The sequence below is a fragment of the Oncorhynchus kisutch genome, unplaced genomic scaffold, assembly GCF_002021735.2.
Source record: "Oncorhynchus kisutch isolate 150728-3 unplaced genomic scaffold, Okis_V2 scaffold3963, whole genome shotgun sequence".
Taxonomy (NCBI): domain Eukaryota; kingdom Metazoa; phylum Chordata; class Actinopteri; order Salmoniformes; family Salmonidae; genus Oncorhynchus; species Oncorhynchus kisutch.
In genome coordinates this window covers 80001-150668 of record NW_022265908.1, presented here as the reverse complement: position 1 = coordinate 150668, position 70668 = coordinate 80001, and the positions used below count along the sequence as shown (strand labels likewise).

Genomic DNA, 70668 nt, shown 5'->3' with positions numbered 1-70668 from the left:
AGGTCTGGGTCCTGGACGCTTGGTGAGAACCTTTTTGATGAAATGCAGAATTCATACCGTAGAGAAAGTGTTCACATGATGCATCTCCCCCACTCTGAAGTTATCCCAGCAGTTTGCCAGCAGCAGACCACCCTGTATACCACTGCTGGCTTTAACCAGCAGCAGACCACCCTGTATCCCACTGCTGGCTTTAACCAGCAGCAGACCACCCTGTATCCCACTGCTGGCTTTAACCAGCAGCAGACCACCCTGTATCCCACTGCTGGCTTTAACCAGCAGCAGACCACCCTGTATCCCACTGCTGGCTTTAACCAGCAGCAGACCACCCTGCATCCCACTGTGTTAACCAGCAGACCACCCTGTATCCCACTATGTTAACCAGCAGCAGACCACCCTGCATCCCACTGGCTTTAACCAGCAGCAGACCACCCTGCATCCCACTATGTTAACCAGCAGCAGACCACCCTGCATCCCACTATGTTAACCAGCAGCAGACCACCCTGTATCCCACTATGTTAACCAGCAGAAGGCCACCCTGCATCCCACTGGCTTTAACCAGCAGCAGACCACCCTGCATCCCACTATGTTAACCAGCAGCAGACCACCCTGCATCCCACTATGTTAACCAGCAGCAGACCACCCTGTATCCCACTGTGTTAACCAACAGCAGACCACCCTGCATCCCACTGCTGGCTTTAACCAGCAGCAGACCACCCTGTATCCCACTGTGTTAACCAGCAGCAGACCACCCTCTATCCCACTGCTGGCTTTAACCAGCAGCAGACCACCCTGTATCCCACTGCTGGCTTTAACCAGCAGCAGACCACCCTGTATCCCACTGCTGGCTTTAACCAGCAGCAGACCACCCTGTATCCCACTGTTGGCTTTAACCAGCAGCAGACCACCCTGCATCCCACTGTTGGCTTTAACCAGCAGCAGACCACCCTGCATCCCACTGCTGGCTTTAACCAGCAGCAGACCACCCTGCATCCCACTGCTGGCTTTAACCAGCAGCAGACCACCCTGTATCCCACTGTGTTAACCAGCAGCAGACCACCCTGTATCCCACTGTGTTAACCAGCAGCAGACCACCCTGCATCCCACTGCTGGCTTTAACCAGCAGCAGACCACCCTGTATCCCACTGTGTTAACCAGCAGCAGACCACCCTGTATCCCACTGCTGGCTTTAACCAGCAGCAGACCACCCTGTATCCCACTGTTGGCTTTAACCAGCAGCAGACCACCCTGCATCCCACTGTTGGCTTTAACCAGCAGCAGACCACCCTGCATCCCACTGCTGGCTTTAACCAGCAGCAGACCACCCTGTATCCCACTGCTGGCTTTAACCAGCAGCAGACCACCCTGCATCCCACTGTGTTAACCAGCAGACCACCCTGTATCCCACTATGTTAACCAGCAGCAGACCACCCTGCATCCCACTGACTTTAACCAGCAGCAGACCACCCTGCATCCCACTATGTTAACCAGCAGCAGACCACCCTGCATCCCACTATGTTAACCAGCAGCAGACCACCCTGCATCCCACTGCTGGCTTTAACCAGCAGCAGACCACCCTGTATCCCACTGTGTTAACCAGCAGCAGACCACCCTGTATCCCACTGCTGGCTTTAACCAGCAGCAGACCACCCTGTATCCCACTGCTGGCTTTAACCAGCAGCAGACCACCCTGCATCCCACTGTTGGCTTTAACCAGCAGCAGACCACCCTGCATCCCACTGCTGGCTTTAACCAGCAGCAGACCACCCTGCATCCCACTGCTGGCTTTAACCAGCAGCAGACCACCCTGCATCCCACTGCTGGCTTTAACCAGCAGCAGACCACCCTGTATCCCACTGTGTTAACCAGCAGCAGACCACCCTGTATCCCACTGCTGGCTTTAACCAGCAGCAGACCACCCTGCATCCCACTGTTGGCTTTAACCAGCAGCAGACCACCCTGCATCCCACTGCTGGCTTTAACCAGCAGCAGACCACCCTGCATCCCACTGCTGGCTTTAACCAGCAGCAGACCACCCTGCATCCCACTATGTTAACCAGCAGCAGACCACCCTGCATCCCACTATGTTAACCAGCAGCAGACCACCCTGCATCCCACTGTTAACCAGCAGCAGACCACCCTGTATCCCACTATGTTAATCAGCAGCAGACCACCCTGTATCCCACTATGTTAATCAGCAGCAGACCACCCTGCATCCCACTATGTTAACCAGCAGCATACCACCCTGTATCCCACTATGTTAACCAGCAGCAAACCAGCAGCAGATCACCCTGCATCCCACTGTTAACCAGCAGCAGACCACCCTGTATCCCACTATGTTAACCAGCAGCAGACCACCCTGCATCCCACTATGTTAGGCAGCAGCAGACCACCCTGCATCCCACTATGTTAACCAGCAGCAGACCACCCTGCATCCCACTATGTTAACCAGCAGCAGACCACCCTGCATCCCACTGCTGGCTTTAACCAGCAGCAGACCACCCTGCATCCCACTGCTGGCTTTAACCAGCAGCAGACCACCCTGTATCCCACTATGTTAACCAGCAGCAGACCACCCTGCATCCCACTATGTTAACCAGCAGCAGACCACCCTGCATCCCACTATGTTAACCAGCAGCAGACCACCCTGTATCCCACTATGTTAACCAGCAGCAGACCACCCTGCATCCCACTATGTTAACCAGCAGCAGACCACCCTGTATCTCACTGTGTTAACCAGCAGCAGACCACCCTGTATCTCACTGTGTTAACCAGCAGCAGACCACCCTGTATCCCACTATGTTAACCAGCAGCAGACCACCCTGCATCCCACTGCTGCCTTGTTTCTGAAGGTTGGTCCTGGTCAGTCCCTGGATGGGAGACCAGATGCTGCTGGAAGTGGTGTTGGAGGGCCAGTAGGAGTCACTTTTTCCTCTGGTCTAAAACAATTTCCCAATACCCCAGGTCATTGCTTTAAATTTGAATGTGTTCTCAGTCAATTTACCTGGTTAATTAAACATCTGGTTTTGAATCTGTCAGAATCTTGTAGAGATGAGGAAAATACATTTGACTCGGTTCTGATGCATTTCTCTCTGTGTGCAGTCTGCCATCAAGGGTCTGACCATGGGAGGATTGGAGGTTGTGTCCATCACAGACAACACCCCCGTACCACACAATGGTTGTCGCCCTCGCAAGGCTAGAAGAATATGAACAGGACCGTACCATCATGGACTGCAGGGGTCCAGCAATCTGTCTTGTAACATGCTTAATGTTTTTGTTATATGAAGACAATTTTTTACTGGTATTTAAGCATTTTGGAAAATACCTGTACATGCAGAAATGTTTAAAACATTCAGGGCCTGTTTCCCAGACACCGATTCATCCCTGAACTGAAAAACAAGTTCAATGTAGAATCTGCAGTCCAGGACTTAATCTGTGTCTGGGGGAACTGGCCCTGAATGCATGTACCAGCACATCTAGTAACAGATAAATGATTAATCGATGTTTATTAAATCCATATACACCCAAACCCCTGTATAACATGTGTTGTAAATACAAGGCTTCTATCAGGAGAGAACCTGGTCAGATCAGTCCAGCCAGGAGAGAACCTGGTCAGATCAGTCCAGCCAGGAGAGAACCTGGTCAGATCAGTCCAGCCAGGAGAGAACCTGGTCAGATCAGTCCAGCCAGGAGAGAACCTGGTCAGATCAGTCCAGCCAGGAGAGAACCTGGTCAGATCAGTCCAGCAGGTTTGTCACTATAACTAACATGAGGTGAACAACCAAAACATGCAGTTTTACAGAAACTCTGTTCATCAACTAGTCAAACGTTACAGACCATGCTGACTCCCTGGTTCCATCAAGGTGTTCTGCTATGAGGAGTCAAACAGAACATCTCTCCTACTGTACAGTAGGTAACAGAACATCTCTGCTACTGTAGTCTAGTGTCTGTGAGCTGCAGGTAACAGATCATCTCTGCTACTGTAGCCTAGTGTCTGTACAGTAGGTAACAGAACATCTCTGCTACTGTAGCCTAGTGTCTGTGAGCTGCAGGTAACAGATCATCTCTGCTACTGTAGCCTAGTGTCTGAGCTGCAGGTAAGAATGTTGAGGAGGAGGAGTGGTCCTAATGAAACTAGATGACATCATCTGAAAGTCAAACCAGCCAGCACATTCAACGTAGTGATTATAGTGGGGGCTGAAATTATATTCAACATAGTGATTATTCTGGATAGTGGGGGCTGAAATTATATTCAACATAGTGATTATTCTGGATAGTGGGGGCTGAAATTATATTCAACATAGTGATTATTCTGGATAGTGGGGCCTGAAATTATATTCAACATAGTGATTATTCTGGATAGTGGGGGCTGAAATTATATTCAACATAGTGATTATTCTGGATAGTGGGGGCTGAAATTATATTCAACATAGTGATTATTCTGGATAGTGGGGGCTGAAATTATTGACACCCTTGATAAAGATGAGCAAAAACAATTCATATTCTGAGTTATATTTTATGCTAATTGTATACTAATACAATTGTTCAAAGAGATTATGTTTAACAAAATGTTCTCCTCAAAAGTTGGTAAAAATTGACACCAGTTTTCAAAACCTCACCTTGCGAGAATAACGGCACGGCCTTTTTCTAAAATGTTTTCTGAGAAGGTAATAAACATAGGAAGGGATCTTAAACTATCCCTCCATACAGAATCCTTTCAGATCATAGATATCCTGCTTCCTCTGGGGTTATGGTCTGCCCTCTTCCATTCAGATCATAGATATCCTGCTTCCTCTGGGGTTATGGTCTGCCCTCTTCCATTCAGATCATAGATATCCTGCTTCCTCTGGGGTTATGGTCTGCCCTCTTCCATTCAGATCATAGATATCCTGCTTCCTCTGGGGCTATGGTCTGCCCTCTTCCATTCAGATCATAGATATCCTGCTTCCTCTGGGGTTATGGTCTGCCCTCTTCCATTCAGATCATAGATATCCTGCTTCCTCTGGGGTTATGGTCTGCCCTCTTCCATTCAGATCATAGATATCCTGCTTCCTCTGGGGCTATGGTCTGCCCTCTTCCATTCAGATCATAGATATCCTGCTTCCTCTGGGGTTATGGTCTGCCCTCTTCCATTCAGATCATAGATATCCTGCTTCCTCTGGGGTTATGGTCTGCCCTCTTCCATTCAGATCATAGATATCCTGCTTCCTCTGGGGTTATGGTCTGCCCTCTTCCATTCAGATCATAGATATCCTGCTTCCTCTGGGGTTATGGTCTGCCCTCTTCCATTCAGATCATAGATATCCTGCTTCCTCTGGGGTTAAGGTCTGCCCTCTTCCATTCAGATCATAGATATCCTGCTTCCTCTGGGGTTATGGTCTGCCCTCTTCCATTCAGATCATAGATATCCTGCTTCCTCTGGGGTTATGGTCTGCCCTCTTCCATTCAGATCATAGATATCCTGCTTCCTCTGGGGTTATGGTCTGCCCTCTTCCATTCAGATCATAGATATCCTGCTTCCTCTGGGGTTAAGGTCTGCCCTCTTCCATTCAGATCATAGATATCCTGCTTCCTCTGGGGTTATGGTCTGCCCTCTTCCATTCAGATCATAGATATCCTGCTTCCTCTGGGGTTATGGTCTGCCCTCTTCCATTCAGATCATAGATATCCTGCTTCCTCTGGGGTTATGGTCTGCCCTCTTCCATTCAGATCATAGATATCCTGCTTCCTCTGGGGTTATGGTCTGCCCTCTTCCATTCAAAACACAGCTTTTCAATGGGGTTCAAGTGCTCTGATGTTATCCAACTGGTCTGGCTGGCCATAGAGCTCTGATGTTATCCAACTGGTCTGGCTGGCCAAAGAGCTCTTATGTTATCCAACTGGTCTGGCTGGCCAAAGAGCTCTTATGTTATCCAACTGGTCTGCCTGGCCAAAGAGCTCTTATGTTATCCAACTGGTCTGCCTGGCCAAAGAGCTCTTATGTTATCCAACTGGTCTGCCTGGCCAAAGAGCTCTTATGTTATCCAACTGGTCTGCCTGGCCAAAGAGCTCTTATGTTATCCAACTGGTCTGCCTGGCCAAAGAGCTCTTATGTTATCCAACTGGTCTGCCTGGCCATAGAGCTCTTATCATGTTGTCTGACTGGCCAAAGAGCTCTTATGTTATCCAACTGGTCTGGCTGGCCAAAGAGCTCTTATGTTATCCAACTGGTCTGGCTGGCCAAAGAGCTCTTATGTTATCCAACTGGTCTGCCTGGCCAAAGAGCTCTTATGTTATCCAACTGGTCTGCCTGGCCAAAGAGCTCTTATGTTATCCAACTGGTCTGCCTGGCCAAAGAGCTCTTATGTTATCCAACTGGTCTGGCTGGCCAAAGAGCTCTTATGTTATCCAACTGGTCTGCCTGGCCAAAGAGCTCTTATGTTATCCAACTGGTCTGCCTGGCCATAGAGCTCTTATCATGTTGTCTGACTGGCCAAAGAGCTCTTATGTTATCCAACTGGTCTGGCTGGCCAAAGAGCTCTTATGTTATCCAACTGGTCTGGCTGGCCAAAGAGCTCTTATCATGTTATCCAACTGGTCTGCCTGGCCAAAGAGCTCTTATGTTATCCAACTGGTCTGCCTGGCCAAAGAGCTCTTATGTTATCCAACTGGTCTGCCTGGCCAAAGAGCTCTTATGTTATCCAACTGGTCTGCCTGGCCAAAGAGCTCTTATGTTATCCAACTGGTCTGCCTGGCCAAAGAGCTCTTATGTTATCCAACTGGTCTGCCTGGCCAAAGAGCTCTTATGTTATCCAACTGGTCTGCCTGGCCAAAGAGCTCTATCATGTTATCCAACTGGTCTGCCTGGCCAAAGAGCTCTATCATGTTATCCAACTGGTCTGCCTGGCCAAAGAGCTCTTATGTTATCCAACTGGTCTGCCTGGCCAAAGAGCTCTGATGTTATCCAACTGGTCTGGCTGGCCAAAGAGCTCTATTATCATGTTATCCAACTGGTCTGCCTGGCCAAAGAGCTCTTATGTTATCCAACTGGTCTGGCTGGCCAAAGAGCTCTATCATGTTATCCAACTGGTCTGGCTGGCCAAAGAGCTCTTATGTTATCCAACTGGTCTGCCTGGCCAAAGAGCTCTTATGTTATCCAACTGGTCTGGCTGGCCAAAGAGCTCTTATGTTATCCAACTGGTCTGCCTGGCCAAAGAGCTCTTATGTTATCCAACTGGTCTGCCTGGCCAAAGAGCTCTTATGTTATCCAACTGGTCTGCCTGGCCATAGAGCTCTTATCATGTTGTCTGACTGGCCAAAGAGCTCTTATGTTATCCAACTGGTCTGGCTGGCCAAAGAGCTCTTATGTTATCCAACTGGTCTGGCTGGCCAAAGAGCTCTTATCATGTTATCCAACTGGTCTGCCTGGCCAAAGAGCTCTTATGTTATCCAACTGGTCTGCCTGGCCAAAGAGCTCTTATGTTATCCAACTGGTCTGGCTGGCCAAAGAGCTCTATCATGTTATCCAACTGGTCTGGCTGGCCAAATAGCTCTATCATGTTATCCAACTGGTCAAAGAGCTCTATCATGTTATCCAACTGGCCTGACTGGCCAAAGAGCTCTTATCATGTTATCCAACTGGTCAAAGCTCTATCATGTTATCCAACTGGTCTGGCTGGCCAAAGAGCTCTATCATGTTATCCAACTGATCTGACTGGCCAAAGAGCTCTATCATGTTATCCAACTAGTCTGACTGGCCAAAGAGCTCTATCATGTTATCCAACTGGTCTGACTGGCCAAAGAGCTCTATCATGTTATCCAACTGGTCTGACTGGCCAAAGAGATCTATCATGTTATCCAGCTGGTCTGACTGGCCAAAGAGCTCTATCATGTTATCCAACTGGTCTGACTGGCCAAAGAGCTCTATTATCATGTTATCCAACTGGCCAGACTGGCCAAAGAGCTCTATTATCATGTTATCCAACTGGCCAAAGAGCTCTATCATGTTATCCAACTGGTCTGACTGGCCAAAGAGCTCTATTATCATGTTATCCAACTGGTCAAAGAGCTCTATCATGTTATCCAACTGATCTGACTGGCCAAAGAGCTCTATTATCATGTTATCCAACTGACACATACCATGGGACAGCGGTCACTAATATCCAAAGCAAATACCCCAGAATATTACTCTGGAGTATTTGTAAATATGAGGTCAATCAAAGTCGATTTCAGAGTCCTTTAAGTTTGGACAAGTGGGCTTTGTATTCAGCTGGGTCAAATTTAGATTAGTACAACAGTCACGTATACAGTCAGCTTCCAGCATCCATGCAAGATTAAAATCTCCAGCGATCAACACCTCTGGGGTAATGAATATGGCAATTAAATCAGGGAGTTTGTTTAGTACACACTTCTTGGCGGAAGGTGGACGGTAGATTCCTATAACTGTTATTCTTGACTTTGAACACAACTGAAGACTTAAAGCCAACAATTATACTAGTTTAGGACTGAAGGTGGCCTTTAACAGAGACACAGAAAGAAGATTCCTTGTGTAAATAGCAACACCACCACCGTTGCCTTTCCTACCAGCCCTAAACACATTGTAACCATCCATAGTAACACCACCACCGTTGCCTTTCCTACCAGCCCTAAACACATTGTAACCATCCATAGTAACACCACCACCGTTGCCTTTCCTACCAGCCCTAAACACATTGTAACCATCCATAGTAACACCACCACCGTTGCCTTTCCTACCAGCCCTAAACACATTATACCCATCCATAGTAACACCACCACCGTTGCCTTTCCTACCAGCCCTAAACACATTGTAACCATCCATAGTAACACCACCACCGTTGCCTTTCCTACCAGCCCTAAACACATTGTAACCATCCATAGAAACACCACCGCCATTCCCTTTCCTACCAGCCCTAAACACATTGTAACCATCCATAGTAACACCACCACCGTTGCCTTTCCTACCAGCCCTAATCACATTGTAACCATCCATAGTAACACCACCACCGTTGCCTTTCCTACCCTAAACACATTGTAACCATCCATAGTAACACCACCACCGGTGCCTTTCCTACCAGCCCTAAACACAACACCACCACCGTTGCCTTTCCTACCAGCCCTAAACACATTGTAACCATCCATAGAAACACCACCAGTTACCTTTCCTACCAGCCCTAAACACAATGTAACCATCCATAGTAACACCACCACCGTTACCTTTCCTACCAGCCCTAAACACAATGTAACCATCCATAGTAACACCACCACCGTTACCTTTCCTACCAGCCCTAAACACATTGTAACCATCCATAGAAACACCACCACCGTTACCTTTCCTACCAGCCCTAAACACATTAACCATCCATAGTAACACCACCACCGTTACCTTTCCTACCAGCCCTAAAAACACAATCATCCATAACAACACCACCACCGCTGCCTTTTCTACCAGCCCTAAACATATTGTGACCATCCATAGTAACACCACCACCGTTGCCTTTCCTACCAGCCCTTTATGTCACCACCTTCAGATACAACATGTAGAACTCTCATAGAGACTAAAGAACGTTTCTCTGGTCCCATTATGTCACCACCTTCAGATACAACATGTAGAACTCTCACAGAGACTAAAGAACGTTTCTCTGGTCCCATTATGTCACCACCTTCAGATACAACATGTAGAACTCTCATAGAGACTAAAGAACGTTTCTCTGGTCCCATTATGTCACCACCTTCAGATACAACATGTAGAACTCTCATAGAGACTAAAGAACGTTTCTCTGGCCCCATTATGTCACCACCTTCAGATACAACATGTAGAACTCTCATAGAGACTAAAGAACGTTTCTCTGGTCCCATTATGTCACCACCTTCAGATACAACATGTAGAACTCTCATAGAGACTAAAGAACGTTTCTCTGGTCCCATTATGTCACCACCTTCAGATACAACATGTAGAACTCTCAGAGACTAAATAACGTTTCTCTGGTCCCATTATGTCACCACCTTCAGATACAACATGTAGAACTCTCATAGAGACTAAAGAACGTTTCTCTGGTCCCTTTATGTCACCACCTTCAGATACAACATGTAGAACTCTCAGAGACTAAAGAACGTTTCTCTGGTTAGCCCCATTATGTCACCACCTTCAGATACAACATGTAGAACTCTCATAGAGACTAAAGAACGTTTCTCTGGTCCCATTATGTCACCACCTTCAGATACAACATGTAGAACTCTCATAGAGACTAAAGAATGTTTCTCTGGCCCCATTATGTCACCACCTTCAGATACAACATGTAGAACTCTCATAGAGACTAAAGAACGTTTCTCTGGTCCCTTTATGTCACCACCTTCAGATACAACATGTAGAACTCTCAGAGACTAAAGAACGTTTCTCTGGTTAGCCCCATTATGTCACCACCTTCAGATACAACATGTAGAACTCTCATAGAGACTAAAGAACGTTTCTCTGGTCCCATTATGTCACCACCTTCAGATACAACATGTAGAACTCTCATAGAGACTAAAGAATGTTTCTCTGGCCCCATTATGTCACCACCTTCAGATACAACATGTAGAACTCTCATAGAGACTAAAGAACGTTTCTCTGGTCCCATTATGTCACCACCTTCAGATACAACATGTAGAACTCTCAGAGACTAAAGAACGTTTCTCTGGTTAGCCCCATTATGTCACCACCTTCAGTCATAGAGACTAAAGAACGTTTCTCTGGTCCCATTATGTCACCACCTTCAGATACAACATGTAGAACTCTCACAGTGTCCAATGAGGAGATGGTAAACATGACTTCCATGTACTGATAATATTGTCCTCACATTAATTTAGTTGACCAAGAACCTTTCCAGTGTTTGATGACACCAGCCGGGAGCCATTTTCACCCAGGTGAATTCCGTCTTCCAGAAAGTAGCCTATTCCAGAAGGAGTCAGACTTGTCGACGAAGGACTTACCCGGGTCCTTGGTCAGACGCATTAACCACTGGGCAAGAGACCAAAAGACGGCTAAAACACTCAGTCCCCACAACGACGAGGAGGAGATGGAATTGGGGCCAGAGACAATGAAACGTCCTGCTAACTTCTGTGCATTCTCCAAGAGTCTCTTAGCTTTACAGAGTTCACACACATCATTAGACCCAATATGCAACACAACTGTTTTCAGAGCAGGTTTCTTGATGGTGGGCATGACTTCTGATAACTTAGGGTTAGGGTCTAATACCTTAGCTCCTGGAAAACAAAGGTACGGGTATTTCTGACTTCCACCAATCTAACCACGGAGCTTCCTGTAATAATGGTTGATAGCTGCTGTCCATATCGAGCCGGAGCCCTCAACCCAACCTCACTAACGTCTAGCAGTGGTAAGGTGTTGGGACTCTGCTGTCCATATCGATCCGGAGCCCTCAGTCCAACCTCACTAACGTCTAGCAGTGGTAAGGTGTTGGGACTCTGCTGTCCATATCGATCCGGAGCCCTCAGTCCAACCTCACTAACGTCTAGCAGTGGTAAGGTGTTGGGACTCTGCTGTCCATATCGAGCCGGAGCCCTCAAACCAACCTCACTAACGTCTTAAATCTAAATTACGGATCTTATTGTCATCCCCTTATGCCATAGTTTGCACATCTCAATTGTCAGCAGAAACCACATTTGTGGTCAGCCATATCACCTGTACAGGTGAGTCTCCTGTATTGTGTGTCAGTTACTGGCATCTCTCCCCCCTCCTCAGAGCAGGTGAGTCTCCTGTATTGTGTGTCAGTTACCTGTATCTCTCTCCTCTACTCAGAGCAGGTGAGTCTCCTGTATTGTGTGTCAGTTACCGGTATCTCTCTCCCCTACTCAGAGCAGGTGAGTCTCCTGTATTGTGTGTCAGTTACTGGTATCTCTCTCCCCTACTCAGAGCAGGTGAGTCTCCTGTATTGTGTGTCAGTTACTGGTATCTCTCTCCCCTCCTCAGAGCAGGTGAGTCTCCTGTATTGTGTGTCAGTTACTGGTATCTCTCTCCCCTACTCAGAGCAGGTGAGTCTCCTGTATTGTGTGTCAGTTACCTGTATCTCTCTCTACTCAGAGCAGGTGAGTCTCCTGTATTGTGTGTCAGTTACCTGTATCTCTCTCTACTCAGAGCAGGTGAGTCTCCTGTATTGTGTGTCAGTCACCTGTATCTCTCTCTACTCAGAGCAGGTGAGTCTCCTGTATTGTGTGTCAGTTACCTGTATCTCTCTACTCAGAGCAGGGGGAAGGGGTGCGGGGGAAGGGAGCAGGGGGAAGGGGTGCGGGGGAAGGGCGCAGGGGCGCAGGGGGAAAGGGCGCAGGGGGGAGGGCTCAGGTGGGAAGGGCGCAGGGGGGAGGGCTCAGGTGGGAAGGGCGCAGGGGGGAGGGCTCAGGTGGGAAGGGCGCAGGGGGGAGGGCTCAGGGCGCAGGGGGAAAGGGCGCAGGGGGAAGGGGTGCGACCAAACAGATGTGGGACCATATCATAGCTGGATAGTTTTATTCTGTACAAAGTGTTTCAGTCTGATAAACATGGTACAACTCATCAAATCTGTGCTACTTCAACATATTTACAACTTCACTCATATACAAAAATACATTTATTTTGAACATTTCTCCTTTCTTTACACAGACACCCATCCAGAGGGAGATCGATAGGAAATCACCCACCAACCACGAGGCCTCCCATTGGACAGGGCAGCGGGTTTCCACCAATAAGAGGGAATTTAACATGGATGTTCCCTTCTCCGTCACGCCACCCCCCTCAGATAACCACTACTGTCCTCCCCACCGTACTCACTCAGACCGCAGGACTTTAAAAGGTTCAGATATACAGTTAATATATGGTTATCACGTGATATGTAGAGGGAGGGACGCACTGAGAGGCAGTCCAGACAGACAACTCTGGACCTGGGGGGGGGGGGCAGTCCTGACAGACAGACAACTCTGGACCTGGGGGGGCAGTCCTGACAGACAGACAACTCTGGACCTTGAGGGGGAGGCAGTCCTGACAGACAGACAACTCTGGACCTTGAGGGGGAGGCAGTCCTGACAGACAGACAACTCTGGAGTTTTTGGTATCTTGTAGATATTGCACTATGAAAGAGAAGGGGAGAGAGGGATGGGGGGCCAGGGGATTGATTGTCCGTTAAATGGTACGCACCTTCAGCGTGGGAGCGAGAGGCCGAAAACAGATCGGACCAGAAGGGTAGAGCGAGAGGCCGAGAACAGATCGGACCAGAAGGGTAGAGCGAGAGACAGAGAACAGATCGGACCAGAAGGGTAGAGCGAGAGACAGAGAATAGATCGGCACCAGAAGGGTGGAGCGAGAGGCAGAGAACAGATCGGCACCAGAAGGGTGGAGCGAGAGACGGTGGAGCGAGAGACAGAGAATAGATCGGCACCAGAAGGGTGGAGCGAGAGGCAGAGAACAGATCGGACCAGAAGGGTAGAGCGAGAGGCCGAGAACAGATCGGACCAGAAGGGTAGAGCGAGAGGCCGAGAACAGATCGGACCAGAAGGGTAGAGCGAGAGACAGAGAATAGATCGGCACCAGAAGGGTGGAGCGAGAGGCAGAGAACAGATCGGCACCAGAAGGGTGGAGCGAGAGACGGTGGAGCGAGAGACAGAGAATAGATCGGCACCAGAAGGGTGGAGCGAGAGGCAGAGAACAGATCGGCACCAGAAGGGTGGAGCGAGAGACGGTGGAGCGAGAGACAGAGAACAGATCGGCACCAGAAGGGTGGAGCGAGAGAAAGGTTAAAGGGTCATGTCTGGAGGAGTTCACCCTTCACTCAGACCCCTCTTCTTAGATCCTACATTCCTTCCTCCTCATTTGCCCTGAAAGTTACTGAGCTCCATCTCATCTTTGCGTCGTCTCTGCTGGGCGAACAGAGAGCTGAAGGGGTACAGCTTCGCCTTGGCTGGGTATCTCTGCCCTGCTATATCCACCTCGTAATCACCCCTGTTGATGAAGTCCGGGGTCACCGCGGCAGGGGAGCCGTCCAGGGAGGGCGGCGAGACAAAGCCCAGACACACGTGTCTTTCCAGGGTGTAGGAGTAGGCAGAGGAGGTGGTGGTACCACACAGCTCCCCATTCCTGAAGAGACAGAGAGACGAGACAGACGAGACAGAGAGAGAGAGACAGAGAAAGAGACAGAGAGAGAGACAGAAACAGAGAGAGAAAGAGAGAGACAGAGAGAGAGACAGAAAGAGAGACAGAAAGAGAGAGCGACAGAGCGAGAGAGAGAGACAGAGATGGAGAGAGACAGAGAGCGACAGAGAGAGACAGAGAGCATTAGATGGTGAAAATAAAATATTGATCCTGTAACCCTCTGATAGCCTCTTCATCCAGACTGTGTGTGTAAGCCAGTTTAGGGGTTCAGAGGCTAGGGCAGTTTAGGGGTTCAGAGGCTAGGGCAGTTTAGGGGTTCAGAGGCTAGGGCAGTTTAGGGGTTCAGAGGCTAGGGCAGTTTAGGGGTTCAGAGGCTAGGGCAGTTTAGGGGTTCAGAGGCTAGGGCAGTTGAGGGGTTCAGAGGCTAGGGCAGTTGAGGGGTTTAGAGGCTAGGGCAGCGGACAGCTACTATTGTAGTGTCTGCTGAGCAGTTCAGGGGTTCAGAGGCTTGTCTAACCTGTAGATGGGTTCTCCCCACCAGGGCCACAGGTCCAGCTCTGTGTCATGATCCTCCAGGACCAACATGATGAAGCGACGGCTCACCCCCTCCTGACGCTGATGCAGCAGAGACGCTCGACCCAGGAAGTCTATGTCCTGGAGGAGGGGACAGAGAGAGGAAGAGGGGACAGAGAGAGGAAGAGGAGGGGACAGAGAGATGAGGAGGGGGTACAGAGAGAGGAGGAGGGGACAGAGAGATTAGGATGGGGGATAGAGAGAGGAGGAGGGGATAAGGCCAAACATCAACCAGACCTCATCAGTAACACAGTACAGGACTAAGAACCTGTTCAGACCAAACTAAATATTGGGGTCCGTGGGTCGTACCGTGTCAAACTTGACCCTGAACTCCCGTCCACACTCCAGGGGAGTGGTGAAAGGATCCAGGTCCTGACCCCAGAAGGCAAAGAACTTCTCTATTCGGAGAGAACGCAGGGCGTAGTACCCAGCGTTCCGGATCCCGTACTTCTGGCCCACTGACATCACCTCGTTGTAGACATGGAGCGCATACTGGAGGAGACGAGGGGGGGAGAGAGGGAGAGAGAGAGGGGGAGAGAGAGAGGGGGAGAGAAAGAGAGAAGGGGAGAGAAAGAGAGTGTTAAGGGAATTTTTATCAAAGATGTCTAATTATGTATACATTTCAATCAGGACTGACTAATCAGAATACTATTATGTTACTGTATATGTACTAATCAGAATACTATTATGTTACTGTATATGTACTAATCAGAATACTAGTATGTTACTGTATATGTACTAATCAGAATACTATTATGTTACTGTATATGTACTAATCAGAATACTATTATGTTACTGTATATGTACTAATCAGAATACTATTATGTTACTGTATATGTACTAATCAGAATACAATTATGTTACTGTATATGTATGAGTTTTCTTTCTTGATCCCAGTGCTGAATGTAATGTGTGTAAATGTGGTCAAGAGTTAGAACAATGACTGTCTGTTCCTTGGTAGAAATGAATGAACGATATCTTCAGACTGGCTAGAATGCTTATCTACGCAAGAAGACCTTGGCTCATAACTTATATTAAATTGGTAGGGAGACGATGTGGGAAGGCTTGAGATACTGTAGTATATAACCAGTAGTACATAACCAGTAGTATATAACCAGTAGTATATAGTAGACCAGTAGTATATAACCAGTAGTGTAAAGTAGACCAGTAGTACATAACCAGTAGTATATAACTAGTAGTATATAACCAGTAGTGTATAGTAGACCAGTAGTATATAACCAGTAGTATATAGTAGACCAGTAGTATATAACCAGTAGTATATAACCAGTAGTGTATAACCAGTAGTGTAAAGTAGACCAGTGGTACATAACCAGTAGTATATAACTAGTAGTATATAACCAGTAGTGTATAGTAGACCAGTAGTATATAATCAGCAGTGTATAACCAGTAGTGTATAACCAGTAGTGTATAGTAGACTAGTAGTATATAACCAGTAGTGTATAACCAGTAGTGTATAACCAGTAGTGTATAGTAGACCAGTAGTATATAACCAGTAGTATATAGTAGACCAGCAGTGTATAACCAGTAGTATATAACCAGTAGTGTTTAGTAGACCAGTAGTATATAGTAGACCAGTAGTCTATAACCAGTAGTGTATAACCGGTAGTGTATAACCGGTAGTATATAACCAGTAGTGTATAACCAGTAGTGTATAACTAGTAGTGTATAACTAGTAGTGTATAACTAGTAGTGTATAATAGACTAGTAGTGTTTAACCAGTAGTGTACAGTAGACCAGTAGTATATAACCAGTAGTATATAACCAGTAGTGTACAGTAGTATATAACCAGTAGTATGTAGTAGTATATAACCAGTAGTGTACAGTAGTATATAACCAGTAGTACATAACCAACAGTATAGAGTAGTATATAACCAGTAGTATATCACCAGTAGTGTATAGTAGTATATAACCAGTAGTGTATAGTAGTATATAACCAGTAGTGTATAATAGTATATAACTAGTAGTATATAACCAGTAGTATATAGTATAGTGTATATCTCACCTCTATAGGTATGTAAAGCATGAAGCCCGGCTCTCCTGTATAGTATATAACCAGTAGTATATAACCAGTAGTGTATAATAGTATATAACTAGTAGTATATAACCAGCAGCATATAGTATAGTGTGTATCTCACCTCTATTGGTATGTAAAGCATGAAGCCCGGCTCTCCTGTATAGTATATAGTAGTATATAACCAGTAGTGTATAGTAAGTAGTCTAGTAGTATATAACCAGTAGTATATAGTATAGTGTGTATCTCACCTCTATTGGTATGTAAAGCATGAAGCCCGGTTCTCCTGTATAGTATATAACCAGTAGTGTATAGTAGTATATAACTAGTAGTATATAACCAGTAGTATATAACCAGTAGTGTATAGTAGTCTAGTAGTATTTAACCAGTAGTATATCACCAGTAGTGTATAATAGTATATAACTAGTAGTATATAACCAGTAGTATATAACCAGTAGTGTATAGTAGTCTAGTAGTATATCACCAGTAGTGTATAGTAGTATATAACCAGTAGTATATAGTATAGTGTATATCTCACCTCTATAGGTATGTAAAGCATGAAGCCCGGCTCTCCTGTATAGTATATAACCAGTAGTATGTAGTAGTATATAACCAGTAGTGTACAGTAGTATATAACCAGTAGTATAAAACCAACAGTATAGAGTAGTATATAACCAGTAGTGTATAGTAGTCTAGTAGTATATAACCAGTAGTATATCACCAGTAGTGTATAGTAGTATATAACCAGTAGTATATAGTATAGTGTATATCTCACCTCTATAGGTATGTAAAGCATGAAGCCCGGCTCTCCTGTATAGTATATAACCAGTAGTATATAACCAGTAGTGTATAGTAGTCTAGTAGTATATAACCAGTAGTATATAACCAGTAGTGTATAGTAGTCTAGTAGTATATAACCAGTAGTATATAACCAGTAGTATATAGTAGTCTAGTAGTATATAACCAGTAGTATATAACCAGTAGTGTATAGTAGTATATAACCAGTAGTATATCACCAGTAGTATATAGTAGTCTAGTAGTATATAACCAGTAGTATATAACCAGTAGTGTATAGTAGTATATAACCAGTAGTATATAGTATAGTGTATATCTCACCTCTATAGGTATGTAAAGCATGAAGCCCGGCTCTCCTGTATAGTATATAACCAGTAGTATATCACCAGTAGTATATAGTAGTCTAGTAGTATATAACCAGTAGTGTATAGTAGTCTAGTAGTATATAACCAGTAGTATATAACCAGTAGTGTATAGTAGTATATAACCAGTAGTATATAGTATAGTGTATATCTCACCTCTATAGGTATGTAAAGCATGAAGCCCGGCTCTCCTGTATAGTATATAACCAGTAGTATATAAGCAGTAGTGTATAGTAGTCTAGTAGTATATAACTAGTAGTATATAACCAGTAGTATATCACCAGTAGTATATAACCATTAGTATATAGTAGTCTAGTAGTATATAACCAGTAGTATATAACCAGTAGTATATCACCAGTAGTATATCACCAGTAGTATATAACCAGTAGTATATAGTATAGTGTATATCTCACCTCCTATAGGTATGTAAAGCATGAAGCCCGGTTCTCCTGTATAGTATATAACCAGTAGTATATCACCAGTAGTGTATAGTAGTATATAACCAGTAGTATATAACCAGTAGTGTATAGTAGTCTAGTAGTATATAACCAGTAGTATATAACCAGTAGTGTATAGTAGTCTAGTAGTATATAACCAGTAGTATATAACCAGTAGTGTATAGTAGTCTAGTAGTATATAACTAGTAGTGTATAGTAGTCTAGTAGTATATAACCAGTAGTGTATAACCAGTAGTATATAGTAGTCTAGTAGTATATAACCAGTAGTATATAACCAGTAGTGTATAGTAGTCTAGTAGTATATAACTAGTAGTATATAACCAGTAGTGTATAGTAGTCTAGTAGTATATAACTAGTAGTATATAACTAGTAGTATATAACCAGTAGTATATATCCAGTAGTGTATAGTAGTCTAGTAGTATATAACTAGTAGTATATAACTAGTAGTATATAACTAGTAGTGTATAGTAGTATATAACTAGTAGTATATAACCAGTAGTGTATAGTAGTCTAGTAGTATATAACTAGTAGTATATAACCAGTAGTGTATAGTAGTCTAGTAGTATATAACCAGTAGTATATAACCAGTAGTATATAACCAGTAGTATATAGTAGTCTAGTAGTATATAACTAGTAGTATATAACCAGTAGTGTATAGTAGTCTAGTAGTATATAACCAGTAGTATATAACCAGTAGTGTATAGTAGTCTAGTAGTATATAACTAGTAGTATATAACCAGTAGTATATAACCAGTAGTGTATAGTAGTCTAGTAGTATATAACTAGTAGTATATAACTAGTAGTATATAACCAGTAGTATATAACCAGTAGTGTATAGTAGTCTAGTAGTATATAACTAGTAGTATATAACTAGTAGTATATAACCAGTAGTATATAACCAGTAGTATATAACCAGTAGTGTATAGTAGTCTAGTAGTATATAACTAGTAGTATATAACCAGTAGTATATAACCAGTAGTGTATAGTAGTCTAGTAGTATATAACTAGTAGTATATAACTAGTAGTATATAACTAGTAGTATATAACCAGTAGTATATAACCAGTAGTGTATAGTAGTCTAGTAGTATATAACTAGTAGTATATAACTAGTAGTATATAACCAGTAGTACACTGCTCAAAACAATAAAGGGAACACTTAAACAACACAATGTAACTCCAAGTCAATCACACTTCTGTGAAATCAAACTGTCCACTTAGGAAGCAACACTGATTGACAATACATTTCACATGCTGTTGTGCAAATGGAATAGACAACAGGTGGAAATTATAGGCAATTAGCAAGACACCCCCAATAAAGGAGTGGTTCTGCAGGTGGTGACCACAGACCACTTCTCAGTTCCTATGCTTCCTGATGTTTAGGTCACTTTTGAATGCTGGCTGTGCTTTCACTCTAGTGGTAGCATGAGACGGAGTCTACAACCCACACAAGTGGCTCAGGTAGTGCAGCTCATCCAGGAGGGCACATCAATGCGAGCTGTGGCAAGAAGGTTTGCTGTGTCTGTCAGCGTAGTGCCTAGAGCATGGAGGCTCTACCAGGAGACAGGCCAGTACATCAGGAGACGTGGAGGAGGTCTTAGGAGGGCAACAACCCAGCAGCAGGACCGCTACCTCCGCCTTTGTGCAAGGAGGAGCAGGAGGAGCACTGCCAGAGCCCTGCAAAATGACCTTCAGCAGGCCACAAATGTGCATGTGTCTGCTCAAACGGTCAGAAACAGACTCCATGAGGATGGTATGAGGGCCCGACGTCCACAGGTGGGGGTTGTGCTTACAGCCCAACACCGTGCAGGACGTTTGGCATTTGCCAAAGAACACCAAGATTGGCAAATTCGCCACTGGCGCCCTGTGCTCTTCACAGATGAAAGCAGGTTCACACTGAGCACGTGACAGACGTGACAGAGTCTGGAGACGCCGTGGAGAACGTTCTACTGCCTGCAACATCCTCCAGCATGACCGGTTTGGCATTGGGTCAGTCATGGTGTGGGGTGGCATTTCTTTGGGGGGCCGCACAGCCCTCCATGTGCTCGCCAGAGGTAGCCTGACTGCCATTAGGTACCGAGATGAGATCCTCAGACCCCTTGTGAGACCATATGCTGGTGCGGTTGGCCCTGGGTTCCTCCTAATGCAAGACAATGCTAGAGTGTGGCTGGAGTGTGTCAGCAGTTCCTGCAAGAGGAAGGCATTGATGCTATGGACTGGCCCGCCCGTTCCCCAGACCTGAATCCAATTGAGCACATCTGGGACATTGTTGTGTGATTTTGTTGTCAGCACATTCAACTATGTAAAGAAAAAGTATTTAATAAGAATATTTCATTCATTCAGATCTAGGATGTGTTATTTTAGTGTTCCCTTTATTTTTTTGAGCAGTGTATATGGTATAGTGTGTATCTCACCTATGTAAAGCATGAAGCCCGGCTCTCCTGTATAGTATATAACCAGTAGTGTATAACCAGTAGTGTATAGTAGTCTAGTAGTATATAACCAGTAGTATATAGTAGTATATAACCAGTAGTATATAACCAGTAGTGTATAGTAGTATATAACCAGTAGTGTATAGTAGTATATAACCAGTAGTATATAACCAGTAGTGTATAACTAGTAGTATATAACCAGTAGTATATAACTAGTAGTATATAACTAGTAGTATATAACTAGTAGTATATAACCAGTAGTATATAACCAGTAGTATATAACCAGTAGTATATAGTATATCTCACCTCTATTGGTATGTAAAGCATGAAGCCCGGCTCTCCTGTATAGTACATAACCAACAGTATATAGTAGTATATAACTAGTAGTATATAACCAGTAGTATATAGTATAGTGTGTATCTCACCTCTATAGGTATGTAAAGCATGAAGCCCGGCTCTCCTGTATGGGTCATACTCATTACCCGGATCCCATTGGCGTAGCCCACACTCATTTCCTGTTGACACACACCAAAGGTCAGGACAACAACACACACAACCTTCTGCCTTGTGATGAGCCACTTCACGATAAACATAACATGACCGGGCGAAAGCCGGTTCCTCACCTTACAGAAGAGGGACGGGAAGTGTTCGGGAGTCATGGAGACATATGATAGTTCTCCTAGGACGTCCATCGCCCGCGGACCAATAAGATTCAGTGCTGTAGAAGGGAGGCCGGGGGTGGGGAAAGGGTTCAGAACAGAAATGCATTGTGGGGAACTGAGGGGAAGATCGAGGTTCTGCAGCAATAGTTCTCACCAGTGTACTTCCAGCTGACGTCCTCTAGGTGGAGCTGTGGGTCGTCGGGCATGTGCTTCTTCAACCACGACCAGCAGTGGACCTGCTGATCTGTAGGAGAGATGATGAAAAAGCTACAGAGACAGAGAGATGGAGAGAAATGGAGAGGGAGAGATGGAGAGAAATGGAGAGAGGGAGAGATGGAGAGAGGTGAGGAACTAACCCGTCGCTCCTATGTGACGCTCGTCCCTCAACAGACAGTGGAGACGAATGTGGAGCTGTCTGACATAAGACAAGGTGGTTCAGTCTCTATCCTGTTCATTTAGAGGACATTCACACGAGGTGGAGTTGCCCCCAGGTGGAGTTAGCCCAAGGTGGAGTTAGCCCTAGGTGGAGTTAGCCCTAGGTGGAGTTAGCCCTAGGTGGAGTTAGCCCTAGGTGGAGTTAGCCCTAGGTGGAGTTAGCCCCCAGGTGGAGTTATGAACAGCTCTCACCTGTTCTTCTGTACTCTGACCACGCTGCAGTGGTTCTTCTTAATGGCTAAACTCTCACCTGTTCTTCTGTACTCTGACCACGCTGCAGTGGTTCTTCTTAATGGCTAAGCTCTCACCTGTTCTTCTTAATGGCTAAGCTCTCACCTGTTCTTCTTAATGGCTAAGCTCTCACCTGTTCTTCTTAATGGCTAAACTCTCACCTGTTCTTCTTAATGGCTAAACTCTCACCTGTTCTTCTTAATGGTTCAACTCTCACCTGTTCTTCTTAATGGCTAAACTCTCACCTGTTCTTCTTAATGGCTAAACTCTCACCTGTTCTTCTTAATGGCTAAACTCTCACCTGTTCTTCTTAATGGCTAAACTCTCACCTGTTCTTCTTAATGGCTAAACTCTCACCTGTTCTTCTTAATGGCTAAACTCTCACCTGTTCTTCTTAATGGCTAAACTCTCACCTGTTCTTCTTGACTCTGACCACGCTGCAGTCGTTCTCATATCCACCCCTCTCGTTCAGCATGCCCGTATGAACGATGTGACCCACTGGCACATCGAGGTCATTGGCACACAGGTGCTGCAGCAACGCCAACGCCTGGTCATCTGTAGACTGGCACAGAAAGAAACGTAGTGACCGAGGGTGGTCCAGCCATAGAGATAATGTAATTCACATTATAGCTGTGCCCTAGGGTTGTCTAACCATGGAGATAATGTCATTCACATTATAGCTCTGACCTAGGGTGGTCTAGTCAAAGATAATGTAATTCACATTATAGCTGTGACCTAGGGTGGTCTAGTCAAAGATAATGTAATTCACATTATAGCTGTGACTTAGGGTGGTCCAGCCATAGAGATAATGTAATTCACATTATAGCTGTGACCGAGGGTGGTCCAGCCATAGAGATAATGTCATTCACATTATAGCTGTGACCGAGGGTGGTCCAGCCATAGAGATAATGTAATTCACATTATAGCGGTGACAGAGGGTGGTCCAGCCATAGAGATAATGTAATTCACATTATAGCGGTGACCGAGGGTGGTCCAGCCATAGAGATAATGTAATTCACATTATAGCTGTGACCTAGGGTGGTCCAGCCATAGAGATAATGTAATTCACATTATAGCTGTGACCGAGGGTGGTCCAGCCATAGAGATAATGTCATTCACATTATAGCTGTGAACGAGGGTGGTCCAGCCATAGAGATAATGTCATTCATATTATAGCTGTGACCGAGGGTGGTCTAACCATAGAGATAATGTAATTCACATTATAGCGGTGACCGAGGGTGGTCCAGCCATAGAGATAATGTAATTCACATTATAGCGGTGACAGAGGGTGGTCCAGCCATAGAGATAATGTAATTCACATTATAGCTGTGACCTAGGGTGGTTCAGCCATAGAGATAATGTAATTCACATTATAGCTGTGACCTAGGGTGGTCCAGCCATAGAGATAATGTAATTCACATTATAGCTGTGACCGAGGGTGGTCCAGCCATGGAGATAACATTCCTTTTTCTATTTCATTCTGTGGGTCCAGGGGTCAGATGATACCTCACTTCCCCTCCTCTCCCTCTCCTTTTCAGGGGTCAGCCACCTACAGCTTCCATCATAGGAGGAAGTTGATACCTCACTTCCCTCCTCCCCCTCTCCTTTCCAGGGGTCACTCACAGTGAGCTCAAACTTGGTGAAGGAGGACATGTCGATGACACAGACTGCCTCCTTGCAGCATTTCACCTCCGCCCCCACGATGTCAAACCAGTCAGGCTTATAGAACGTCTTACTGGCATCCAGAGACAGCAGGTCTGAGAACAGATGATAGAACTGTTTAACTAACAGACAGACACAGAGCTAAGAGACAGCAGGTCTGAGAACAGAGGAACATGGTTTAGCTCTGATAGACAGAAGCATTGGGAAATTGTGGTGTGTGGTGTGGGGTGTGTGTGGTGTGTGGTGTGTGGTGTGGGTGTGGTGTGTGGTGTGGGGTGTGTGTGGTGTGTGGTGTGGGTGTGGTGTGTGGTGTGGGGTGTGTGGTGTGGGGTGGTGTGTGTGTGGTGTGGGGTGGGGTGTGTGTGTGGTGTGTGTGTGTGGGGTGGGGTGTGTGTGTGTGGTGTGGTGTGTGTGGTGTGTGGTGTGTGGTGTGGGTGTGGTGTGGGGTGGGGTGTGGGGTGTGTGGGGTGGGGTGTGTGTGTGGGGTGTGTGCGTGGGGTGGGGTGGTGTGTGTGTGGTGTGTGTGGTGTGGTGTGGTGTGTGGTGGGGTGTGTGTGTGGGGTGTGTGTGGGGTGTGTGTGTGTGGGGTGTGTGTGTGTGGTGTGGGGTGTGTGGGGTGGGGTGTGTGTGTGGGGTGTGTGCGTGGGGTGTGTGTGTGTGGGGTGGGGTGTGGGTGTGGGATGGTGTGTGTGTGGGGTGTGGGGTGGGGTGTGGGTGTGTGTGTGTGTGGTGTGGTGTGTGTGTGTGGGGTGTGTGTGGGGTGTGTGTGGTGTGGTGTGGTGTGTGGTGGGGTGTGTGTGTGGGGTGTGTGTGTGTGTGGGGTGGGGTGTGTGTGTGTGGTGTGGGGTGTGTGGGGTGGGGTGTGTGTGTGGGGTGTGTGCGTGGGGTGTGTGCGTGGGGTGGGGTGTGGGTGTGGGATGGTGTGTGTGTGGGGTGTGGGGTGGGGTGTGGGTGTGTGTGTGTGTGGTGTGGGGTGTGTGTGTGGGGTGTGTGTGTGTGTGTGATGTGTGGGGTGGGGTGTGTGTGTGGGGGTGGGTGTGTGTGGTGTGGGGTGTGTGTGTGGGGTGTGTGTGGTGGGGTGTGTGTGTGGTGTGGGGTGTGGGGTGTGTGTGTGGGGTGTGTGTGTGGTGTGGGGTGTGTGTGTGTGGGTGGTGTGGGGGGTGTGGGGTGTGGGGTGGGGTGGGGTGGGTGTGTGGTGTGGGGTGTGTGTGTGGGGTGTGTGTGTGGGGTGTGTGTGTGTGTGGTGGGGTGGGGTGTGTGTGGTGTGGGGTGGGGGGTGGGGTGTGTGGGGTGGGGTGGGGTGTGGGGTGGGGTGTGTGTGTGTGTGGTGTGGGGTGTGTGTGTGTGTGTGGTGTGGGTGTGTGTGGTGTGGGTGTGTGTGTGTGTGGGGTGTGTGTGTGTGTGTGTGGGGGGTGGGGTGTGTGTGTGTGGTGGGGTGTGTGTGTGTGGGGTGGGGTGTGTGTGTGTGGGGTGGGGTGTGTGTGTGGTGGGGTGTGTGTGGTGTGTGGTGTGTGTGTGGTGGGGTGTGTGTGTGTGGTGTGGGGTGTGTGTGGGGTGTGGGTGTGTGTGTGTGTGGGGTGTGTGTGTGTGTGTGTGGGGGGTGGGGTGTGTGTGTGTGGTGGGGGGTGGGGTGTGTGGGGTGGGGTGGGGTGTGGGGTGGGGTGTGTGTGTGTGTGGTGTGGGGTGTGTGTGTGTGTGTGGTGTGGGTGTGTGTGGTGTGGGTGTGTGTGTGTGTGGGGTGTGTGTGTGTGTGTGTGGGGGGTGGGGTGTGTGTGTGTGGTGGGGTGTGTGTGTGTGGGGTGGGGTGTGTGTGTGTGGGGTGGGGTGTGTGTGTGGTGGGGTGTGTGTGGTGTGTGGTGTGTGTGTGGTGGGGTGTGTGTGTGTGGTGTGGGGTGTGTGTGGGGTGTGTGTGTGGTGTGGGGTGGGGTGTGTGTGTGGGGTGGGGTGTGTGTGTGGTGTGGGGTGTGTGTGTGGTGTGGGGTGTGTGTGTGGTGGGGTGTGTGTGTGTGGTGGGGTGTGTGTGTGTGGTGGGGTGTGTGTGTGTGGTGGGGTGTGTGTGTGTGGTGGGGTGTGTGTGTGGTGTGTGTGGTGTGTGTGGTGTGTGTGGGGGTGTGTGTGTGTGGTGTGTGTGTGTGTGTGGTGTGGGTGTGGTCTGCCTCACCCTTCCCTGCAGGGATGAAGTACTTGGCCCTCTCAAAGCCGTGTTTCTCCATCCATCTGGCTCCCTGTGTGTCCAGACGGTCGTACAGGGGAGAAGTCCTCAGCTGCCGGCCCGTCTGGAAGTCCCAACGAGGAACCTTTAGGTTATACAGCAGGGCTGGTGAGAGACAGACAGTCAGACACCGAGAGAGAGACAGACAGAAACCGAGAGAGAGACAGACAGAAACCGAGAGAGAAGAAAGAAAGAAAGAGGGACAGTCAGACACAGAGGGAGCAGGACAGACAGTCAGGCACAGAGAGAGGGACAGTCAGGCACAGAGAGAGGGACAGTCAGGCACAGAGAGAGGGACAGTCAGGCACAGAGAGAGGGACAGTCAGGCACAGAGAGAGGGACAGTCAGGCACAGAGAGAGGGACAGTCAGGCACAGAGAGAGAGACAGTCAGGCACAGAGAGAGGGACAGTCAGGCACCGAGAGAGGGACAGTCAGGCACAGAGAGAGGGACAGTCAGGCACAGAGAGAGGGACAGTCAGGCACAGAGAGAGGGACAGTCAGGCACAGAGAGAGAGGGACAGTCAGGCACAGAGAGAGAGGGACAGTCAGGCACAGAGAGAGAGGGACAGTCAGGCACAGAGAGAGAGGGACAGTCAGGCACAGAGAGAGAGGGACAGTCAGGCACAGAGAGAGAGGGACAGTCAGGCACAGAGAGAGAGGGACAGTCAGGCACAGAGAGAGAGGGACAGTCAGGCACAGAGAGAGAGGGACAGTCAGGCACAGAGAGAGGGACAGTCAGGCACAGAGAGAGGGACAGTCAGGCACAGAGAGAGGGACAGTCAGGCACAGAGAGAGGGACAGTCAGGCACAGAGAGAGGGACAGTCAGGCACAGAGAGAGGGACAGTCAGGCACAGAGAGAGGGACAGTCAGGCACAGAGAGAGGGACAGTCAGGCACAGAGAGGGACAGTCAGGCAGAGAGAGGGACAGTCAGGCAGACATTACTAACAGGGAGTGTGATTGTGTTTGCTCTGTTCAGGACTCACGCATGACCTCCATGACCCTGTGTCGGAGGAAGGTTCGGCTGCTCTGAAGGTTGCCGAAGCGTTTGATGTCCAGCGGCCAGACGTTAGCCGTGGGGTAACCATACGTCATCCACTCTGCCAGGTACCTGACGACAGAACACACTGCTTTGATCCAGTTAATTTAGCCCACCACTATACACTAACCCTGACCTGTAACCTCTAACCCTGACAGACAGGACAGTCGTAACCTCTAACCCTGACAGACAGAACAGCTGTAACCTCTAACCCTGACAGACAGGACAGTCGTAACCTCTAACCCTGACAGGCAGGACAGTCGTAACCTCGAACCCTGACAGACAGAACAGCTGTAACCTCTAACCCTGACAGGCAGAACAGCTGTAACCTCTAACCCTGACAGACAGAACAGCTGTAACCTCTAACCCTGACAGACAGGACAGTCGTAACCTCTAACCCTGACAGACAGGACAGTCGTAACCTCTAACCCTGACAGACAGGACAGTCGTAACCTCTAACCCTGACAGACAGGACAGTCGTAACCTCTAACCCTGACAGACAGGACAGTCGTAACCTCTAACCCTGACAGACAGGACAGTCGTAACCTCTAACCCTGACAGACAGGACAGTCGTAACCTCTAACCCTGACAGGCAGGACAGTCGTAACCTCTAACCCTGACAGACAGGACAGTCGTAACCTCTAACCCTGACAGACAGGACAGTCGTAACCTCTAACCCTGACAGACAGGACAGTCGTAACCTCTAACCCTGACAGGCAGGACAGTCGTAACCTCTAACCCTGACAGACAGGACAATCGTAACCTCTAACCCTGACAGACAGGACAGTCGTAACCTCTAACCCTGACAGACAGGACAGTCGTAACCTCTAACCCTGACAGGCAGGACAGTCGTAACCTCTAACCCTGACAGACAGGACAGTCGTAACCTCTAACCCTGACAGACAGGACAGTCGTAACCTCTAACCCTGACAGGCAGGACAGTGGAGTGATAAGTATGTAAGTCAATCATCAAACATTACTCCACTCCTACATGAACCAGATTAGGGTGGTCACGATACCACATGAACCAGATTAGGGTTGTCACGATACCACATGAACCAGATTAGGGTGGTCACGATACTACATGAACCAGATTAGGGTGGTCACGATACTACATGAACCAGATTAGGGTTGTCACGATACCACATGAACCAGATTAGGGTGGTCACGATACCACATGAACCAGATTAGTGTGGTCACGATACCACATGAACCAGATTAGGGTGGTCACGATACCACATGAACCAGATTAGGGTTGTCACGATACCACATGAACCAGATTAGGGTTGTCACGATACCACATGAACCAGATTAGTGTGGTCACGATACCACATGAACCAGATTAGGGTGGTCACGATACCACATGAACCAGATTAGGGTGGTCACGATACCACATGAACCAGATTAGGGTGGTCACGATACCACATGAACCAGATTAGGGTGGTCACGATACCACATGAACCAGATTAGGGTGGTCACGATACCACATGAACCAGATTAGGGTGGTCACGATACCACATGAACCAGATTAGGGTGGTCACGATACCACATGAACCAGATTAGGGTGGTCACGATACCACATGAACCAGATTAGGGTGGTCACGATACCACATGAACCAGATTAGTGTGGTCACGATACCACATGAACCAGATTAGGGTGGTCACGATACCACATGAACCAGATTAGGGTGGTCACGATACCACATGAACCAGATTAGTGTGGTCACGATACCACATGAACCAGATTAGGGTGGTCACGATACCACATGAACCAGATTAGTGTGGTCACGATACCACATGAACCAGATTAGGGTGGTCACGATACCACATGAACCAGATTAGGGTTGTCACGATACCACATGAACCAGATTAGTGTGGTCACGATACCACATGAACCAGATTAGTGTGGTCACGATACTACATGAACCAGATTAGGGTGGTCACGATACCACATGAACCAGATTAGTGTGGTCACGATACTACATGAACCAGATTAGGGTGGTCACGATACTACATGAACCAGATTAGGGTGGTCACGATACTACATGAACCAGATTAGGGTGGTCACGATACCACATGAACCAGATTAGTGTGGTCACGATACCACGTGACCCAGATTAGTGTGGTCACGATACCACATGAACCAGATTAGGGTGGTCACGATACTACATGAACCAGATTAGTGTGGTCACGATACTACATGAACCAGATTAGTGTGGTCACGATACTACATGAACCAGATTAGGGTGGTCACGATACCACATGAACCAGATTAGTGTGGTCACGATACCACATGACCCAGATTAGTGTGGTCACGATACTACATGAACCAGATTAGGGTGGTCACGATACGACGTGACCCAGATTAGTGTGGTCACGATACTACATGAACCAGATTAGGGTGGTCACGATACTACATGAACCAGATTAGGGTGGTCACGATACCACATGAACCAGATTAGTGTGGTCACGATACCACGTGACCCAGATTAGTGTGGTCACGATACTACATGAACCAGATTAGTGTGGTCACGATACTACATGAACCAGATTAGTGTGGTCACGATACTACATGAACCAGATTAGGGTGGTCACGATACCACATGAACCAGATTAGTGTGGTCACGATACCACATGACCCAGATTAGTGTGGTCACGATACTACATGAACCAGATTAGGGTGGTCACGATACGACGTGACCCAGATTAGTGTGGTCACGATACCACATGAACCAGATTAGGGTTGTCACGATACGACGTGACCCAGATTAGTGTGGTCACGATACCACATGAACCAGATTAGGGTTGTCACGATACGACGTGACCCAGATTAGTGTGGTCACGATACCACATGAACCAGATTAGGGTTGTCACGATACGACGTGACCCAGATTAGTGTGGTCACGATACCACATGAACCAGATTAGGGTTGTCACGATACGACGTGACCCAGATTAGGGTGGTCACGATACCACATGAACCAGATTAGGGTTGTCACGATACGACGTGACCCAGATTGGTGTTGTCACGATACTACGTGAACCAGATTGGTGTGGTCACGATACGACGTGACCCAGATTGGTGTGGTCACGATACTACATGAACCAGATTAGCGCTGTCATGATACGACGTGACCCAGATTAGTGTGGTCACGATACGACGTGAACCAGATTAGTGTTGGCACAATACTACATGAACCAGATTAGGGTGGTAGCGATACTATGTGAGCCAGATTAGGGTGGTCGCGATACGACGTGACCCAGATTAGGGTGGTCGCGATACTACGTGAGCCAAATTAGGGTGGTCGCGATACTACGTGACCCAGATTAGGGTGGTCGCGATACTACGTGACCCAGATTAGGGTGGTCGCGATACGACGTGACCCAGATTAGGGTGGTCGCGATACTACGTGACCCAGAGTTGTTCCCTCTTCCCTGGTGGTTGAACCTCAATCATAGGTTGATTTTCTGTCTTGTGAACAAAACAATGAGACCTGAGCACCCGCCAGTTCACGCTGTGGAGACCTGAGCACCCGCCAGCTCACGCTGTGGAGACCTGACCACCCGACACTGTGGAGACCTGACCACCCGACACTGTGGAGGCCTGACCACCCGACACTGTGGAGGCCTGACCAACCGACACTGTGGAGGCCTGACCAACCGACACTGTGGAGGCCTGACCAACCGACACTGTGGAGGCCTGACCAACCGACACTGTGGAGGCCTGACCAACCGACACTGTGGAGACCTGAGCACCCGACACTGTGGAGACCTGACCAACCGACACTGTGGAGGCCTGACCAACCGACACTGTGGAGGCCTGACCAACCGACACTGTGGAGACCTGAGCACCCGCCAGCTCACACTGTGGAGATCTGAGCACCCGCCAGCTCCACTGTGGAGACCTGACCACCCGCCAGCTCACACTGTGGAGACCTGACCACCCGCCAGCTCACACTGTGGAGACCTGACCACCCGACACGAATGATGTTCTCAAGGTTCATAACCCAATTCAATTATACTACTCAGTCTGCAACCCCGAATTTGTAAGGTACGGGTTGAAATGAAACAGACAGAGGCCCAGCTAAAATAGTCAAAAAGGTTTATTCACGAGGGCGCTGGTCTGTTGTTCAAAACCATTAATTTTATACTGGCTCCTTAAGCACATACTTTCCCACAAACATTAGGTATCCTACACACACACTGTCCTGCTACCCAGCCCACAAACATTAGGTATCCTACACACACACTGTCCTGCTACCCAGCCCACAAACATTAGGTATCCTACACACACACACTGTCCTGCTACCCAGCCCACAAACATTAGGTATCCTACACACACACACTGTCCTGCTACCCAGCCCACAAACATTAGGTATCCTACACACACACACACACACTGTCCTGCTACCCAGCCCACAAACATTAGGTATCCTACACACACACTGTCCTGCTACCCAGCCCACAAACATTATGTATCCTACACACACACACACTGTCCTGCTACCCAGCCCACAAACATTAGGGATCATACTCACACACTGTCCTGCTACCCAGCCCACAAACATTAGGGATCATACTCACACACTGTCCTGCTACCCAGCCCACAAACATTAGGTATCATACACACACACTGTCCTGCTACCCAGTCCACAAACATTAGGTATCCTACACACACACTGTCCTGCTACCCAGCCCACAAACATTAGGTATCCTACACACACACTGTCCTGCTACCCAGCCCACAAACATTAGCTATCCTACACACACACTGTCCTGCTACCCAGCCGACAAAGATTAGGTATCCTACACACACACACTGTCCTGCTACCCAGCCGACAAAGATTAGGGGAGTCCGTGAGAATCACTCCCCGTCCTCCCTCAAGATAGGGAGACCCTGGGAGGTACTCTGTGGCCCCCAGCCACGGTCGGCACCGAATCTGGCTCAGACAGTCTGGTTTTAAGATACTATAATAGACACATTGTACAGATATATTGTTATACCCTAATTCTGACTAAAAACTACACTCACGGATATATAATTCTACTGACTAAACCCACACACATCATTAGAATTATCTCATGATTCTAATCAATTTCATACAATCATATGGTTTCAGGGTGGAATATTCTAATCATATTCAATCCACCGCATTTGGCAGGTGGGGTGTTCATTTTAGGCCCCGACTACAATACCACATCTACCATAGTAAGATTCTACCATACTCCGCCTACCATACTCCGCCTACCATACTCCGCCTACCATACTCCGCCTACCATACTCCGCCTACCATACTCCGCCTACCATACTCAGTCTACCATACTCAGTCTACCATACTCAGTCTACCATACTCAGTCTACCATACTCAGTCTACCATACTCAGTCTACCATACTCAGTCTACCATACTCAGTCTACCATACTCAGTCTACCATACTCAGTCTACCATACTCCATGCTCCACAGGGAGAACATGAACCAGACTAATAATAGGTTGGCTGTAACATCAGGACTGTTTTCATCAACAAATTCAGTCCTTAAATGTTCATGTTTTGTTTGCTTGCCATCATAGATGTACTGGAAATGTCCTGTCGTTCAACCCTAAAGTAGATGTACTGGAAATGTCCTGTCGTTCAACCCTAAAGTAGATGTACTGGAAATGTCCTGTCGTTCAACCCTAAAGTAGATGTACTGGAAATGTCCTGTCGTTCAACCCTAAAGTAGATGTACTGGAAATGTCCTGTAGTTCAACCCTAAAGTAGATGTACTGGAAATGTCCTGTCGTTCAACCCTAAAGTAGATGTACTGGAAATGTCCTGTCGTTCAACCCTAAAGTAGATGTACTGGAAATGTCCTGTCGTTCAACCCTAAAGTAGATGTACTGGAAATGTCCTGTAGTTCAACCCTAAAGTAGATGTACTGGAAATGTCCTGTCGTTCAACCCTAAAGTAGATGTACTGGAAATGTCCTGTTGTTCAACCCTAAAGTAGATGTACTGGAAATGTCCTGTTGTTCAACCCTAAAGTAGATGTACTGGAAATGTCCTGTTGTTCAACCCTAAAGTAGATGTACTGGAAATGTCCTGTTGTTCAACCCTAAAGTAGATGTACTGGAAATGTCCTCTCCTTACTTTCCTGCTCCGCCAGCGAAGGCCAGGCCAGAGGCGTTCATTCCAGCCAGGACGAAGTAGCCGTGCACCCCCGGTGTCTCCCCCATCAGACAGCGCATGTCTGGGGTGAACGACTCAGGACAGTTGACCAGCTGCTGGATCTCACACACCTCTAGTTCTGGCATCCTCCTCAACAGGGCTGACAGCATGGGTTCTACAGGGGGAGGGAGGGGGTAAGAGAGGGGGTTAGGTAGAGAAACACTTCTAGTTCTGGCATCCTCCTCAACAGGCCTGACAGCATGGGCTCTACAGGGGGAGGGAGGGGGTAAGAGAGGGGGTTAGGTAGAGAAACACCTCTAACTACATCATCCTCCTCAACAAGGCTGACAGCATGGGTTCTACAGGGGGGAGGGAGGGGGTTAGAGAGGGGGTTAGGTAGAGAAACACCTCTAACTACACCATCCTCCTCAACAGGGCTTACAGCATGGGTTCTACAGGGGGGGGTAAGAGAGGGGGTTAGGTAGAGACACTATGGACCGGTCAGTTACTATGGTATATAACCACCTCACATAATCACAGTATATAACCAGTATGGGTTCAATTCCCACCGGGGACAACCCATACTGTCTCAGTTGGTAAGAGTGTGGCGCCAACATCATGGGTTCGATTCCCACTGGGGCCAACCCATACTGTCTCAGTTGGTAAGAGTGTGGCGCCAACATCATGGGTTCGATTCCCACTGGGGCCAACCCATACTGTCTCAGTTGGTAAGAGTGTGGCGCCAACATCATGGGTTTGATTCCCAGTGGGGCCAACCCATACTGTCTCAGTTGGTAAGAGTGTGTGCCAACATCATGGGTTCGATTCCCACTGGGGACAACCCATACTGTCTCAGTTGGTAAGAGTGTGGCGCCAACATCATGGGCTCGATTCCCACTGGGGCCAACCCATACTGTCTCAGTTGGTAAGAGTGTGGCGCCAACATCATGGGTTCGATTCCCACTGGGGACAACCCATACTGTCTCAGTTGGTAAGAGTGTGTGCCAACATCACGGGTTTGATTCCCACTGGGGCCAACCCATACTGTCTCAGTTGGTAAGAGTGTGTGCCAACATCATGGGTTCAATTCCCACTGGGGCCAACCCATACTGTCTCAGTTGGTGAGAGTGTGGCGCCAACATCATGGGTTCGATTCCCACTTCCCACTGGGGACAACCCATACTGTCTCAGTTGGTGAGAGTGTGTGCCAACATCATGGGTTCGATTCCCACTGGGGCCAACCCATACTGTCTCAGTTGGTAAGAGTGTGTGCCAACATCATGGGTTTGATTCCCACTGGGGCCAACCCATACTGTCTCAGTTGGTAAGAGTGTGTGCCAACATCATGGGTTCGAATCCCACTGGGGACAACCCATACTGTCTCAGTTGGTAAGAGTGTGGTGCCAACATCATGGGTTTGATTCCCACTGGGGCCAACCCATACTGTCTCAGTTGGTGAGAGTGTGCGCCAACATCATGGGTTCGATTCCCACTGGGGACAACCCATACTGTCTCAGTTGGTGAGAGTGTGTGCCAACATCATGGGTTCGATTCCCACCGGGGCCAACCCATACTGTCTCAGTTGGTGAGAGTGTGCGCCAACATCATGGGTTTGATTCCCACCGGGGACAACCCATACTGTCTCAGTTGGTGAGAGTGTGTGCCAACATCATGGGTTCGATTCCCACCGGGGCCAACCCATTTTAAAATGTATGCACTCACAGCACAAAGTCGCTATGGAAAACAAAACTAAATGGACTCCGTGTTTTACAGTAGCCGTGGCAACATAAACAGAATAGGGTGCCATTATAGAAAAATCACCCCGTCTCTTACCGAAGTGGTCCCAGTCCTCCTGCATGGTCTGAATCTCCAGCTGGTTACGTCCCTCGGTGAAGATGGGTTTAGGGTTCTTCTCAAATCCACCAGACAGGACCCCTCCCTGCCATGCTCTCACATAGATCCTCCCATCCATATCCATCACCACTAGAGAGAACACAGAGATACACAGTTACAACACAGTCTAACCCTGACCCTAACCACCAGACAGGACAGAGTTCAGGCCAGCGGAGGCTCCTCAGAGGAGGAAGGGGAGGACCATCCTCTTCAGTGAATTTCATAAACATTTAAATAGTAAAACATATAAAAGGAAATCCCATTGAGATAAAACGACACAAAATAATATTTGCCTGTTACCAAATCATTGATTAAAACACACCGTGTTGAAGGTCACAGTAGCCTCAGCAGCACCATAGTGTAGCCGGAGGACAGCTAGTTTCCGTCCTCCTCTGGGCACAGACTTCAAAACAAAACCTAGGAGGCTCATGGTTCTCACCCCCCTTCCCTAGACTTACACAGTAATTACGACAACTTCCGGAGGACGTTCTCCAACCTATGGATGTTACATTGAGCTGGGTGAATATGAATGACAGTAACCTAAACCTGTCACTGTTACATTGAGCTGGGTGAATGACAGTAACCTAAACCTGTCACTGTTACATTGAGCTGGGTGAATGACAGTAACCTAAACCTGTCACTGTTACATTGAGCTGGGTGAATGACAGTAACCTAAACCTGTCACTGTTACATTGAACTGGGTGAATGACAGTAACCTAAACCTGTCACTGTTACATTGAACTGGGTGAATGACAGTAACCTAAACCTGTCACTGTTACATTGAACTGGGTGAATGACAGTAACCTAAACCTGTCACTGTTACATTGAACTGGGTGAATGACAGTAACCTAAACCTGTCACTGTTACATTGAACTGGGTGAATGACAGTAACCTAAACCTGTCACTGTTACATTGAACTGGGTGAATGACAGTAACCTAAACCTGTCACTGTTACATTGAACTGGGTGAATGACAGTAACCTAAACCTGTCACTGTTACATTGAACTGGGTGAATGACAGTAACCTAAACCTGTCACTGTTACATTGAACTGGGTGAATATGAATGACAGTTATCCAATACGCTGTAATAGAAATAAGGCCGTGCTCATCTGGACTGAGCGGTACCAGCTCTAACTCCTTCTGGACTGAGCGGTACCAGCTCTAACTCCTTCTGGACTGAGCGGTACCAGCTCTAACTCCTTCTGGACTGAGCGGTACCAGCTCTAACTCCTTCTGGACTGAGCGGTACCAGCTCTAACTCCTTCTGGACTGAGCGGTACCAGCTCTAACTCCTTCTGGACTGAGCGGTACCAGCTCTAACTCCTTCTGGACTGAGCGGTACCAGCTCTAACTCCTTCTGGACTGAGCGGTACCAGCTCTAACTCCTTCTGGACTGAGCGGTACCAGCTCTAACTCCTTCTGGACTGAGCGGTACCAGCTCTAACTCCTTCTGGACTGAGCGGTACCAGCTCTAACTCCTTCTGGACTGAGCGGTACCAGCTCTAACTCCTTGAAGAAACGATACGTGGATTATTTGTATCTGGGCTATAGAGGAGGTAGTCTCACCTGGGGTTCTGGGCTATAGAGGAGGTAGTCTCACCTGGGGTTCTGGGCTGTAGAGGAGGTAGTCTCACCTGGGGTTCTGGGCTGTAGAGGAGGTAGTCTCACCTGGGGTTCTGGGCTGTAGAGGAGGTAGTCTCACCTGGGGTTCTGGGCTGTAGAGGAGGTAGTCTCACCTGGGGTTCTGGGCTGTAGAGGAGGTAGTCTCACCTGGGGTTCTGGGCTGTAGAGGAGGTAGTCTCACCTGGGGTTCTGGGCTGTAGAGGAGGGAGTCTCACCTGGGGTTCTGGACTGTAGAGGAGGTAGTCTCACCTGGGGTTCTGGGCTGTAGAGGAGGTGGACTCACCTGGGGTTCTGGGCTGTAGAGGCTCTGAGAGGAGGTAGTCTCACCTGGGGTTCTGGGCTATAGAGGAGGTAGTCTCACCTGGGGTTCTGGGCTGTAGAGGAGGTAGTCTCACCTGGGGTTCTGGGCTGTAGAGGAGGTAGTCTCACCTGGGGTTCTGGGCTGTAGAGGAGGGAGTCTCACCTGGGGTTCTGGACTGTAGAGGAGGTAGTCTCACCTGGGGTTCTGGACTGTAGAGGCTCTGAGAGGAGGTAGTCTCACCTGGGGTTCTGGGCTGTAGAGGCTCTGAGAGGAGGTAGTCTCACCTGGGGTTCTGGGCTGTAGAGGAGGTAGTCTCACCTGGGGTTCTGGGCTGTAGAGGAGGTGGACTCACCTGGGGTTCTGGGCTGTAGAGGAGGTAGTCTCACCTGGGGTTCTGGGCTGTAGAGGAGGTAGTCTCACCTGGGGTTCTGGGCTGTAGAGGAGGGAGTCTCACCTGGGGTTCTGGGCTGTAGAGGAGGTAGTCTCACCTGGGGTTCTGGGCTGTAGAGGAGGTGGACTCACCTGGGGTTCTGGGCTGTAGAGGAGGTAGACTCACCTGGGGTTCTGGGCTGTAGAGGAGGTAGTCTCACCTGGGGTTCTGGGCTGTAGAGGAGGTAGTCTCACCTGGGGTTCTGGGCTGTAGAGGAGGTAGTCTCACCTGGGGTTCTGGGCTATAGAGGAGGGAGTCTCACCTGGGGTTCTGGGCTGTAGAGGAGGTAGTCTCACCTGGGGTTCTGGGCTGTAGAGGAGGTAGTCTCACCTGGGGTTCTGGGCTGTAGAGGAGGTAGTCTCACCTGGGGTTCTGGGCTGTAGAGGAGGTAGTCTCACCTGGGGTTCTGGGCTGTAGAGGAGGTAGTCTCACCTGGGGTTCTGGGCTATAGAGGAGGGAGTCTCACCTGGGGTTCTGGGCTGTAGAGGAGGTAGTCTCACCTGGGGTTCTGGGCTGTAGAGGAGGTAGTCTCACCTGGGGTTCTGGGCTGTAGAGGAGGTAGTCTCACCTGGGGTTCTGGGCTGTAGAGGAGGGAGTCTCACCTGGGGTTCTGGGCTGTAGAGGAGGTAGTCTCACCTGGGGTTCTGGGCTGTAGAGGAGGTAGTCTCACCTGGGGTTCTGGGCTGTAGAGGAGGTAGTCTCACCTGGGGTTCTGGGCTGTAGAGGCTCTGAGAGGAGGTAGTCTCACCTGGGGTTCTGGACTGTAGAGGAGGTAGTCTCACCTGGGGTTCTGGGCTGTAGAGGAGGTGGACTCACCTGGGGTTCTGGGCTGTAGAGGAGGTAGTCTCACCTGGGGTTCTGGGCTGTAGAGGAGGTAGTCTCACCTGGGGTTCTGGGCTGTAGAGGAGGTAGTCTCACCTGGGGTTCTGGGCTGTAGAGGAGGTAGTCTCACCTGGGGTTCTGGGCTGTAGAGGAGGTAGTCTCACCTGGGGTTCTGGGCTGTAGAGGCTCTGAGAGGAGGTAGTCTCACCTGGGGTTCTGGACTGTAGAGGAGGTAGTCTCACCTGGGGTTCTGGGCTGTAGAGGAGGTGGACTCACCTGGGGTTCTGGGCTGTAGAGGAGGTAGTCTCACCTGGGGTTCTGGGCTGTAGAGGAGGTAGTCTCACCTGGGGTTCTGGGCTGTAGAGGAGGTAGTCTCACCTGGGGTTCTGGGCTGTAGAGGAGGTGGACTCACCTGGGGTTCTGGGCTGTAGAGGCTCTGAGAGGAGGTAGTCTCACCTGGGGTGCTGGGCTGTAGAGGCTCTGGTAGAGGTTTGGAGAGCAGGTAGAAGTGTTCACATCCATGGAGAGGAACAGACACCTTGGTCTCACTGGCCTGGCCCAGCTCATACGCCCACTGTAGAACATACATAGGACAGTTATAACATATCATATAGCATTCATAACCCCCTATTATATGAACAGACACCCTGGTTTCACTGGCCTGGTCCAGCTCCCTCAGAGACAGCTAGATACAACACTTCACTGGCCTGGTCCAGCTCCCTCAGAGACAGCTAGATACAACACTTCACTGGTCTGGCCCAGCTCCCCCAGAGACAGCTAGATACAACACTTCACTGGCCTGGTCCAGCTCCCCCAGAGACAGCTAGATACAACACTTCACTGGCCCAGCTCCCCCAGAGACAGCTAGATACAACACTTCACTGGCCTGGTCCAGCTCCCTCAGAGACAGCTAGATACAACACTTCACTGGCCCAGCTCCCCCAGAGACAGCTAGATACAACACTTCACTGGCCCAGCTCCCCCAGAGACAGCTAGATACAACACTTCACTGGCCTGGTCCAGCTCCCTCAGAGACAGCTAGATACAACACTTCACTGGCCCAGCTCCCCCAGAGACAGCTAGATACAACACTTCACTGGCCCAGCTCCCTCAGAGACAGCTAGATACACCACTTCACTGGTCTGGCCCAGCTCCCCCAGAGACAGCTAGATACAACACTTCACTGGTCTGGCCCAGCTCCCCCAGAGACAGCTAGATACAACACTTCACTGGTCTGGCCCAGCTCCCCCAGAGACAGCTAGATGCAACACTTCACTGGCCCAGCTCCCCCAGAGACAGCTAGATACAACACTTCACTGGCCTGGTCCAGCTCCCTCAGAGACAGCTAGATACAACACTTCACTGGTCTGGCCCAGCTCCCTCAGAGACAGCTAGATACAACACTTCACTGGCCCAGCTCCCTCAGAGACAGCTAGATACAACACTTCACTGGCCTGGTCCAGCTCCCTCAGAGACAGCTAGATACAACACTTCACTGGTCTGGCCCAGCTCCCCCAGAGACAGCTAGATACAACACTTCACTGGTCTGGCCCAGCTCCCCCAGAGACAGCTAGATACAACACTTCACTGGTCTGGCCCAGCTCCCCCAGAGACAGCTAGATGCAACACTTCACTGGCCCAGCTCCCTCAGAGACAGCTAGATACAACACTTCACTGGCCCAGCTCCCTCAGAGACAGCTAGATACACCACTTCACTGGTCCAGCTCCCTCAGAGACAGCTAGATACAACACTTCACTGGTCTGGCCCAGCTCCCCCAGAGACAGCTAGATACAACACTTCACTGGTCTGGCCCAGCTCCCCCAGAGACAGCTAGATACAACACTTCACTGGTCTGGCCCAGCTCCCCCAGAGACAGCTAGATGCAACACTTCACTGGCCCAGCTCCCTCAGAGACAGCTAGATACAACACTTCACTGGCCCAGCTCCCTCAGAGACAGCTAGATGCAACACTTCACTGGCCCAGTTCCCTCAGAGACAGCTAGATACAACACTTCACTGGTCCAGCTCCTACACCCAGAGAGCCTTTAGATTAGAAACCTCAGAGACAGCTAGTTACAACACTTCATATACAGCATGACTGTGTCCCAAATGGTTCCTTATTCTAGTGCACTAAATAGGACCCATCCTATCATTGATAACACGTTATGAAACCTTACAGATCAGTTGGGCTGAAGAGAGCTGTCTAGCTGTTAACTGTCTAAAGACTAGTGGAGGGAGAGACCCCATGTCATGTACAGTCACACACACACACACGTAATGGATAGAGGTTCACCTGTCCTGCACAGTTGACAAAGTATTCACACTCGATGGCTCCTCTGTCCGTCTCCACAGCGGTCACATGTCCCTTCTCCATCATCACATGGTTAACTGTGGTGCGCTCATGGATCTGGACTCCTGGAGATCAGAACATGGTTAACTGTGGTGAGCTCATGGATCTGGACTCCTGGAGATCAGAACATGGTTAACTGTGGTGCCTCATGGATCTGGACTCCTGGAGATCAGGACTTCACGGTTGGGATGGTGTTCTTCGGCTTGCAAGCCTCCCCCTTTTCCCTCCAAACATAACGCTGGTCATTATGGCCAAACAGTTCTATTTTTGTTTCATCAGACCAGAGGACATTTCTCCAAAAAGTACGATCTTTGTCCCCATGTGCAGTTGCAAACCGTAGTCTGACTTTTTTTATAGTGGTTTTGGAGCAGTGGCTTCTTCCTTAATGAGCGGCCTTTCAGGTTATGTCGATATAGGATATATACTCGCGTACTGTTGTTTGTAAAGATGAATGTGGTACCTTCAGGCATTTGGAAATTGCTCCCAAGGATGAACCAGACTTGTGGAGGTCTACAATTATTTTATCTGAGGTCTTGGCTGATTTCTTTTGATTTTCCCATGATGTCAAGCAAAGAGGCACTGAGTTTGAAGGTAGGCCTTGAAATACATCCACAGGTACACCTCCAATTGACTCAAATGATGTCAATTAGCCTATCAGAAGCCATGACATAATTTTCTGGAATTTTCCAAGCTGTTTAAAGGCAGTCAATTTAGTGTATATAAACTTCTGACCCACTGGGAAATAATCTGTCTGAAAACAATTGTTGTAAAATTGACTTGTGTCATGCATAAAGTAGATGTCCTAACCGACTTGCCAAAACTATAGTTTGTTAACAAGACATTTGTGGAGTAGTTGAAAAACGAGTTAATGACTCCAACCTAAGTGTAACTTCCAACTTCAAATGTACATGTATTCATGTAGAAAGGTACAATGTGATCAAACATGACAAACACTATCAATAGTTCATTGTTCGTTTGATTGGAGTAGCATGATGTCAAATTAGCCAAAGAGATGCCCCCTGGGCACCGACTAACTCACTCTGCTTGACATGCCACACCCTGGCCCCTTGGCAGGCCACACCTGGGCAGGCCACACCTGGGCAGGCCACACCTGGGCAGGCCACACCTGGGCAGGCCACACCTGGGCAGGCCACACCTGGGCAGGCCACACCTGGGCAGGCCACACCTGGGCAGGCCACACCTGGGCAGGCCACACCTGGGCAGGCCACACCTGGGCAGGCCACACCTTGGCCCTTGGCAGGCCACACCCTGGCAGGCCACACCCTGGCAGGCCACACCCCGGCCCTTGGCAGGCCACACCTTGGCAGGCCACACCTTGACCCTTCCCTCCAGAAGCCTTGCTTTCTGGCTTCATTCTAACTGATGGCGAAACCACATGGTTGTAACTTTCTATTGAAACCTCCACTACAGATAGGCTTGCAGGATTTTTTCTAAAATTCAGTTTTTCCAGAAATCCCAGTTGGAAAATTCCCCCAAATCAGGATGGAACAAGCAGGAAATCTGGAATCATCCAATCAGGATTTCTGGAAAACCTGGGAATTTTTGGTTTGCAAGCCGAACAATAGTCCATCCTTTGTTTTACTGTCTCACCGTGTCCGGCTGCTGCTGTGGCGAGGGCGTGGTTGACGTCAGGCGGTGACACCACGGCATCCCCCGGCAGGTGGAGCGCCCCCACCAGGTCATGAATATTCACCAGGGGGTGGAGCTTGGACACCTCTTTGGGTTTGATCACGTTACAGGGGATCCCCATCACACTGTGGAAGGAGGAGAGAAGGGGAGGGAGGGAGGAGTGAAGTCAGGGAGAGACTGGACCAGAGAGAGAGTACTGAGCTATAATTCAGACCAGAGGAGAGGGTCAGGGAGAGACTGGACCAGAGAGAGAGTACTGAGCTATAATTCAGACCAGAGGAGAGAAGTCAGGGAGAGACTGGACCAGAGAGAGTACTGAGCTATAATTCAGACCAGAGGAGAGGGTCAGGGAGGGGAGGGACTTACTTCAGCCTGGATGCCAGGCGCTTCAGGGAGAGGAAACGGTCCTGATTCTGGGCCAGACATAGAGAGCCTGTTTTCACGTAACCTGGAACAAACACACACACACACACATCAGGACCGCCAAGTCACGAGTCATCTCGTGTTAAACCAAACAAGGCAACGCCCTGCCATACTCTCTGGATGTTGGCACAAGACTAAATACCACTGGTAAATCTGTTGTTCCACAAGACTAAATACCACTGGTAAATCTGTTGTTCCACAAGACTAAATACCACTGGTAAATCTGTTGTTCCACAAGACTAAATACCACTGGTAAATCTGTTGTTCCACAAGACTAAATACCACTGGTAAATCTGTTGTTCCACAATACTAAATACCACTGGTAAATCTGTTGTTCCACAATACTAAATACCACTGGTAAATCTGTTGTTCCACAAGACTAAAAACCACTGGTAAATCTGTGTTTATACAAGACTAAATACCACTGGTAAATCTGTTGTTCCACAAGACTAAATACCACTGGTAAATCTGTGTTTATACAAGACTAAATACCACTGGTAAATCTGTGTTTATACAAGACTAAATACCACTGGTAAATCTGTTGTTCCACAAGACTAAAAACCACTGGTAAATCTGTGTTTATACAAGACTAAATACAACTGGTAAATCTGTGTTTATACAAGACTAAATACCACTGGTAAATCTGTTGTTCCACAAGACTAAATACCACTGGTAAATCTGTTGTTCCACAAGACTAAATACCACTGGTAAATCTGTTGTTTATACAAGACTAAATACCACTGGTAAGTCTGTTGTTCCACAAGACTAAATACCACTGGTAAATCTGTTGTTCCACAAGACTAAATACCACTGGTAAATCGGTTGTTCCACAAGACTAAATACCACTGGTAAATCTGTGTTTATACAAGACTAAATACGACTGGTAAATCTGTGTTTATACAAGACTAAATACGACTGGTAAATCTGTGTTTATACAAGACTAAATACCACTGGTAAATCTGTTGTTCCACAAGACTAAATACCACTGGTAAATCTGTTGTTCCACAAGACTAAATACCACTGGTAAATCTGTTGTTCCACAAGACTAAACACCACTGGTAAATCTGTTGTTCCACAAGACTAAATACCACTGGTAAATCTGTGTTTATACAAGACTAAATACCACTGGTAAATCTGTTGTTCCACAAGACTAAATACCACTGGTAAACCTGTTGTTCCACAAGACTAAATAATACTGGTAAATCTGTGTTGAAACACAAACTGAAACAGCATGTGAGAGGAGGGGGAAGCACTCGTAGGATACAGCCAGTCACATGACCTCATAGATAATATATAATAATTGATTCAACAACCAAAACAACTGGCTAAAACACAATCAGAAGACAGACCACACAGCAAAGACATGTTCATAAACCCATTACGTACGTTGAAACAGAGTGGAACTGTACTGCAGAGAGCAGGAGAGGCAAACTAACCAGCTTCCAGAGACATGTTAGTTAGGCATGTTAGTACAAATGGAGTGGAACTCAGGCTAGAGTCATACTGTAGGCATGTTAGTACAAATGGAGTGGAACTCAGGCTAGTCATAGTGTAGGCATGTTAGTACAAATGGAGTGGAACTCAGGCTAGATTCATACTGTAGGCATGTTAGTACAAATGGAGTGGAACTCAGGCTAGTCATAGTGTAGAAGTCCATCCCACCTGTCTTGACCCCAGTCTCCTCCTCCAGGTGTTCATACAGGGAGTTGGAGTAGTCAGCCATTTTACACTCAATAGAGATGGGCTTGGCCACGCTGACAATCCCAGCACACAGCCTGGTGGTGCCAGCACCTAGCCTAGCACACAGGGAGATGAGGACAACATGGTTAGGTACAGCACCTAGCCTAGCACACAGGGAGATGAGGACAACATGGTTAGGTACAGCACCTAGCCTAACACACAGGGAGATGAGGACAACATGGTTAGGTACAGCACCTAGCCTAGCACACAGAGAGATGAGGACAACATGGTTAGGTACAGCACCTAGCCTAGCACACAGGGAGATGAGGACAACATGGTTAGTTACAGCACCTAGCCTAACACACAGAGAGATGAGGACAACATGGTTAGGTACAGCACCTAGCCTAACACACAGGGAGATGAGGACAACATGGTTAGGTACAGCACCTAGCCTAACACACAGGGAGATGAGGACAACATGGTTAGGTACAGCTCCTAGCCTAGCACACAGGGAGATGAGGACAACATGGTTAGGTACAGCACCTAGCCTAGCACACAGGGAGATGAGGACAACATGGTTAGTTACAGCACCTAGCCTAACACACAGAGAGATGAGGACAACATGGTTAGGTACAGCACCTAGCCTAGCACACAGAGAGATGAGGACAACATGGTTAGGTACAGTACCCAACCTAACACCCAGCCTGGTGGTGCCAGCACCCAGCCTAACACTCAGCCTAAGACTCAGCCTGGTGGTGCCAGCACCCAGCCTAACACCCAGCCTGGTGGTACCAGCACCCAGCCCAACACTCAGCCTAACACTCAGCCTAACACTCAGCCTAACACTCAGCCTAACACTCAGCCTAACACTCAGCCTAACACTCAGCCTAACACCCAGCCTAGTGGTACCAGCACCCAGTCTAACACCCAGCCTGGTGGTACCAGCACCCAGCCTAACACCCAGCCTGGTGGTGCCAGCACCCAGCCTAACACCCAGCCTGGTGGTACCAGTACTCAGCCTAACACCCAGCCTGGTGGTACCAGCACCCAGCCTAACACCCAGCCTGGTGGTACCAGCACCCAGCCTAACACCCAGCCTGGTGGTACCAGCACCCAGCCTAACACCCAGCCTGGTGGTACCAGCACTCAACCTAACACCCAGCCTGGTGGTACCAGCACCCAGCCTGGTGGTACCAGCACCCAGCCTAACACCCAGCCTGGTGGTGCCAGCACCCAGCCTGGTGGTACCAGTACTCAGCCTAACACCCAGCCTGGTGGTACCAGCACCCAGCCTAACACCCAGCCTGGTGGTACCAGTACTCAGCCTATAACACTAGGGGTGAAAGTAAGGCGGTTCACTAAATAGTGGAGGTACGCCGTACCGGGTAAACCGTGAGCCTATCACAATAACTAAAACAAAGATGCCAAGAAAACTGTCAGCTATTTCACCACTATTTAAAGGCTCAGTGCAGTGAAAAACATGATTTGCCTGTATTTCATAAATATTTACACAAGGTTGTTAGACAATCAGATGAAAACATCATGACTGGTTGTGTTAATGGCTCATTAAAAGGTCATGCATAATACAGACGATATGCCCAATCCTTACAAGGCCCATGAGATCACAATAATGCATAGGGAATCATTATGGGATTCTATGATCCACAATTATACAGACAGTAGATCACAGTAGATCCCATAACTGTAAGAAATGCCATCTACTTTCCCCCCTGTCTAACACACACAGAGGACCACACAGTAGATCACACAGTAGATCACACACACAGAGGATCACACAGAGGACCACACAGTAGATCACACACACAGAGGACCACACAGTAGATCACACACACAGAGGACCACACAGTAGATCACACACACAGAGGACCACAACCCAGCAGGGTGAGTAATGAGACCATGGTTCCTTGTGATTTCTAGATGTTATCATTGCTTACAGAAGGTCTCGTAGGCTAGTCCATGTTTTCATTGTATTGGTCTCCCATCCCCTGACAAGCCCAGTAAAACAATGAACTCATGAAATCATGTTATATTGTCCACCTACCCACAGATAAAGTGTTCTGGAAACATGCACCCCCTCTTGTAAACAGACCACATCATTTAGCCTCTCCTACCTTCCCTGCTCCAATAGTACTATCTCAGTCCAGCCCAGCTTGGCCAGGTGATAGGCCACAGACGTCCCTACGATGCCCCCTCCACAGATCACCACCCGGGCTTGGCTGGGCAGGGGGATGGGCTGCGTGGTCTCTACAGCCGAGGCCAGTCTCCGAGGGGAGCTCCAGATACCCCTAGGCTTGGTCCCCGGAGCCCAGCATCCTGCATGGGACAGCAGCCTAGGGAGCAGGGCAGGGGACAGAGCCCTGGAGCTCCATACACAGCTGCAGTGCATGGCTTGGAGGAACCTGGAGAATCAGAACACAACAGGCCTGGAGGATTAGAACACAACAGGCCTGGAGGATCAGAACACAACAGGCCTGGAGAATCAGAACACAACAGGCCTGGAGGATCAGAACACAACAGGCCTGGAGGATCAGAACACAACAGGCCTGGAGGATCAGAACACAACAGGCCTGGAGGATCAGAACACAACAGGCCTGGAGGATAAGAACACAACAGGCCTGGAGGATCAGAACACAACAGGCCTGGAGGATCAGAACACAACAGGCCTGGAGGATCAGAACACAACAGGCCTGGAGGATCAGAACACAACAGGCCTGGAGGATTAGAACACAACAGGCCTGGAGGATCAGAACACAACAGGCCTGGAGAATCAGAACACAACAGGCCTGGAGGATCAGAACACAACAGGCCTGGAGGATAAGAACACAACAGGCCTGGAGGATCAGAACACAACAGGCCTGGAGGATCAGAACACAACAGGCCTGGAGGATCAGAACACAACAGGCCTGGAGGATCAGAACACAACAGGCCTGGAGGATCAGAACACAACAGGCCTGGAGGATCAGAACACAACAGGCCTGGAGGATCAGAACACAACAGGCCTGGAGGATCAGAACACAACAGGCCTGGAGAATCACATTAGCAAGCATGCAGACTTAGGTACTAGGTACCACAGCTAACTTTCGTACTGTCTTTCAAACAAGCTACAGTTAGCTAGCGAACTTTAGCTAACGTTAGTTGATCAGCTGGCTCAATTATAACTTTAACTCCTATCACTTCTTGCTAATGCCAACAGTAAATCTGAAGTTTGCTTGTGTTCGACCTTCGTCCCAAGGAGAACAACACCCCGATCCAAACGTCTTTGCATTGGTAATACGCTAGCGGCCTTCTGACATTCGTCTAGCTAATGATAATGCTAGTTAGCATTATCATTATCATGTAGCAAATTCACCGACTCACTCCACTCCAAAAGTAATGAAATCTCTATTCGGCTTGAAGCAGATTTCAGTCCTGCGCCTCGATGACAGCAGAATGTTTCAGTCAGACCCTCTTCGGCCAAACAAACTGCATTGTTTATTTACACCGCCGTGAAACAGGCAATAAAAACGAACTACTTCCGGGTCGCGGATTTGTTTTAAATCCGTCAGAATAAAAGTTCCATCCTGTATACTTGGTAAATTAATAATTATTCAAATTTGTACAATTATTTACAAAAATATAAAAGCAACAATTTAAACCAATTTACTGAGTTACAGTTCATATAGGAAATCCGTCAATTGAAATAAATTAATTCGACCCTAATCTATGGATTTCACATGAAAACAGATATGCATCTATTGGTCACATATACTCAGTGGTGGCCTGTCATTCATACATGTCACATATCAGTTTGCAAACAATGTAAAAAAATAAATATTTGAGTTAATAAAGCTGCATACAAACATGGTTGCTTTCTTGAGTATGGCATCTCCAAAATGCAGATGTTTCAGCCTAGCTTAGTGCTTTCCGTGGTGGAGGGGCAGCCAGTGGAAAATACAGAGTGTAGGGGTTAGTAATGTACTCTAGTTGCGCCGTGATTGGCTCACTTCTGTCACTCGTGGGGACACTTTGTCAGCGCAAAATCTACAGAGAGAGCTTGAAAATTCAAGCCCCTTGGGTGCTGCCATAGATTTATATTAGAAGTGCCCATCCAAGAAGGCTCAAAGTCATTGGCCGCAAATAAAGTGACATCAAATCACGTTATATCTACAGCAGATTGACTTTCAAAATCTTAGCTAGCAAGCTAGACAAGCGGCCATCGTCACGAATCAACAATCTACTGGCAAATCCTTTTCAAACCTTGTCGAGAAATTATAAGATAAAAAAAACATATTGGTGCTCATCGGCCAATAGACATTAACATTACACATGAATTTGGAAATCGCAAATATAACAATGGGTGATTTGGAAGGAACCTTTTACTGCTGCTCTTTAATTAATACATTTTTTAATGGTCCATTTTTGACTTAATACTTATTTTTCTTAAAACTGCATTGTTGGTTAGGGGCTTGTAAGCATTTCACTGTAAGGTCTACACCTGTTGTATTCGGCGCATGTGACAAATACAATTTGATTTGATCAGTAGCTAACTGCAAGTGTTGCAAAGCAGTGGAGAGGGTGCGTGGTCCAAATCTGGGTTTAAGGGTTTCTTTAACAAGCTTAAATGGATAAACAGTCACATGTAACACTGTGGGCCAGAAAAGGTTGAATACATTGGCCACACTGTCAGCCTAGTACAACTTCTGCCGCGTTCAAAACAAGTTTAAACTTGGAACTGACTTCAGTGAGTTCAAGACAACTGGGAAAAAAACGAGCTCAGAGAATTCAATACGCTTTCAATCCAACTCGGGAACTCAGGCCTCTTTCTAGAGCTCCGACCTGAAGATCACTGAGGTCAGACTGGGAAAATACGCTTTCAATCCAACTCGGGAACTCAGGCCTCTTTCTAGTGCTCCGACCTGATGATCACTGAGGTCAGACTGGGAAAATACGCTTTCAATCTAACTCGGGAACTCAGGCCTCTTTCTAGAGCTCCGACCTGAAGATCACTGACGTCATGATTCAACCTTTTATTAATTTTTTCGTTCCCAGTTATCTTGAAAGCACCATAAATCTAGAGAATGCCAGACTTTGATGACAAAATTTGCCCACAAGAAGAACCGCTGTGCCACCTTCCTGTTCAAGTGAGCACAGCACAACAATGTGAGTCTAAAATGGTATTATATGCTGCTGCAAAAATTATGTAATATGCCAGGGAGATATGTCCCTTCCCCCTCATAAGTTAGCCTACTGTTCTGACTTGGTGGTGCACATGTAGCCTTGTGTCTGTTTAGAGAAATGCCATCACCGAGAATTGTAAGAGCTTTCATTGTCTGCTTATATGCCCCCTTTATTTATCCTACGGTTCTGACTTGCTGTACAGGGAGAATACTGTAAGAACGGGCCATGTTTTGAATTCTGTCGCTGTACATTTCAAAAGTGCTGAACAAATACTTATATTGACTATGTCCGTCTTAGCTCTGTCATTGTCTTAAACAAAATTACGGATTGCCTCTTATACGTGTAACGGATGTGAAATGGCTAGCTAGTTAGAAGTGGTGCGCGCTAATAGCGTTTCAATCGGTGACGTCACTCGCTCTGAGACCTTGAAGTAGTTCCCCTTACTCTGCAAGGGCCGCGGCTTTTGTGGAGCGATGGGTAACGATGCTTCGAGGGTGACTGTTGATATGTGCAGAGGGTCCCTGGTTCGCACCCGGGTCGGGGCGAGAGGACGGACTAAAGTTATACTATTACATTCGCTCATCGTTCCCTTGTACATCTCAATTGTCAGTAGAAACCACATTTTGTTTAAGCGAAGCAGCCATATCAGATTTTTGGGGGAAATGTCGGTAAATGAGGCTGAATGAACTGTTTCCCTGCCAGACAAGGCTCCGCTGATAGCCAGGTGTAGCAGTGGTAAGGATTCACTCCATGGTGCTGAAAAGAAATCTCTGCTTTTGGGACAGGTTTATGTTTGGCCCTAACAGTTAGTGGGCACCGTTTGTCACCGTTATAGTGTAATTAATGTATTGTTTAGTGTTGTGGCTTTGCTGGCATGCACCATTTTTTTTTTAGTTTGACCCACCAAGATGTACATGCTAAAATCACCACTGCATAAAACCAGTCAGTACCTGTTGTGGCCACCGTGCAGCGCGACACATCTCCTTCGCATGGAGTTGATCAGGCTGCTGATTGTGGAATGTTGTCCCACTCCTCTTCAATGGTTGTGCGAAGTTGCTGGATATTGTCGGGAACTGGAACGCGCTGTCATACAAGTCGATCCAACAGTGGAGGCACCTCAGAGGAGGACCATCCTTCTCAGTGAATTTATAAAACATTTAAAAAGTTATCCTTTTAGATAAAACTACACTAAATATATTCACCAAATAATTGATTCAAACAAACTGTTTTGCAATGTTGGCGTTTGGCCGTCATTGTAAATAAGATTTTGTTCTTAACTGACTTGTATAGTTAAATAAAGGTTCAATAAAAATCCAATATGAAAAACGTACTGAACATCGTGTAATGCAAATGGAATAAGTAACAATGGGATTACAAAGTGTTTTCTAAAGTTGATTACAATTATACCAATAATATTATGAATATTATTACTAAATGTAGCATTCAAAATTTGTTGTTTTACTGTTACCATGATAACTATCTAGTATAATTTATTTTTAATGCTGCTAACAATAATGTCAATGCTATATTCGTTTTTGCCATAAATGCTATCTTTTTTTTACATTGTTAAACAAAATTCAAAATTTGCAAACATTTTCCCATAATCAGTAACTCATTTCGACCTTTATATTATTTTTCACCATCTTCATTGCCAGAATTTTATATTGAAGGAAAACTGCCAAGGTCAGGGCATTATTCTTGCTGGCGGAACGGAGGTAATGTTTACGATCCCATCGCCGCTGCGTGAACAGCATCTTCACGAAACGTTATTGGTCATTACTGTACTAGTAAAATGTCACAAAATGTCCACGTGTGTTATTGTTTCGATACATTAATATTGTTCCATTTATGAGGAAAGGAGAGACTGCTCTTATCCAGTTGTCTTCAATACAAACATCTGTTAGAAATACATTACTTTTCTATCGCAAGACACCAACAGTCATTCTGAAATACCCAACATGTGGACACCATGATGTAAAAATCTGCAGACAATTTTATTAAATTGACAAAATGTTCATCTGTACAGCAAAAAAAAATCACAATGTAAAATCTCAATATCGTGAACAAAACATATAACAGCAGATCCATAACGTTGTACAGAAAGAAAAGGACAACACTGGTTATCATCATCAGTCTGTTTCAAAGAAGTCTTCAAACCAACGAAAACAGACAGGAAGAAGGACACACTTTTGTTTAAAATGAATAGAGCGTCCAGGTGTTGCTGAAGCAGGAGAGAGGTTCAGCTCCTGGAGAGCAGAGGAGCTTTGTGACCCTCTCATGTAGTCCAAACGGTCTCACGGTGGGCCTCGGTGTCCAGACTCTCCCCTCGTTTCTGTTTCCAGGGTTGAGATGTGGAGGATGGTGGTGCCAGATTTACAACAGGGCCAGTTCTGGCCCAAGAGGACCTCTAAAGGGGCCTAATGTTACTCTTTAAGGTCCAAGGCTGTTATTTTCAGAGAGAGACTGGAAGCCAAAACAGACACTTCCATCTAAACATGAATCAGATTCTCAACTGCGATAGAAACATAAAACCCTTGTCACTTTCATATCACATCGAAATAATTTCACAAATGTAAAATCCACATTTAACTGAAGAGGTGTGAAGTCCTTCAGTGAAACGTTTTTGGGGTATGTGGACTTTATATATACATGTTCACTTCACTACATTCCTAAAGAAAATGTACTTTTTACTCCATACATTTTCCCTGACACCCAAAAAGTACATTTTGAATGCTTAGCAGGACAGGAAAATGGTCTAATTTATACACTTATCAATAGAGATGGTCATCCCTACTGCCTTTGATCTGGTGGACTCACTAAACACACATGCTTAGTTTGTCATCTTGCCATCTTGCTTTGCTTAATATAAAGAACTTTAAATGATTTATACTTTTACTTTTGATCCGTAAGTATATTTTAGCAATTATGTTTACTTTTCATACTGATGTATATTTAAAACCAAAGACTTTTACTCAAGTAGTATTTTACTGGGTGACTCACTTTCGTCATTATCTATTAAAGTATCTTTACTTTTACTCAAGTATGAGAATGTATTCTTTCCACTGCTGCTGTACACCGTGTTGACCAGCTATATCACAGTTTCAGCCGACAGTATATTTCAGTGACAACACGTTTTCTGGGGTCTGCTTCCATTACACACAGGTGTCAGGTGCATGCTAGATATCTAATTAGCACAGGTGTCAGGCGCATGCTAGATATCTAATTAGCACAGGTGTCAGGTGCATGCTAGATATCTAATTAGCACAGGTGTCAGGTGCATGCTAGATATCTAATTAGCACAGGTGTCAGGTGCATGCTAGATATCTAATTAGCACAGGTGTCAGGTGCATGCTAGATATCTAATTAGCACAGGTGTCAGGTGCATGCTAGATATCTACTTAGCACAGGTGTCAGGTGCATGCTAGATATCTACTTAGCACAGGTGTCAGGTGCATGCTAGATATCTAATTAGCACAGGTGTCAGGTGCATGCTAGATATCTAATTAACAGGTGGCGTCTCGGTGGTCCGTCGACACTAACATGGATTCATTTATCTTCTTCGATATAGGGGGCGCTCTTTTAATTTTTGGATAAAAAAACATTCCCGTTTTAAACAAGATATTTTGTCACGAAAAGATGCTCGACTATGCATATAATTGACAGCTTTGGAAAGAAAACACTATGATGTTGTCTGTGAGTGCCCCAGAACTAATGCTACAGGCGAAACCAAGATGAAATTTCATACAGGAAGTGCCCCAGATTTTGAATGCGCTGTGTTCCAATGTCTCCTTATATGGCTGTGAATGCGCAAGGAATGAGCCTACACTTTCTGTCGTTTCCCCAAGGTGTCTGCAGCATTGTGACGTATTTGAGGGCATATCATTGGAAGATTGACCATAATTTACCAGGTGCCCGCTTGGTGTCCTCCGTCGAAATTATTGCTTGCGTGCATTTTTCCATTTGGTTCAAAGGAGAAACCAAACTGCCACGAATGATTTATCATCGAATAGATATGTGAAAAACACCTTGAGGATTGATTCTAAACAAAGTTTGCCATGTTTCTGTCGATATTATGGAGTTAATTTGGAAAAAAGTTTGGCGACAACGCACCATCATCATCACAGTCAAAACAACCAGCTCAGGTAGCAGAAGAAACACATTTACAATCAACATGAATTGTTGTTCTTGTACAATATGACATTTTTTTACTTTAGCATTTACTAAAGCAGGCACATACATGACCAACAGGCCAGTGTCCCAAATGGAATCCTATCCCCTCTGTCGTGCACTACTATTGACCAGGGCCCATAGGATAAAGGGGACACTACTGTTGACCAGGGCCCATAGGGTAAAGGGGACACTACTATTGACCAGGGCCCATAGGATAAAGGGGACACTACTATTGACCAGGGCCCATAGGATAAAGGGGACACTACTATTGACCAGGGCCCATAGGATAAAGGGGACACTACTGTTGACCAGGGCCCATAGGGTAAAGGGGACACTACTGTTAACCAGGGCCCATAGGATAAAGGGGACACTACTGTTGACCAGGGCCCATAGGATAAAGGGGACACTACTGTTGACCAGGGCCCATAGGATAAAGGGGACACTACTGTTAACCAGGGCCCATAGGATAAAGGGGACACTACTGTTGACCAGGGCCCATAGGATAAAGGGGACACTACTGTTAACCAGGGCCCATAGGATAAAGGCTGCCCTCTGGGACACAGCCATTGTATTATCTAATGTGGTTATTATTTTTCAAGATCAATTCCACCCTAACAGTGAGTATACCCCCCCCATCCATAGAGACTGGTAAAAATCCATCATCATCATCATCCACCCCCCCCCCCCCCCTCATTGGACTAGACCAGGTTATCCAGATATGAGACACTTCATAAAAACTCTGAATCAATATTAGTAAACAATAAACAAGGCTGCAAAACAAACAAACAATCAGTAGGACCAACAGCCTTCTTCAAGAGGAGGTTCAGGGCCAGTTTTAGGACCAGTAGGACCAACAGCCTTCTTCAGGAGGAGGTTCAGGGCCAGGTTTAGGACTAGTAGGACCAACAGTAGCCTGCTTCAGGAGGAGGTTCAGGGCCAGTTTTAGGACCAGTAGGACCAACAGTATCCTGCTTCAGGAGGAGGTTCAGGGCCAGTTTTAGGACCAACAGTATCCTGCTTCAGGAGGTGGTTCAGGGACAGTTTTAGGACCAGTAGGACCAACAGTATCCTGCTTCAGGAGGAGGTTCAGGGCCAGTTTTAGGACCATTTGGGCCTACAGTATCCGGCTTCAGGAGGTGGTTCAGGGCACCTTCTCAGTAGTAGTGGAGTGGATCAGGTTCTGGTGAGGTGGGGGTCCTAACATGGCTCCTCTGGCTCTGTGGAGCTTGGCTGGTTACGGGTGGACCCCCAGACTGGGGCTCTGGGTGGTGATAGGGGGGCTGGAGAGGGGCGGAGGTGGCTGGGGCAAGCCCAGACTGGGGCTCTGGGTGGTGGTAGGGGGGCTGGAGAGGGGCGGAGGTGGCTGGGGCAAGCCCAGACTGGGGCTCTGGGTGGTGGTAGGGGGGCTGGAGAGGGGCGGAGGTGGCTGGGGCAAGCCCAGACTGGGGCTCTGGGTGGTGGTAGGGGGGCTGGAGAGGGGCGGAGGTGGCTGGGGCAAGCCCAGACTGGGGCTCTGGGTGGTGGTAGGGGGGCTGGAAAGGGGCGGAGGTGGCTGGGGCAAGCCCGGGCTGTTTTTTTTTAGTTGGGCCTTTGGAAGAGACAGTCTGTTTCTGCCTACCAGGTGGAACCCTGTTCCCTACATAGTGCAGTACTTCTGACCAGAGACCCATAGAGTTAGTTCTCACACAAAGCCAGTTGATGAAGTGGACCAAGGAGATGACAACATTGACATTGTTCTGTGATGTCAGGTCCAGGTGTGAAGGACCCCCACAGGGCTCTGGTCACAAGTAGTGCACTATATCGGCAATAGTACCATTTGGGAGTCAGTCTGTCCCAGGAAGGTCCGTCTGTCCAAAGGAGGTCCGTCTGTCCCAGGGAGGTCCGTCTGTCCCAGGGAGGTCCGTCTGTCCAAAGGAGGTCCGTCTGTCCCAGGGAGGTCCGTCTGTCCCAGGGAGGTCCGTTCATCCCAGGGAGGTCTGTTCATCCCCCCTCTCTCTACCTGTCCTTCAGTTCCCTGGTGACTCTCTTGGTGATGCGTCCACACAGCAGGCCGACCAGGAAGAGGACAATCACCCCCAGGGAGATTATAAACAGGATGTAGTTCTTAGAGGGGGAGGTCATCACCTGCATGGCAAGGTCTGAAAAACCCTCTGCTGGAGCGACCTAGGGGGAGAGAGGGAATTATTAGAGGGGGAGGGAATTATTAGAGGGGGAGGTCACCACCTGGGGGGGAGAGAGGGAATTATTAGAGGGGGAGGTCACCACCTGGGGGGGGGGGAACTATTAGAGGGGGAGGGAAGTATTAGAGGGGGAGGTCACCACCTAGGGGGAGAGAGGGAATCATTAGAGGGGGAGGTCACCACCTGGGGGGGGGGGGGGGTGAGAGGGAGTTCTTAGAGGGGGAGATCACCACCTGGGGGGGAGAGAGGGAATTATTAGAGGGGGAGGTCACCACCTGGGGGGGAGAGAGGGAATTATTAGAGGGGGAGGTCACCACCTGGGGGGAGAGAGGTAATTATTAGGAGGGGGAGGTCACCACCTGGGGGGAGAGAGGTAATTATTAGGAGGGGAGGTCACCACCTGGGGGGGCAGAGAGGGAATTATTAGAGGGGGAGGTCACCACCTGGGGGGGGGCGAGAGGGAATTATTAGAGGGGGAGGGAATTATTAGAGGGGGAGGGAATTATTAGAGGGGGTGGTCACCACCTGGGGGGGGGGGATTACTAGAGGGGGAGATCACTACCTGGGGGGAGAGAGACGGTATTATTAGAGGGGGAGGTCACCACCTGGGGGGAGAGAGGGAATTATTAGAGGGGGAGGGGGAATTATTAGAGGGGGAGGTCACCACCTGGGGGGAGAGAGGGAATTATTAGAGGGGGAGGTCACCACCTGGGGGGGGATTACTAGAGGGGGAGGTCACTACCTGGGGAGAGAGAGGGTATTATTAGAGGGGGAGGACACCAGCTGGGGGGGGATTACTAGAGGGGGAGGTCACCACCTGGGGGGGGAGAATTATTAGAGGGGGTGGTCACCACCTGGGGGGAGAGAGGGAATTATTAGAGGGGGAGGGGGAATTATTAGAGGGGGAGGTCACCACCTGGGGGGGGGATTACTAGAGGGGGAGGTCACTACCTGGGGGAGAGAGGGAATTATTAGAGGGGGAGGTCACCACCGGGGGGAGAGAGGGAATTATTAGAGGGGGAGGTCACCACCGGGGGGAGAGAGGGGATTACTAGAGGGGGGCAGGTCACCACCTGGGGGGGAGATTACTAGAGGGGGAGGTCACTACCTGGGGGAGAGAGAGGGTATTATTAGGAGGGGAGGTCACCACCTGGGGGGGCAGAGAGGGAATTATTAGAGGGGGAGGTCACCACCTGGGGGGGGGCGAGAGGGAATTATTAGAGGGGGAGGGAATTATTAGAGGGGGAGGGAATTATTAGAGGGGGAGGTCACCACCTGGGGGGGGGGGATTACTAGAGGGGGAGATCACTACCTGGGGGGAGAGAGATGGTATTATTAGAGGGGGAGGTCACCACCTGGGGGGAGAGAGGGAATTATTAGAGGGGGAGGGGGAATTATTAGAGGGGGAGGTCACCACCTGGGGGGAGAGAGGGAATTATTAGAGGGGGAGGGGGAATTATTAGAGGGGGAGGTCACCACCTGGGGGGAGAGAGGGAATTATTAGAGGGGGAGGGGGAATTATTAGAGGGGGAGGTCACCACCTGGGGGGGGGGGGGATTACTAGAGGGGGAGGTCACTACCTGGGGGAGAGAGAGGGTATTATTAGAGGGGAAGGACACCAGCTGGGGGGGGATTACTAGAGTGGGAGGTCACCACCTGGGGGGGAGAATTATTAGAGGGGGTGGTCACCACCTGGGGGGAGAGAGGGAATTATTAGAGGGGGAGGGGGAATTATTAGAGGGGGAGGTCACCACCTGGGGGGGGATTACTAGAGGGGGAGGTCACTACCTGGGGGAGAGAGGGAATTACTAGAGGGGGAGGTCACCACCGGGGGGAGAGAGGGGATTATTAGAGGGGGGAGGTCACCACCTGGGGGGGAGATTACTAGAGGGGGAGGTCACTACCTGGGGGAGAGAGAGGGTATTATTAGAGGGGGAGGTCACCACCTGGGGGGAGAGAGGGAATTATTAGAGGGGGAGGTCACTACCTGGGGGAGAGAGAGGGAATTATTAGAGGGGGAGAGAGAAAATGATTAGAGGGGGTGGTCACCACCTGGGGGTAGAGAGGGAATTATTAGAGGGGGTGGTCACCACCTGGGGAGAGAGAGGGAATTATTAGAGGGGGAGGTCACCACCTGGGGGAGAGAGGGAATTATTAGAGGGGGAGGTCACCACCTGGGGGAGAGAGGGAATTATTAGAGGGGGTGGTCACCACCTGGGGGGAGAGAGGGAATTATTAGAGGGGGTGTTAACCACCTGGGGGGAGAGAGGGAATTATTAGAGGGGGAGGTCACCACCTGGGGGGTGAGAGGGAATTATTAGAGGGGGAGATCACCACCTGGGGGGAGAGAGGGAATTATTAGAGGGAAAGGGAATTATTAGAGGGGGAGGTCACCACCTGGGGGGGTAGAGAGGGAATTATTAGAGGGGGAGGACACCACCTGGGGGGGTAGAGAGGGAATTATTAGAGGGGGTGTCCACCACCTGGGGGGAGAGAGGGAATTATTAGAGGGGGAGGACACCACCTGGGGGGGTAGAGAGGGAATTATTAGAGGGGGTGTTCACCACCTGGGGGGAGAGAGGTAATTATTAGAGGGGGGGTCACCACCTGGGGGGGAAATTACTAGAGGGGGAGGTCACCACCTGGGGGGGAGAGAGGGAATTATTAGAGGGGGAGGTCACCACCTGGGGTGGAATTATTAGAGGGGGAGGTCACCACCTGGGGGGGGGGGGGGAACTGCATGTGTCAGGTTATTAAAGGGGAACCCACTGCAGGTGTCAGGTTATTAAAAGGGGAAACCACTGCAGGTTATTAAAAGGGAACCCACTGCAGGTGTCAGGTTATCAAAGGGGAAACCACTGCAGGTGTCAGGTTATTAAAGGGGAACCCACTGCAGGTGTCAGGTTATTAAAGGGGAACCCACTGCAGGTGTCAGGTTATTAAAGGGGAAACCACTGCAGCTGCCAGGTTATTAAAGGGGAAACCACTGCAGGTGTCAGGTTATTAAAGGAGTGTACATTAACCTTGGCAGCGTAGCTCCACATGTCCATGCGGTCCTGGAGTCTCTTCTTACACTCTGGCTGCAGACGGACTCTCTTATCCTGCAACGACTCCAGTAGACATGACATCTCTGGTAGGGAGGGTGAGAGAGGGAGGGGGGAGAGATAGAGAGAGGAGGGAGAGAGAGAGGGAGAGAGAGAGAGGGGAGAGAGAGAGGAGGGAGAGAGAGAGGGAGAGAGGGGGGGAGAGAGAGAGGGGAGAGAGAGAGGGGAGAGAGAGAGAGAGAGGAGAGAGAGAGGAGAGAGAGAGAGAGAGGGGAGAGAGAGGGGACAGAGGGAGGGGGGAGAGAGAGAGGGAGAGAGAGGAGGGAGAGAGAGAGGGAGAGAGAGAGAGGGGAGAGAGAGAGGAGGGAGAGAGAGAGGGGAGAGAGAGAAAGAGAGGAGGGAGAGAGAGAGAGAGGAGAGAGAGAGGGAGAGAGAGAGAGGAGGAGAGAAATGGAGAGAGGAGAGAGGGGGAGAGGAGAAATGGAGAGAGAGTGAGGAGGGAGAGAGAGAAGAGGGAGAGAGAGAGAAGAGGGAGAGAAAGAGAAGAGGGAGAGAGAGAGGAGAGAGAAGGGAGAGGGAGAGAGAGAAAGGGAGAGAGAGAGAGAGAGAGAGAGAGAGAGAGAGAGGGGGGGGGGGGGAGGGGGAGAGAGAGAGGAGAGAGAGAGAGGGAGAGAGAGGAGGGTGTTTGCATGTTTTACTAAATACTATCATGGTGTTGTAGAAGGTGAATATACCTCCATCTCATTACTAAATACTATCATGGTGGTGAATATACCTCCATGTCATTACTAAATACTATCATGGTGATGAATATACCTCCATGTCATTACTAAATACTATCATGGTGGTGAATACACCTCCATGTCATTACTAAATACTATCATGGTGGTGTAGAAGGTGAATATACCTCTATGTCATTACTAGATACTATCATGGTGGTGTAGAAGGTGAATATACCCCTATGTCATTACTAAATCCTATGTCTGTGAACAGACAGGTGGTGTAGAAGGTAAATATACCCCCATGTCATGGCTGTGAACAGACAGGTGGGCGGGACTCACGTCGTCCTCTGCCCGGCGTGACGGCAGCACACTGGTGTTTGAGGTCAAGGGCACAGGCCGTGTGGAGGACAGGATCAACGAAGACGTCTGCCTTGCTCTCCTTCAACATGTTCAGCACCTCCTTCTTACACAAGTCATGTTTGATCTTCAACAGGTTGGCCTTCAGACACTCCTCCACCTGACCTGTCTGCTCCTGGGCCACTGCCTCCTCCGCACACAGACCGGGGATCTAGAGGAGTGACAGGGGGAGGGATGGAGGGGAGAAAGAGAGAGAGAGAGGAAGAGGGTGGAGAACGTAAATTCTCTAGTTGCAGCTCTCAGAATGTATTTCTAAAGCCTTCTTCTATCAACATGGAACTGCTTTACAGCAGTCTGGCCTAGTTATGTATTAGTAAACATCTCTCAGGGACAGCAGTCTGGCCTAGTTATGTATTACTAACCATCTCTCAGGGACAGCAGTCTGGCCTAGTTATGTATTAGTAACCATCTCTCAGGGACAGCAGTCTGGCCTAGTTATGTATTAGTAACCATCTCTCAGGGACAGCAGTCTGGCCTAGTTATGTATTAGTAACCATCTCTCAGGGACAGCAGTCTGGCCTAGTTATGTATTAGTAACCATCTCTCAGGGACAGCAGTCTGGCCTAGTTATGTATTAGTAACCATCTCTCAGGGACAGCAGTCTGGCCTAGTTATGTATTAGTAACCATCTCTCAGGGACAGCAGTCTGGCCTAGTTATGTATTAGTAACCATCTCTCAGGGACAGCAGTCTGGCCTAGTTATGTATTAGTAACCATCTCTCAGGGACAGCAGTCTGGCCTAGTTATGTATTAGTAACCATCTCTCAGGGACAGCAGTCTGGCCTAGTTATGTATTAGTAACCATCTCTCAGGGACAGCAGTCTGGCCTAGTTATGTATTAGTAACCATCTGTCAGGGGACAGCAGTCTGGCATAGTTTGGGGCCGGTCTCTTCAGGACAGTGGGGTTATGTATTAGTAACCATCTCTCAGGGACAGCAGTCTGGCCTAGTTATGTATTAGTAACCATCTCTCAGGGACAGCAGTCTGGCCTAGTTATGTATTAGTAACCATCTCTCAGGGACAGCAGTCTGGCCTAGTTATGTATTAGTAACCATCTCTCAGGGACAGCAGTCTGGCCTAGTTATGTATTAGTAACCATCTCTCAGGGACAGCAGTCTGGCATAGTTATGTATTAGTAACCATCTCTCAGGGACAGCAGTCTGGCATAGTTATGTATTAGTAACCATCTCTCAGGGACAGCAGTCTGGCCTAGTTATGTATTAGTAACCATCTCTCAGGGACAGCAGTCTGGCCTAGTTTGGGGCCGGTCTCTTCAGGACAGTGGGGTTATGTATTAGTAACCATCTCTCAGGGACAGCAGTCTGGCCTAGTTATGTATTAGTAACCATCTCTCAGGGACAGCAGTCTGGCCTAGTTATGTATTAGTAACCATCTCTCAGGGACAGCAGTCTGGCCTAGTTATGTATTAGTAACAATCTCTCAGGGACAGCAGTCTGGCCTAGTTATGTATTAGTAACCATCTCTCAGGGACAGCAGTCTGGCCTAGTTATGTATTAGTAACCATCTCTCAGGGACAGCAGTCTGGCCTAGTTATGTATTAGTAACCATCTCTCAGGGACAGCAGTCTGGCCTAGTTATGTATTAGTAACCATCTCTCAGGGACAGCAGTCTGGCCTAGTTATGTATTAGTAACCATCTCTCAGGGACAGCAGTCTGGCCTAGTTTGGGGCCGGTCTCTTCAGGACAGTGGGGTTATGTATTAGTAACCATCTTTCAGGGACAGCAGTCTGGCCTAGTTTGGGGTCGGTCTCTTCAGGGCAGTGGGGTTATGTATTAGTAACCATCTCTCAGGGACAGCAGTCTGGCCCAGTTTGGGGCCGGTCTCTTCAGGACAGTGGGGTTATGTATTAGTAACCATCTCTCAGGGACAGCAGTCTGGCCTAGTTTGGGGCCGGTCTCTTCAGGACAGTGGGGTTATGTATTAGTAACCATCTCTCAGGGACAGCAGTCTGGCCTAGTTATGTATTAGTAACCATCTCTCAGGGACAGCAGTCTGGCCTAGTTATGTATTAGTAACCATCTCTCAGGGACAGCAGTCTGGCCCAGTTTAGAGGACCGGTCTCTTCAGGACAGTGGGGTTATGTATTAGTAACCATCTCTCAGGGACAGCAGTCTGGCCTAGTTTGGGGCCGGTCTCTTCAGGACAGTGGGGTTATGTATTAGTAACCATCTCTCAGGGACAGCAGTCTGGCCTAGTTTGGGGCCGGTCTCTTCAGGACAGTGGGGTTATGTATTAGTAACCATCTCTCAGGGACAGCAGTCTGGCCTAGTTTGGGGCCGGTCTCTTCAGGACAGTGGGGTTATGTATTAGTAACCATCTCTCAGGGACAGCAGTCTGGCCTAGTTTGGGGCCGGTCTCTTCAGGACAGTGGGGTTATGTATTAGTAACCATCTCTCAGGGACAGCAGTCTTTGCCTAGTTTGGGGCCGGTCTCTTCAGGACAGTGGGGTTATGTATTAGTAACCATCTCTCAGGGACAGCAGTCTGGCCTAGTTTGGGGCCGGTCTCTTCAGGACAGTGGGGTTATGTATTAGTAACCATCTCTCAGGGACAGCAGTCTGGCCTAGTTTAGAGGACCGGTCTCTTCAGGACAGTGGGGTTATGTATTAGTAACCATCTCTCAGGGACAGCAGTCTGGCCTAGTTTAGAGGACCGGTCTCTTCAGGGCTGTGTAAATGGTGTTAGTTATTAGTAACCATTTCTCAGGGACAGCAGTCTGGCCTAGTTTGGGGCCGGTCTCTTCAGGACAGTGGGGTTATGTATTAGTAACCATCTCTCAGGGACAGCAGTCTGGCCTAGTTTAGAGGACCGGTCTCTTCAGGGCTGTGTAAATGGTGTTAGTTATTAGTAACCATCTCTCAGGGACAGCAGTCTGGCCTAGTTTGGGGCCGGTCTCTTCAGGACAGTGGGGTTATGTATTAGTAACCATCTCTCAGGGACAGCAGTCTGGCCTAGTTTGGGGCCGGTCTCTTCAGGACAGTGGGGTTATGTATTAGTAACCATCTCTCAGGGACAGCAGTCTGGCCTAGTTTGGGGCCGGTCTCTTCAGGACAGTGGGGTTATGTATTAGTAACCATCTCTCAGGGACAGCAGTCTGGCCTAGTTTGGGGCCGGTCTCTTCAGGGCTGTGTAAATGGTGTTAGTTATTAGTAACCATCTCTCAGGGACAGCAGTCTGGCCTAGTTTAGAGGACCGGTCTCTTCAGGGCTGTGTAAATGGTGTTAGTTATTAGTAACCATCTCTCAGGGACAGCAGTCTGGCCTAGTTTAGAGGACCGGTCTCTTCAGAAGAGTGGGGTTATGTATTAGTAACCATCTCTCAGGGACAGCAGTCTGGCCTAGTTTGGAGGACCGGTCTCTTCAGGACAGTGGGGTTATGTATTAGTAACCATCTCTCAGGGACAGCAGTCTGGCCTAGTTTGGGGCCGGTCTCTTCAGGACAGTGGGGTTATGTATTAGTAACCATCTCTCAGGGACAGCAGTCTGGCCTAGTTTGGGGCCGGTCTCTTCAGGGCTGTGTAAATGGTGTTAGTTATTAGTAACCATCTCTCAGGGACAGCAGTCTGGCCTAGTTTAGAGGACCGGTCTCTTCAGGGCTGTGTAAATGGTGTTAGTTATTAGTAACCATCTCTCAGGGACAGCAGTCTGGCCTAGTTTAGAGGACCGGTCTCTTCAGAAGAGTGGGGTTATGTATTAGTAACCATCTCTCAGGGACAGCAGTCTGGCCTAGTTTAGAGGACCGGTCTCTTCAGGACAGTGTAAATGGTGTTAGTTATTAGTAACCATCTCTCAGGGACAGCAGTCTGGCCTAGTTTGGGGCCGGTCTCTTCAGGACAGTGGGGTTATGTATTAGTAACCATCTCTCAGGGACAGCAGTCTGGCCTAGTTTGGGTCCGGTCTCTTCAGGACAGTGGGGTTATGTATTAGTAACCATCTCTCAGGGACAGCAGTCTGGCCTAGTTTGGGGCCGGTCTCTTCAGGGCTGTGTAAATGGTGTTAGTTATTAGTAACCATCTCTCAGGGACAGCAGTCTGGCCTAGTTTAGAGGACCGGTCTCTTCAGGGCTGTGTAAATGGTGTTAGTTATTAGTAACCATCTCTCAGGGACAGCAGTCTGGCCTAGTTTAGAGGACCGGTCTCTTCAGAAGAGTGGGGTTATGTATTAGTAACCATCTCTCAGGGACAGCAGTCTGGCCTAGTTTAGAGGACCGGTCTCTTCAGGACAGTGTAAATGGTGTTAGTTATTAGTAACCATCTCTCAGGGACAGCAGTCTGGCCTAGTTTGGGGCCGGTCTCTTCAGGACAGTGGGGTTATGTATTAGTAACCATCTCTCAGGGACAGCAGTCTGGCCTAGTTTGGGGCCGGTCTCTTCAGGACAGTGGGGTTATGTATTAGTAACCATCTCTCAGGGACAGCAGTCTGGCCTAGTTTGGGGCCGGTCTCTTCAGGACAGTGGGGTCATGTATTAGTAACCATCTCTCAGGGACAGCAGTCTGGCCTAGTTTAGAGGACCGGTCTCTTCAGGACAGTGGGGTTATGTATTAGTAACCATCTCTCAGGGACAGCAGTCTGGCCTAGTTTAGAGGACCGGTCTCCTCCTCAGCACAGTGGATCTGTAGCTGGGGGTCCAGTCTATATTAACACTCCTCACCTCCTCAGCACAGTGGATCTGTAGCTGGGGGTCCAGTCTATATTAACACTCCTCACCTCCTCAGCACAGTGGATCTGTAGCTGGGGGTCCAGTCTATATTAACACTCCTCACCTCCTCAGCACAATGGATCTGTAGCTGGGGGTCCAGTCTATATTAACACTCCTCACCTCCTCAGCACAGTGGATCTGTAGCTGGGGGTCCAGTCTATATTAACACTCACCTCCTCAGCACAGTGGATCTGTAGCTGGGGGTCCAGTCTATATTAACACTCACCTCCTCAGCACAGTGGATCTGTAGCTGGGGGTCCAGTCTATATTAACACTCCTCACCTCCTCAGCACAGTGGATCTGTAGCTGGGGGTCCAGTCTGTAGTCCAGCGCCGACTCCTGAAGAATCACTCTGATCTGGTCCTCACAGTCTGGAGACAGACGCTGGTCGGCGTATTTCAGCTTCAGGCAACCAATCACCTGGCCCTCCAGTTCACTGTCATCACTGGCCTTGTTCAGGATTGGCTGACAGAATTTAGGGATGTCTGCCTTACAGGCCTTTCTCAATATTGGGTTCAACCTGTAGTCTGAGAGAGAGGAAGACAACCAGAAATATCAGAGATATGGGTCCACCTGAACCGGGTCCACCTGACATGGGCTCTGACCCGGGTCCACCTGACATGGGCTCTGACCCGGGTCCACATGACATGGGTTCTGACCCAATTCCTTTTCTCTCCATTCCTTGCATCCTCTTTCCGCACCTGCTTCTCAAAACCCATTGGAGAAGGAGATCCAAGGGGAGGGACCTTAGACCAACTCCTCCCAGAGTTGAGAAGCAGGCGAAAAGATGGTCCCATCTATTAGAGGTAACAGGTGGTCCCATCTATTAGAGGTAACAGGTAGTCCCATCTATTAAAGGTAACAGATGGTCCCATCTATTAGAGGTAACAGATGGTCCCATCTATTAGAGGTAACAGATGGCCACACCAAACTGGAAGTCTTCCGACTAGCTTGGAAGGACGGTACCGTGCAGTACCGTAGAGCCCTTACTGCTGCTCGATCATCCTATTTTTCTAACTTAATTGAGGAAAATAAGAACAATCCGAAATTCCTTTTTAATACTGTCGCAAAGCTAACTAAAAAGCAGCATTCCCCAAGAGAGGATGACTTTCACTTTAGCAGTGATAAATTCATGAACTTCTTTGAGGAAAAGATTATGATTATTAGAAAGCAAATTACGGACTCCTCTTTAAACCTGCGTATTCCTCCAAACCTCAGTTGTCCTGAGTCTGCACAACTCTGCCAGGACCTAGGATCAAGAGAGACGCTCAAGTGTTTTAGTACTATATCTCTTGACACAATGATGAAAATAATCATGGCCTCTAAACCTTCAAGCTGCATACTGGACCCTATTCCAACTAAACTACTGAAAGAGCTGCTTCCTGTGCTTGGCCCTCCTATGTTGAACATAATAAACGGCTCTCTATCCACCGGATGTGTACCAAACTCACTAAAAGTGGCAGTAATAAAGCCTCTCTTGAAAAAGCCAAACCTTGACCCAGAAAATATAAAAAACTATCGGCCTATATCGAATCTTCCATTCCTCTCAAAAATTTTAGAGAAGGCTGTTGCGCAGCAACTCACTGCCTTCCTGAAGACAAACATTGTATACGAAATGCTTCAGTCTGGTTTTAGACCCCATCATAGCACTGAGACGGCACTTGTGAAGGTGGTAAATGACATTTTAATGGCATCGGACCGAGGCTCTGCATCTGTCCTCGTGCTCCTAGACCTTAGTGCTGCTTTTGATACCATCGATCACCACATTCTTTTGGAGAGATTGGAAACCCAAATTGGTCTACACGGACATGTTCTGGCCTGGTTTAGATCTTATCTGTCGGAAAGATATCAGTTTGTCTCTGTGAATGGTTTGTCCTCTGACAAATCAACTGTAAATTTCGGTGTTCCTCAAGGTTCCGTTTTAGGACCACTATTGTTTTCACTATATATTTTACCTCTTGGGGATGTTATTCGAAAACATAATGTAAACTTTCACTGCTACATTTCAATGAAACATGGTGAAGCCCCAAAATTGCCCTCGCTAGAAGCATGTGTTTCAGACATAAGGAAGTGGATGGCTGCAAACTTTCTACTATTAAACTCGGACAAAACAGAGATGCTTGTTCTAGGTCCCAAGAAACAAAGAGATCTTCTGTTGAATCTGACAATTAATCTTAATGGTTGTACAGTCGTCTCAAATAAAACTGTGAAGGACCTCGGCGTTACTCTGGACCCTGATCTCTCTTTTGAAGAACATATCAAGACCATTTCAAGGACAGCTTTTTTCCATCTACGTAACATTGCAAAAATCAGAAACTTTTTTCATATTACTCCAGTGCTAGCCTCTCTACACTGGCTTCCTGTCAAAGCAAGGGCTGATTTCAAGGTTTTACTGCTAACCAACAAAGCATTACATGGGCTTGCTCCTACCTATCTCTCTGATTTGGTCCTGCCGTACATACCTACACGTACGCTACGGTCACAAGACGCAGGCCTCCTAATTGTCCCTAGAATTTCTAAGCAAACAGCTGGAGGCAGGGCTTTCTCCTATAGAGCTCCATTTTTATGGAACGGTCTGCCTACCCATGTCAGAGACGCAAACTCGGTCTCAACCTTTAAGTCTTTACTGAAGACTCATCTCTTCAGTGGGTCATATGATTGAGTGTAGTCTGGCCCAGGAGTGGGAAGGTGAACGGAAAGGCTCTGGAGCAACGAACCGCCCTTGCTGTCTCTGCCTGGCCGGTTCCCCTCTTTCCACTGGGATTCTCTGCCTCTAACCCTATTACAGGGGCTGAGTCACTGGCTTGCTGGGGCTCTCTCATGCCGTCCCTGGAGGGGGTGCGTCACCTGAGTGGGTTGATTCACTGTTGTGGTCATCCTGTCTGGGTTGGCGCCCCCCCTTTGGGTTGTGCCGTGGCGGAGATCTTTGTGGGCTATACTCAGCCTTGTCTCAGGATGGTAAGTTGGTGGTTGAAGATATCCCTCTAGTGGTGTGGGGGCTGTGCTTTGGCAAAGTGGGTGGGGTTATATCCTTCCTGTTTGGTCCTGTCCGGGGGTGTCCTCGGATGGGGCCACAGTGTCTCCTGACCCCTCCTGTCTCAGCCTCCAGTATTTATGCTGCAGTAGTTTATGTGTCGGGGGGCTGGGGTCAGTTTGTTATATCTGGAGTACTTCTCCTGTCCTATTCGGTGTCCTGTGTGAATCTAAGTGTGCGTTCTCTAATTCTCTCCTTCTCTCTTTCTTTCTCTCTCTCGGAGGACCTGAGCCCTAGGACCATGCCCCAGGACTACCTGACATGATGACTCCTTGCTGTCCCCAGTCCACCTGGCCATGCTGCTGCTCCAGTTTCAACTTCCACCTGACTGTGCTGCTGCTCCAGTTTCAACTGTTCTGCCTTATTATTATTCGACCATGCTGGTCATTTATGAACATTTGAACATCTTGACCATGTTCTGTTATAATCTCCACCCGGCACAGCCAGAAGAGGACTGGCCACCCCACATAGCCTGGTTCCTCTCTAGGTTTCTTCCTAGGTATTGGCCTTTCTAGGGAGTTTTTCCTAGCCACCGTGCTTCTACACCTGCATTGCTTGCTGTTTGGGGTTTTAGGCTGGGTTTCTGTACAGCACTTTGAGATATCAGCTGATGTACGAAGGGCTATATAAATACATTTGATTTGATTTGATCTATTAGAGGTAGCAGGTGGTCCCATCTATTAGAGGTAACAGATGGTCCCATCTATTAGAGGTAACAGGTAGTCCATCTATTAGAGGTAACAGGTGGTCCATCTATTAGAGGTAACAGGTGGTCCCATCTATTAGAGGTAACAGGTGGTCCATCTATTAGAGGTAACAGTGCTCACTGTAAGAGAGTGTGTGTTACCTGTGTTCTCTGTGAGAGAGTGTGTGTGTGTGTGAGAGAGAGTGTGTTTGTGTGTGTGGGTGTGTTTTACCTGTGTTCTGTGAGAGTGTGTTTTACCTGTGTTCTGTGTGTGTGTGTGTGAGAGTGTGTTTTACCTGTGTTCTGTGTGAGAGTGTGTGTGTGTGTGTGGGTGTGTTTTACCTGTGTTCTGTGAGAGTGTGTTTTACCTGTGTTCTGTGTGAGAGTGTGTGTGTGTGTGTGTGTGTGAGAGAGAGTGTATTTTACCTGTGTTGAGTGTGTGTGTGAGAGTGTGTTTTACCTGTGTTCTGTGTGTGTGTGTGTGTGAGAGTGTGTTTTACCTGTGTTCTGTGTGAGAGTGTGTGTGTGGTACAGTGTGTGTTACCTGTGTTCTGTGCGAGTGTGTGTGTGTGTGTGTGTGTGTGTGTATGTGTGAGAGAGAGTGTGTTTTACCTGTGTTCTGTGTGATCTGTCTCTTGGTGATCATCTGTTTACACTTGGGATCCATCAGTTCAGAGTTCTTGTTCTGTTTCAGACACTGCAGCATGTTCTTAGCATCCACATCTGTACAGAACCGCTGACACATGGAGAGAGAGGACAGACAGAGAGGACAGGAGGGACAGAGAGAGGACAGGAGGGACAGAGAGAGAGAGAGGACAGACAGGACAGGAGGGACAGAGAGAGGACAGGAGGGACAGAGAGAGAGAGAGGACAGACAGAGAGGACAGGAGGGACAGAGAGAGAGGACAGAAAGAGAGGACAGGAGGGACAGAGAGAGAGGACAGAAAGAGAGGACAGGAGGGACAGAGAGAGAGAGAGGACAGGAGGGACAGAGAACGAGAGAGAGGACAGACAGGTCAGAGAGAGAGAGAGAGAGGACAGACAGGACAGGAGGGACAGAGAGGACAGGAGGGACAGAGAGAGAGAGAGGACAGACAGGACAGGAGTACAGGGAGAGAGAGAGGACAGACAGAGAGGACAGGAGGGACAGAGAGAGAGAGAGGACAGATAGGACAGACAGGACAGGAGGGACAGAGAGAGAGAGAGGACAGGAGGGACAGAGAACGAGAGAGAGGACAGACAGGTCAGAGAGAGAGAGAGAGGACAGACAGGACAGGAGGGACAGAGAGGACAGGAGGGACAGAGAGAGGACAGGAGAGACAGAGAGAGAGGACAGGAGGGGCAGAGAGAGAGAGAGGACAGGAGGGGCAGAGAGAGAGAGAGGAGAGGAGGGACAGAGAGAGGACAGGAGGGACAGAGAGAGGACAGGAGGGGCAGAGAGAGGACAGGAGGGACAGAGAGAGGACAGGAGGGACAGAGAGAGGACAGGAGGGACAGAGAGAGGACAGGAGGGACAGAGAGGACAGAGAGAGGACAGGAGGGACAGAGACAAGTTAAAGATAGGTAGAGGGAACAGGCCCCCTCACCACAGTCACACGGAGGCGTCGTCCCCCTCACCACAGTCACATGGGGGCGTCCCCGCCTCACCAGTCACACGGGGGCGTCCCCCCCTCACCACAGTCACACGGGGGCGTCCCCCCTCACCACAGTCACACGGGGGCCTCCCCCCCTCACCAGTCACACGGGGGCGTCCCCCTCACCAGTCACACGGGGGCGTCCCCCCCTTACCAGTCACACGGGGGCGTCCCCCCCTCACCACAGTTACACGGGGGCGTCCCCCCCCCACCACAGTTACACGGGGGCGTCCCCCTCACCACAGCCACACGGGGGCGTCCCCCCCCTCACCACAGCCACACAGGGGCGTCCCCCCCCTCACCAGTCACACGGGGGCGTCCCCACCTCACCACAGCCACACGGGGGCGTCCCCCCCCCCCTCACCACAGTCACACGGGGGCGTTCCCCCCCTCACCACAGCCACACGGGGGCATCCCCCCCTCACCACAGCCACACGGGGGCGTCCCCCCCCCCTCACCACAGTCACACGGGGGCGTCCCCCCCCCTCACCACAGTCACACGGGGGCGTCCCCCCCTCACCACAGTTACACGGGGGCGTCCCCCCCCTCACCACAGCCACACGGGGGCG

General features: G+C 48.5%; 3 protein-coding genes across 5 annotated transcripts in view; 1 reads left to right on the top strand and 2 right to left on the bottom strand.

Moving 5' to 3' along the window:
• LOC116372528 (28S ribosomal protein S11, mitochondrial-like) overlaps positions 1-3526 on the top strand; it is a 9643-nt gene extending 6117 nt beyond the window's left edge. For both annotated transcript variants that reach the window (XM_031821349.1, XM_031821350.1), the window contains exons 5-6: positions 1-22; positions 3100-3526. The exon at positions 1-22 is cut by the window's left edge. In XM_031821349.1, coding sequence (XP_031677209.1) covers positions 1-22; positions 3100-3207 — 130 coding nt within the window. In that variant the 3' untranslated portion in view covers positions 3208-3526. The remainder of the gene's footprint in view (positions 23-3099) is intronic.
• Positions 3527-12476: 8950 nt separating this feature from the next.
• LOC116372527 (pyruvate dehydrogenase phosphatase regulatory subunit, mitochondrial) lies at positions 12477-47846 on the bottom strand. Of its 2 annotated transcripts, none has more exons than XM_031821347.1 (19): positions 47694-47846; positions 46448-46735; positions 44298-44431; positions 42579-42660; positions 42174-42337; positions 40506-40627; positions 38668-38785; positions 34976-35125; positions 33125-33317; positions 26945-27069; positions 25908-26063; positions 23708-23841; positions 22498-22646; positions 21573-21685; positions 21380-21474; positions 21182-21271; positions 14990-15172; positions 14625-14761; positions 12477-14092 (listed from the first exon to the last, which is right to left on the bottom strand). In XM_031821347.1, the coding sequence occupies exons 2-19, from the start codon at positions 46720-46722 to the stop codon at positions 13825-13827; spliced, it is 2688 nt and encodes an 895-aa protein (XP_031677207.1). In that variant the 5' UTR covers positions 46723-46735; positions 47694-47846; the 3' UTR covers positions 12477-13824. The 2 variants fall into 2 exon arrangements, with proteins under 2 accessions (XP_031677207.1, XP_031677208.1); XM_031821348.1 differs by lacking the exon at positions 47694-47846 and adding an exon at positions 47557-47671 and having other exon boundaries at positions 12576-14092.
• A 6731-nt stretch (positions 47847-54577) lies between these two features.
• Positions 54578-70668, bottom strand: part of LOC109888287 (Golgi apparatus protein 1) — a 64859-nt gene continuing 48768 nt past the window's right edge. The window contains exons 19-23 of the mRNA XM_031821351.1: positions 69078-69201; positions 65029-65273; positions 59949-60177; positions 58867-58973; positions 54578-55826 (exon numbers count right to left, since the gene is read on the bottom strand). Coding sequence (XP_031677211.1) covers positions 55659-55826; positions 58867-58973; positions 59949-60177; positions 65029-65273; positions 69078-69201 — 873 coding nt within the window. The 3' untranslated portion in view covers positions 54578-55658. The remainder of the gene's footprint in view (positions 55827-58866; positions 58974-59948; positions 60178-65028; positions 65274-69077; positions 69202-70668) is intronic.

Coding starts and splice junctions, on each gene's coding strand:
- LOC116372527 (XM_031821347.1), bottom strand. CDS start 46,722: ATGCACTGCAGCTGTGTATGGAGCTCCAGGGCTCTGTCCCCTGCCCTG. Junction 42,661..44,297: donor GGAGACTGGGGTCAAGACAG/GTGGGATGGACT, acceptor TGTTTGTTCCAG/GTTACGTGAAAACAGGCTCT. Junction 42,338..42,578: donor CGCCTGGCATCCAGGCTGAA/GTAAGTCCCTCC, acceptor CTCCTTCCACAG/TGTGATGGGGATCCCCTGTA.